This window comes from Lygodium microphyllum, chromosome 9 (assembly GCF_053477565.2).
Source record: "Lygodium microphyllum isolate KBCC chromosome 9, Lygodium_microphyllum_v1.1.10, whole genome shotgun sequence".
NCBI lineage: Eukaryota > Viridiplantae > Streptophyta > Polypodiopsida > Schizaeales > Lygodiaceae > Lygodium > Lygodium microphyllum.
The window spans coordinates 157588983-157661071 of record NC_141143.1 but is presented as its reverse complement, the minus strand read 5'-3'; the positions used below and the strand labels follow the sequence as shown (position 1 = coordinate 157661071).

Sequence of the window (72089 nt, the reverse complement as noted above, 5' to 3'; positions counted from 1 at the left end):
TATTGATATGTCAAAAAAATGTGAAAAATTACAACTTCTCTCCTTATATACCAATGTCTGTGTGACATGGCATATTATCAACATTCTAACTATTCCCAACTTCTTACATTATTAGAGTCAACACAAAATTCAATAATCATTAACTACATTAAAAGACTAAGTTTTACAATAATATGTAGCATACATACCTTAATTTCAGTATATCTTCTTGCTTTGACAATGCCAAGAAAATCTTCAATGCACCATTCAAGATAGAGCAAGTCATATTGTCAAGCATATTATACTCCCAAGAGGAGTTTTGGAGCTTTGAGGAAATGGTTAAGATTACAAAGGCGTATGTAGAGTTCAAGACTCTTATCCACTATCCATTTTCAGGAAAGGGTTAAGAATCAAAGGAGGGTTGTAAAGAAAAGGTTACAAAAACTTATTGAATATTGTAGAGCAACATCAACCTATTCATTCCATAAACAAAAATGTGAGTTTTATTGACAATATTCTAGGTTGTGTGCTTCATTGACCACTAGGAAGAACCATCAAACCCAACCAAATTTCACCAATTGGAAATCAATTGTAAGAGAATTGAAGATGTTGAATGTGTAAGCATGGATATTGAGGAGGTATTGTCCATTGAGGAGAAGGACGCTATGTCAAGGGAACTTGATACATCAAACTTTAAAGACAAAAATTTGATGGAAGAGGAGAAGAAAGGCATGCCAAAGGCTATTGAGTCACTCACACTAGCAAGTTTTCCATCCTTCCCTATACTTGAAAAGGAATTCATGCTATGAAATGATGTTTCAAAATGCATTAGGGAGGACTACTCCATGGAGAGTATTGTAGATTCATGTGAGGAGGAGGACTTTGTTTGTGGATAAATCCATTGGAGTACTCTTTTTTCAATATACCAATCCTACATAATTTTTTGATATCGATGGTGCAGTTGGGTTTGCTTGCAAAAATCTCAAGAGTACTGAAGGAGACTTTCTGCTAAACAAGAGTTTATGGATATCCAAAGAAGAATTGGAATTCATAATGGGAATGAAGTGTTACCATAGAGAAACTAGAGGTGAGTTTCACTAGTCATTGGGAGAAAGAGAGAGTGAAGGAAGGTAAGAATCCTCAAAACATGAGCTCCATTGTTACATTTTGGGTGTGCCTAATATTTCAATGCTTAAGTAATCATATGTGAAATACTTACTTGACTTTCCATGTATTAGTTGATAATAATGATAATTTTTAATGCTATTCAGGTGGCGCAAGGGTTAAGGTTGGGGTGGACTCTACACTTGCTTGCTACTTTCCAAGGCTTAACCTGTATATTTTGATATGTGCTAAAAATCTTTTCTCAAATTTTGGGTTTTTTAGATATGCCTCTAAATAGAAATAAAGTTATTAATATGTATGTCATAATCGCGATTTTTGTCTATGCTCCAAGTTTCAAAGGTTGAAGAAGTGGATACTTCTTGTGCTATAGTGGTTATACTTTGGTTGGACCCTTCAAAGAATGATGCCAGGAGGCATATTCCACGGTGGATTCCGTGAGGTTTTACGGTGGATTCCGTAAACTTAGATGACCGGGGCTCATACGCAAAGAGGATTCTTTGTGCGAGAAGTTGATGGGGACGCCTGTCCTTTCTGGTGCACAGATCGGACGCAGGTAGCTCCCGTAGTGATTTCCCAAAGGTCCTCAAGAACAAAGCACTCTACTTTTTAGCACAAAGACCAATGTAAAAACAAGCACGACATGAGACAAGAGACAAATTGGGTTGAATCTCCCCCATGCCTTGTGTGAGCGCTTCACAAAGCATGTATTTAATGTATATTTCCAATCTTCATGCTCAAAAATAGCCCAATTACAAAAATATGACAAGCTTTTAGCTTTTGAGTTTGCTTTCTACCAAAAATAAGAAAATAAAGCTAATGGACGGTGCCCATAGTGTCTGGCACGCCCAATCTCAATGTCCAAATAAAAATAACATATCCAGGCGCATAAGCGCATACAAAATAATAATAAATAGTCGATGTCTCTATAGACATAATCAAAATATAGACGTGGCGCCTATCAAAATATATCCAAAGGTCGGAAACCCGCTAGACTCCAATGCTTTCCTCCGCCACTCCTGCTATCTCTACACATCAACTGAAGCATTCACAATCGTTAGTAAAATAACACAATTAAACCGACAAAAGTGAATACCTAGCAGTCTTCAGCTACATAAATAAATCAACTGGTTAGAAATAAATCCTAACCTTAATTTATTACGAGTGCGCACTCTAAACTCATAAACGTTTATTAATTTAATATGCATTTTGCGGAATCACCCGCTATGGAATCACCCATGTACACACTAAATTAATGAAACGCCCGAAAAGGACAGGCGTCCCCATCAACTTCTCGCACAAAGAATCCTCTTTGCGTATGAGCCCCGGTCATCTAAGTTTACGGAATCCACCGTAAAACCTCACGGAATCCACCGTGGAATATGCCTCCTGGCATCAAAGAATCACCCATTACAAGGTCACAAGAGACAAATATATCTCATGCAGAGCAAAACAGATGTTCTCTTGTTAGAATGAGAAAGGAAAGATGAAGAAGTTGTAAAAGGAGAAGGCCCTTTTATTGAATTCCCTACAAAAAAGCAATGTGATTAAAATCACATGTATTGTGAAAAATACTCATCACATTAATGAGAAAAATTATATTTCAACAAATATTTGGATCTTCATCAATGTCTTCTTCAATTTGTTACAAAGTGTTTGATGAGCATATACACTAAACTTGTATATTGTAGAAAGTATTGAACATCTTGTAGAGCAATTTTGCTTTTGTTAGCATGCCACCGTGTCGTGTGGTTCTAAAGTAAAGTCTTCTTGCTTGATATGGCGAATTTTCCATGCCTTGGATGTTCCATAGTAATAATGTTCTATAATTGTCAACAAAGTATGTTTCATGCCCTAATAAAATGTGCTACATAGGACAAATACTTGTTAGCACTATAACAAAATGTAAAACATATGAGCTCAATTTGAATATAAGATACTTATTAATAAAATGTGATGTTTTTTCTTACTCACATATTTACCGTTCTATCTATTAGGCTTTTTACAAGCCTTACATTTCTCGATACAAGTGTACAAAACCTATGTATACTTTATAGAGTAAGCATAATCTAGATGGAAACTTATGAGTTTATCAAGAATCTACATGCAATGTACAATATGCACACCTTCCAATGGAATTATCAAAGCTACCTCCCAATTTGGATCATATAATCCTTGGATTACACTTCTTTCGATAACTTTTGTGTCAAACCAACACAAAAAAGTCATTCTATCTATAAATTACAAGCATAATAGATTGGGTAGCTTAAATCTTCCCCTACGATCACTCTCACCATAGCATAATAGATTGGGTAGCTTAAATCTCCCCCCGTGCATTGAGAGCACTCTCTACAATGCACATATTTTGTTGAATTAGAACAATTTGTGCCCAACATATCCCTTTTCAAAAATATTACCATGCATTTTTAAATTTCCTTGTTAATTTGAGCTAAGGCTTACAAACATTCATATATCGAATGAATAATTGAATACTAAGACTAAGTGCATTTTAATAATTATAATAATAATCCATTACTTGGTGCCTCATGAAAATAAATAATTGATGATGTTGTAAACCAAAATAGGTTGAGTACTTACCCTAGCATCATGACATATGCATTGCCTATCTCCACACATTAACCAAATCTAACGATAAATAAATTTAGAGTGAGAATGAATAATACAAATTCACTTTGTCAACACTAAAGTAGTAATCAACAAACAATGGTAGTCACAAAATAAATAATCAAGAGATACCCCCAAGGCACCCAATTATGAAAAAGAGTGCTAGTAAGAACTCTTTAAACACATAAATGATAGTACTACTTGATGTGTATATCATGGAACCACTAATAATGGAATCACCCATGTAAACAAGAGCGAGTGTCACACCTAGAAAGATGTCTCCATCAATCCTTTACCATGCACAAGACAATCCAAAAACATAGTGAATAACCTTTCATCAACCACATTTAAATTAGAAGTTTGGCATTTTTTGCTACTTATGATTTGTGCCTATCATGAGGTTTGTGCACAATACCTTTAGTATGAGGTAGTGTAGTGTTGGTTATATTTAATATGATATGACAGGTTGTTTATCCAAAGAACACAAGAATTATGAGACCAAGATTTCAAGTTCTATTCTATTGATTTGAAAAGAATACACTTTTGATGCCTTTCAAGACAAAATGGAAAAGGACATTAGATCTTGGTTCTTACAAAGATAAGCATGATCATTTTTAAAAAAAGAGTGATGTTGAGACTTTCTTCTATAATGCTCATACCTAATATGCATATTAAGGAGAGGAATATTTTCAACCCTTTGAATGGTTCTCCTAACTATTACTAAATTTCTCAAATTTTGACCACCATTATTCAAATATGCATATTAGTTTTGCAAAACATTACGCAGATAAGACATTTATATTATTATGTCTATCGGCATCAATTTTGGAAGGTGTCTCCATGAACTATACGTTAGTGAGAGTTTTTGATGATTTCATAATAAGAGACTTGATCATGTGTATATATCATTGGGGGAAGTTTCATCATGCTAATGATAATGAAATAGTACCATGATTGTATTTATATATTAGATGTTTTCATTTTTGATATTTAAGTAAATGTTAGAGTTTTGGGCTTTTTTTTCCACTCAATTTATCCTAGGTCACTAGTTGAAAGCCTAATTCTAGGTTTATCTCCCTTATATGAAGACCTAGTGTTCTAGAGTTGTTTTTCTTAAATGCAAAAAGGTTATATATTATATCAACTAGTGAAGACAAATAGTGTTTTAAGAGTTGTTGGGTGGAAAGAAAAGAATAGTTGACGTATGTGCTTGAGATGGAAGGCATGAAATAGATCCCAACCCTTAAGTATTTTGAAATAGACGTACAAAAAGGTTGATCTCAAATATGATGTCAAATCCAAAAAGAACTCTAATAGAACATACTTGAAGCTTACCCTAAAGAATCCTTTATGGCAATGATGATTGCAACCATATCATGTGATATCTTGTCAAACTCAAGTAAGGAATTGTATTTTGTACTCATTAATTTGGACGATTGGCTAGCCCACTTGCCCTCCAATAGACATATTAAAGTACAAACTCTACATCAAAGAGCTTCCCCATGGCCAGGTTGGAAACCCCAAAGCGCAAAATGTTTGTAATTGTCCGCTTCTATTACTGAGTTTGGGAAGGAATCCTACACAAATACAAAACTTTATTCATTTTGCGAAATTATTGGCTAAATAGCAAAAGTTAAGCAATGAGCATGATAATTTTTATCCTCACCACCTAAAGAAGAGGTCATGGACTTTTTAAAGCTCCCTCCTTCCATGGTCGCCACACACATACATCATATATAGTATTGGTCCTTTGTAATTGTCAATGAAGTGGGAAGTTGCTTCCAAACTTCATGCTTTGTATTTGAAACTTTTATGGCCTTTTCATGTACCTTTTCAAACTAATTGTGGAAAACTCCTCTTATGCACTTTTTGATTTAATTTCTATAATGCTAGTTTGGTATAGGCATTATGTCTTATGGACTTGAACTCTTCAATACTTAACAATATTTCTAATGAGTATTTCACATATAGACTAACACGCATGCATGCATGCACACACACTTACTCTCTCACTTAGACTACTTTTAAGTGATTCAAGAAGACAAAAAAAATTATTGTGACTTAGTAGTCCACATGTAATGCCTTGATGTTGTTAATCCTTATGTGTGCATATGTGTAGGCTAGCATAACCACATAGGTGTGATTAAAACACAATATTAGTGAGTTTGGGAATCTCCCAATTCCCATTTTTGAATACTTAAAAGGTGCACTCGGATAACATGCCCATAAGTTTCTCAAAATCATATGATGTGACCTATCATTGGAAAGCGCTTGAAAAATGGAATCTATTGAGCTATAGAGTGCTCGATTTGGAGTTATAGTGTTCAAGTTATGACAAATCTAAAGATTTGACCACATGTCCCAAAGTTATGGAAAATTCCCATATTCCCCAATATGGTGTTTTAAGGTATTTGTGCTACTTTCTACCTCATTGCTTTTGCAAATATACAATTAGTTTTAGGTAAATGTTATGTGATAGATAACTAGTTGTGAAGTCTAGTAATGTGATTATCATGCTCATATTGGTGACTAGCTATGGAGTAGTAGAGCTTTCACTAGATGGTGAGTTCTAAACTTGCCATCCAAATGGTTCTTTATGGCTCCTTCAATATTTAGTATTAAATCCTCATTTTTGTATAATAGGTTTCTTTTACCACCAAAATCTACTAAGAAAGCATTGTGATGAATTTTTGATTTCTATGAGATGAGAGGCCACATCAATGCCACCACTAAGCTTTTTAATTTGTGTGTAAAATGGCATGGATCTTAGAAAAATGGCACACCTTTCTTTAGAAAAATGCATGTAGTACAACAATGTATAAACTTACAAATATGGATTTGTGAGAAGGAGAGAAAATTTGCAATGATCTAAGAACATTCTTATATATTTGGTAGGAAGAGTTGAGGGTCAGAGCTTGACCAAAGGGAAAATGTGTTGCTAAGCTAATTCGGCACCATCATGTAGGCATAATTGGTTAGGGAAATAGAGAAATCAAGCCTTCTATGCAATAGGCGCAAGAAAATCAAAGAGAGTTTAATGGTCTTGCAACAAAAGATGGTAGTTGGATGACTAATCATGAGAGCATTGCAGCCTCTTGTAGAATCCATGATCAATCTCTTCATGATCATGTATAATTGATTGATAGATGCATCAAATCGGCTATTATTGTCTATAGTTCAAGTGAGTAATGAAGAAGATAATAAAATGCAAACTAGAGGGTTTACTAGTGAAGATATTTGTAGTGCATCAAGGAATCTTGGAAAGGGAAGTTTCCACCAAGTTTTGATGGCATCATTGTAGAGTTGTTGATACACTTCTTATTGAAGCTTCAAGATCATGCCTTAAAGATTATGAATGAATATTGGATGAAAGAAAAGATACCAAAATCATAGACTAGAAGTGTCCTTAGCCTAATCACATAGCAAAGTCAATGTATGAGAGGCCTATCTCCCTCATGGCCACATTGCACAAGATACTAGCAAAAGCATTGGCTAGTTGGATGATAGAAGTCATTCATAATGGTATAAATGAGCATCAATATGGTTTTGTCAAAGGCAAGCTACTCTTGGATAATATCTTGAATGTTAGGATGGTAACTCAATGGGCTAAAGCCTTTGGTCAAAAAAGTGGTCATTTTGCAACTAGATGTTGAAAAGACCATTGACAAAGTCAAATGGAATTACTTTCGAGTGTAATTGAAATAGTGCACTTTGATAGAAAAATAGCAAATCCTCCTTTTCTTCTACATGAGGTCACAAAAGCATATGTTTCTATAAATGGCACACTACTAGATCCCTTTTAGGTGCATAGGGGGGTTGAACAAGGGCATCCCTTGAGTCCCTTGATGTTTGTAGTAGCCACACACCCATTGTTCTGTACGATGGACAAAATGATTGAGGATAGTGAACTAGAGGGAATCAAATGTAGAGGTAAACAATTAGCTAGCCAAGGATTTGTAGGTGACTTATTTATGTTGCTGAAATCATACAAGTTGAAGATGGCAAAAGCTTTGAATCTTTGGGAGCTATACAAAAAGGTAGTTGGATTCAAAATAAACCTTGGGAAGTCGTCTTAATGAGAGCGATTGAACACTATGACTAGATTTAGTAATGAAAGAGTTAATGCAAGGCCTTGACAAAAAGACACTTAGAAGGTAGTTAGTAAAGGGGAATCATAAGTGTTGAGAGTGAGGAAAGCACGAAAGACCGAGCTAATAGACGAATCTCAATTTTTTGAGATTTTGAAAAGGAATTTGGTCTTTGAAGTTGCTTCTTAAAGAAAGGGTCCTTAAAGAGATGGTGTCTCTTAAAGCATGGGAAATCATATCTAGAATAGGGCTTGAAGGGTGGAACAACAATGGAATGATATTATGTAAATTTGGCATGTTAAGGGCTTGGAATAGGCACAGGGAGTTGACTTTTTAAACACTTAGTGTTCAATCTATCTTACTACTATATTATTTTGATTGTAGGTTCGAAAAGCCCCGAACCTCTAGAGGGCTTCTCGAACCTACCCCCTTTTCCAACCCTCCCTTTTTCAACTAAAACCCCCTCTCTCTCACATGTAATCTCTCCTTTTTCTTCCCCCTCCCCTTTTTAATTAAAAGTGCCCCCCCTCCCCCTCTCTCTCTCATTGTAGGGCCTTGTAGGGCCTAGGTTCTCTCTCTCTCTCTCTCTCTCTAATTAAAATCCCCTCCCCTCTCTCTCACGTATAATCTCTCTCTTTCTTTTCCCCCTCCCCTTTTTAATTAAATTCCTCCCCCCCTCTCTCTGTCATGTGTAGGGCCTAGGCTCTCTCTCTCTCTCTCTCTCTCTCTCTCTCTCTCTCTCTCTCTCTCTCTCTGTGAGTTATATCAAACTTTTTAATGTAAATTTTTTAATTAAATATTTTAAAATTTTATTTTAATTAAATATTTTTAAATTTAATTTTTTGATTTATTTTTTCACACACTTTGAGAGGGAGATGAAGAAGAAGAAGGAGGAGGAGAAGGATAAGAAGAAGAAGAAGAAGAAGAAGAAAGAGAAAAGACGGAGAGAGAGAGAGGGGGGAAAGAGAAAAGAGAAGTGTCTTTTTAAATTAAACATTTTTTGATATAGTTTTTAACTTAGAGAGAAAGACAAAGAAAATATATAATTTGAAAGAGAGAGAAAATAGGGGGAGAGAAAGAGAGAGAGAAAATAGGAAAATAGAGAGAAAAAAATTTAAAAGAGAAAGAAAGAGGAAAAGAAAAATGTGAGATATATATGTGTGTGTGTGCGTGTGTGTGTGTGTCTCCAAGAAAAAAAAGAAAGAAGAGGAGAGAGAAGGGGAATAGAGAGAAATAGAATTATAGAGAGAGAATATAGAATTTAAGAGAGAGGAAAATTTAAAAAAGAGAAGAGAGGGGTGGAGAGAGACAGAGAGAAGAAAAGTAGGGAGAGAAGAAAAGGGGAGAGAGAAAGAAGAAGAAGAATAGAGAGAATTTAAACACAGAGAGAGAGAATTATAGAGAGAGAAAAGATCACATTTAAAAGAAAAAGAAAAGAAAATATTTAAAGAGAGAATGAAGAAAGAGAAGAAGAAAAAAAGGAAAAAGAGAAGTGGGAGAGAAAAGGAAAAGAGGAGGGGAGAGAGAAGAAAAGCAGAGAGAGAAAGAGGAGAAGAAGAAAGAGGAAGAGAGATGGGGAAAAAGAGGAAATAGAAAAGTCTTTTATAAATTTAAATATTTTTTGAGAGAGGGGAAGGGAGAGAGAAGAAGAGGGGGAAGAGAGTGAGAAAATATAAAATTTAAAAGAGAGAAAGGAAGAAGAAAAAAAGGAAAAATAGAAGAAAGGGGAGTAGAAGAAAAGGGGGCGGAGAGAGATAGAGAGAGAATAAAAGAAAAGAGAGAGAGAGGAGAAGAGAGAGAATTATATATAGAAAAAATATAAAATTTTCATACTTTAAGACACTACAAGGATATAGGGGAATAGCAATGGGTAGTTCCGAAGTAAATTAGCGACGTCACTATTTACTCAGACAAAAAAAGGGGCCAAAACTGGAGCGCGGCATTTTGCCGCAAAGAGCGAAAGAGAGAGCGAAATAGATTGTGTGCTTGGGAGGGAGAGGGAGAGAAAGAGAGAGAAGGAGAGCTTCTCATTGCCGCTTACACCATTTGTGAAGAAGAGGAGGAAGTGCATGAAGGGCGAAGAGGAGCCGCTATCGCGAAGAGGAGACGAAAAAGAGTGCATTACTCCCTCTTGGTTTGTTCTTGTCCTTTCTCCTTTTCTTTCGTTTTTTTTTGTTGTTGATGAGAATGAGGTGCATTGAGGGAGAAAGAGAGAAAATGAGAGAGGAAGAAGAAGAAAGAAAAAGGAAGAAAGAACGAGATAGAGATAGAATAAACATGAAACATAATAAAGAAAGAGAGAAATATAGAGAGAGAGGGAGGGAGAGAGGAGAATGAATGAGAAGACACGAGGAGACAGAGAAAAACAAAGAGAGGGTTTGTTCTTGTTCTTAAAAAAAAAAAACAATGATGTGCATTGAGGGAGAAAGAGAGGAAATAAGATAAGAAATGAGAGAGGGCAGAGAATGTGGTGCATTGAGGGAGAATGATAGGAAACAAGAAAGGGAAAAAAAGAAAGGAAAAGGAAGAGAGAATGAAAGAGAGAGAGAGAGAGAATAAACATGAAAGATAACAAAGAAATGGGGAAAGAGAGAGAGAGAGAGAGAGGGGGGAAGAGAGGAGAATGAGTGAGAAAACATAAGGGGATGGGGAGAAACAAAGAGAGGGGCAACAAAGAAAGAGAGGGAGAGAAAGAAAGATAGGAAATAAGAAGAGGGAGAAGAAGAAAGGAAGAGGAAGAGAGAAATAGCCGTCACGTATGCTGTATTCTTGTGTTCTGAAACTGTTGATGGCTCATATGAGAGAGTTGTGCCAACAAGTTTTTCGGCACAATCTCTTGGATAATTGGAAGAACATACCGAAGGGCAACAATGACTACATAGTAGCATCCTTACATGAGGAGTTTTCGGTACCCACCGCAACATATAGGTTTTCCATAGCTAGATGATGTAGTGCATGTGTGTATACATGTCACACAAACGATCGGACGTACGCAAGGCACTTAAGAGTGGGGCCTCAAAGCTCGAGTAGCTAGACGCAAATGACTGGCATTGACTCAGGGAGGAGGCTACAGATTCTCCAGGACATGGGAGACAATAATGTGAGGCAGTGAGGGCACGACTGGAGGCAGGAGTGGTCCATCATCTTAGGAGTGGGGGCTACGCAGACTTATATGGAGAACTTTATAAGTTTTTCTTTTGTTCTTCTCGCTTATTTTTTTTGCAATATCGCTTGTACTGACAATCATGTTTCTAATAGTTGTATTTTGTTTTCTTTGCAGCACTCCATTACAAACCACGATTCCATCGGCCTAGAGACTTGATATGCAAAGAGACACGGTCTCACTGCATTGATTGATAGATTGTATATACGCGGCGGCCCAGTAAGTAACTCATCTTTCTTGTCCATAGTTACTAAATTTAATTAAAATACATTATTGTATGGTGGAGTGTTGTATAGTTATTTCTTTTTACAGAGTCTGTTCAACGCTCCTTCGCAGTGGGACGAGTTTTCGGATGGCGAGGATTTATAGCTCGCACTTGGATCCGTGGAGTGCACATTCTTTTCTTTTTGGTCCTGTGATTTATGTAGGTATTTTCTATGCACTATGTTATTATCATCCTTTGTATCTTGCCATGATTCCATGAGCGCTTTCATTAAGCGATCTTGTATTCATTTTATGTATTAGTCTTGTGGATTCAAGTACACTTTGCCTCCATTTTGACGACCATTGTACACTTTACTGTAACCCTTTTGTTTGGCCCAAATATAGCACATAGTCTTACAATCACAAATTTTTTCCTCTGTAACCGTCACTATTAGCGTTGCAAATTTACCTGCATGCTTAGCTATTATTATCATAGTTTGTGTCACAAACCATCGCTATTTGTGACGCAAATAGTGACGGTTCTATAGTGTTGCTAATACCAATGTGTTTAGTGACGATGGGAGCAATTTTTTTGGTGAAAATTTTCGTCGCTTTGAATGTCAGTATGAGGCTTGTATCTTGTAGTGAGAGAGACTGGGGTGGAGAGAGAGAGAGAGAGAGAGAGAGAGAGAGAGAGAGAGAGAGAGAGAGAGAGAGAGAGAGAGAGAGAAAGAGAGGAGAATAATAATAATAATAATAATAATAAGAGAGAATATAAACACAGAGAGAGAATAATAGAGAGAGAAAAGATAAAATTTAAAAGAGAGAGAGAAAAGAAATAATTTAAAAAGAGAATGAAGAGAGAGAGAAGAAGAATGAAAAAAAGGGAAAAAGAGGAGAGGGAGAGAGAAGGAAAAGAGATGAGAGAGGGGGGAGAATAAAAAGGAGAGAGAAAGAGTGAGAGAGGGAAGAAAAGCAGGGAGAGAGAGAGAGAGAGAGAGAGAGAGAGAGAGAGAGAGAGAGAGAGAGAGAGAGAGAGAGAACTAGGAGAGGAGAAAAAATAAACTAAAATAGAAGGTAGAGAGAGAGAGAGAGAAATTTAGACAAGAAATTGGGATGGGGAGAGAGAGAGAGACAGACAGAAAGAGAGGGTGAAGATTAAAAATTAGAAATAGAGAGGGAAAAAAGGAGAGAAAGATGAGAATTGGATTGCTGAGCGAACTTGCCATGCACAGTAACTTTGCTTGCCACTTCTTGTCTTTTAAGGTATTAGGGAGGATGTAGTGTATAAGGTAAATTGGTTTCTAGAGAATATTGAGTATTGGACAAAGAGGATATGACAAAGATGCTTGATCTTGATCTTTTAGCTTAATCTTTGTCTACACTTTTGTAATACAAAGATATTGATTGACATTAATCCTATTATCTTTGGATTGACAGTAAATAAGCACTCTAATTGCAAACATTGGGGGTAATAAAATACACGTCCCTACTAAGGTCTTCCTAGACCTAGGACCAAGAGGAGTCAATTATTGGTACACAAAAACAGCAATCTCCTGTTGTGTATGATCCAAAGTGTGCCCCGTTACACAGAATTAAAAAGTTGGCAAAAGCGTTGCACGATAAGGAAATTAGAATTTGGGACAATTTGTGGGACAATGCTGTATGTTCTTGGATGCAAACTGATTCAATGCGGATTAGATATGAGTTGAACAATAAGGAGTTTGACTTATTATGCTCTATTTTCACTCATCTAAAGCTAGCATGGCCGACCTTTCCGGTCAAAAAAGATGACTCAGTATTGAAGGACCTTGCTAGCCACGTGGGCAAATCGCTGGTTCACTGCAAATCTCTATGGGATGTATTTGTGCCCTCCACTGCCATATTCCTCTCTGTGCAATGTAAGTGGAAGCTAGCTTTAGAACTTGGAAGAAGAGAATTAAAAGACTATGGGGGGCTACGCCGTCTCTTAGTTTGAATGTAATTCGGTGGCGTCTGCTACTTAAGAAATTACCTCTTCAGGTGCCATTTGGCTAACAAAATACAAACATCCCCTCTACGTCCTTTGTGTAAGAGAGTAGTGGAGACTGATAAACATCCCTTGTGGGATTGTGTACAAGTGAAGCCTCTTTGGAGGAAAGTGAGATAGTGGATTAGACATGCAAATTTGTTTTTGAATGACATGCTATGCTTTTCAGTGGTCCTATTTGGTGATCAAGGTTCGTTGGACGATGGCACTTGGAGACTGATCAATCTCCTATCTACCATCACCTTGAAGTTCATCTAGTCATGGAGGAATACATGTGTGTTTAGATCTTGCACTATCAAGAGCATTGAGGAAGCTATAGGTTCACTAAAGGATGAGATTTTACTAGTTTTGAAGCAACTCAAGGATTCACGCTGGCTCCTTAAGTTGTTTTGTAAGAAGCTTTGTGTTTTGGCTTAGGCCAAGGGGCATAACTTTTATGTTGTAACTATATTTACCTTTTCTCATTAATATCAATTTTTGCATGCATTATTTAAAAAAAAAAGGTCTTCCTAGACCTAAAGCAAGCCATAAAGTAAGTGAATCACTTTTGGCCATGAGAGTTTGAGATTCAGACAAATCGAATGTCATTGGGAGGAGGAAGACCTCTCTGATTGCGGGAAGCCTTGAGAACCCTTGCGGATGCGTGGCAACAATAAATATCGATGGATGGGAAATTTGTTGATCCAAAAAAGCAGCCACGAAAATAAAGAAAGATTCTAGACTAGATTCTCTGGGGACCACGTCGATCATCCTCTCGACTCGAGTCTCTCCACCACCCAAAAGGCCCGCGCCGACTCATCAAGCCCCCCCCCCCCCCCTCTCTCATCAAGCCGTCTCTCTCTCTCTCTCTCTCTCTCTCTCTCAGCGCCGCCGCGAACACAGCGCGACTCGTGACGAACGACTAAAAGAGAACGGAAGAGAGAAGTTTTGGCAGAGAAGACTCCTGTTATCTTCTTTATATTACTGCTGCTCTCATTACTCCGCAGACCAGAAGAGTCGTTAACATACACAACCGAGACATCGCACAAATCCAATACCTCCCCTACGGCCACCTTCCACAACATGTGCTCTTCTATCCTCATGGATGCGAGCTCCCTGATCGCCATACCTCATCACCACCGTGACCCCCACCCCCCTTTCGCCATGAGAGTGCCTTCTTCTACCTGTCTTCTCCCTCTCGAGGCCTGCAGTACTGGTTTATCGCTCCCCAGGTGATCATCTCCTTGCTTTTTAATGCCACCACATCACACTTCTCTGTGTGTTTTTCCAGCGTTGCCTTTTACAGTTCTAATACTTCATCTTGTACCAGGTCCGGCGGGTTCGGGATCGGCAAACACGACCAACACATCTGCGGCAGCAAGAGAGCAGTTTTCAGGCCAAAGGCTGCTTTGAATCCGGCCATGCCTGCTGGTGAAGATGGACAAAGAGGCATTATTGAAAGTGAGCCAGGGACTTATTGGTTTGATTTTGCAGTAATTGGTAGTGGAATAGCAGGGCTAAGGTACGCACTGGATGTTGCTTCTTATGGCACCGTTGCCATAATCACAAAGGCGGAACCTCACGAGACAAACACCAATTATGCCCAAGGTGGAGTAAGTGCCGTCTTGGATCCCTCAGACTCTGTGGAGAATCACATCAGAGATACCATGGTCGCTGGTGACTATCTCTGCGACCAAGAAGCAGTAGAGGTGCAAATTTTCTCACACTCTACTGTTGGATCTTGATATGTACGGCAGTCTTTGGATCACAGAAAATTCTTAATTATATTGCCACATTGACAGGTCGTATGTCGAGAGGGACCAGAACGGGTTAAAGAACTGATTGCTATGGGTGCTTCCTTTGACCAAAGCAAAGATGGACGGCTGCATCTTGCTCGTGAGGGTGGTCATTCTCATCATCGTATAGTGCATGCTGCAGACATGACAGGCAGGGAAATTGAGAGAGCTCTGCTTATGACTGTTCGGAAAAAACCCAACATTATCTTCTTTGAACATCACTTTGCACTAGATTTACTCACACGGAAGGTACACATTCAAAAACTGTGTGGATACAAATCATGAAAACGGTATGAGGTTCTCACCATGGATTCTTTTGGATGGAAGGAAGGAGAAACCATTACATGTCATGGGGTGGACACTTTGGACATACGAACTTGCAAGGTTAGAACTTTACCATTCAATCGATAATACACAGATATTAAGCAAAAAGAAAGGAGAGGGACTGCCCGAGGGTTTAATTTTTGTGGTTTTGGCTTGGAGCGGGGAGGGTGGGGGGGCAGGGGGGAAACCAGGCTTTCTTACCTTCTGTCAGTCCAGAGCACAGTACTGTGTAACCTTGCAGGAAGTGTTTATCATGCTTAAGCAGCTCTTCACATTCTTGATGGTTCAGGCATGAAATTTTGTGGACTTTTGTTTTCTTTCTTTTTTTGGGCGTGGAGTGGGGGGTTGTGCAGGGATGGAGGGATTGTATAGGAAACACAATCTTAATCTTGCAGAGACAAGGCTTTTACCTTCTGTTAGTTGAGAGAAACCATATTACATAATCCTGGCAGATAGTCTTTTTTATAGTTAAGCGATTCCTGATTTTCTTGGAGTTAATCGGGACTTGGCATATCGGTTCATATATGAAGGATTGCACAATCAGGCTTGTGCCTATACACTTACTGATTGCTTTTGGATCATGAAGTTGAATGCAGGTTGCATAGCATGTGTGTAATCACGGATCACAAAAGCATGATTCCCATCCTCCACCTAGAATGAAAATAACATAGGAGAGCTGGTTTTGTCTTCTGTTTTGCCTTTATTAACAATATGAGGATAGAGGACATGTGAGCAAGGAACCTTCCTAGTGATAGTTTCTGGAATCCTCCCTCCATTCGTGAATAACCCTTTTAGAGTGGTCATTCTTTCCTATGATCCTTAGCTGGAGTTAGGGTCAATCATGAGCTTAGCTATTGAAGGAATTTCATTTTGGTTGATTGCGATATAGTTTCATAGAGACCATTCCTCTTTTGTCAACATTATTTTTAAGTTGACATTCAACTGTCAGAGTGCTGTATTGTGGAGCATGATTGGATTGAATGCAAATGCAGAATATAAATATATATATATATATATATATATAATATATATATATATTCTGGAGAAAACTGAACATTGCTGAATACAAGGGGCAGAATATGGACAAAGCTGTGCACGCATCTACAGCTAGAAGACCTTTCAACCTATACAAAACACAATGTGTTGGAGACTAGGCAATCAACTAATAACTCCCTTATTTCGCAACTTGATAGTGTCCCTAATTATGCTAGATAGTGGAAGTAACTCGAGGCACATTGCATTAAGTTGCGAAATAAGGGGGGGAGGAGATGTTAGATATGCTCAATGCCCCACCCCTCATATGGTGCCACCAATTATCCATGGTGCTCAAAGTTGTAAGGCCCCCATTATGAGGAGTAGCCATGTACGAGCCCAGATATTGGTTGGGTCTTGACTTGTAAGTCAAATGAGATCTATGTGATTGGATGGCAAAAAGGTGACTCTTGTGGATCTAGTCTTAACTACCTTATTTCGCAACTTGATGCAACGTGCCTCGAGATAGTGTTCCTAATAACTCCCTTATTTTGCAACTTGATACAATGTGCCTCGAGTTGCTTCCAACTTAACTACCTTATCTAACTCAAAGACTAGATCCACAAGAGTCACCTTTTTGCCATCCAATCACATAGACCTCATTTGACTTATAAGTCAAGACCCAACCAATACTATCTGAAGCACCTACATGACCCAACACCAAATCCTTGTGCCAACAGTCCCTGGGGATGCCGATACATATCCATATGGCTCGCTTTGTGCCCCAAGCATCATACTTACGGTACCATACATGGGATTAGACATTCCACTTGTATTACTCGGATACATTGGGTGTTGTGAGCCATGCATTGGTTGCTGCATACCATAGGGATTTGTGCCATACATTCTAGTATGCGGTGCCTGTCCAACCATAGCATGAAAAATGGTACCACCACCAAAGTATCCTTGTTGTCCCATGCTTGCGTGTGCATAATTGCCTTGCTGCTCATGTTTCCATGTATTGGCACTACAAAGTTGGCCATGCATTTGTACTTGCTGCCCCACGGATACCAGCTGTTTGTGCTCATCAGGTATTTTGGGCTCTTCTAAAGAAGGCTTAGGCATTTCCTTCTGTTCTTGTCACTGTCTTGAAGCTGTAGAAGGTGTCTTCTTCTCTTTGCCTTTGCTATCTTTCTTTGGGGCATTCAAGAATTGAGTAAACTGGGGATCCTTTGCCAATTCAGCAAAAAGATTTGTTGCTGTACCCATTCGATCCTTGAAGCTATCATCAAATTCTTCAGCCCCTTGCTGGTCATCAGCCTCTTAATGCATTGAAGTGCCAACATTTGGGTCATTTCTCACATTTTCAGTATGCTATCCATGCTGAGAATCATACTCAACATTAGTCATTGCATTTCTCCCTTCACCATGTGATTGACCAAGGAGTGATGCATCCTCTCCACTTGATCCTATATCACCATGTGAAGACATGCTTGCTGTAATTCATTGCTGAGAACAATTTCAGCAATAATGCAAGTAGTCCCAAGTTACAATCAAGTATCACGGGCTCACCAATTCAAAGGATCTGATGGTATCTCGGCTATGGAACCATGAAACTAGCCTTTCTTCCGTGGATGGGTGGTAAATCCTCGATTACAACTTAATTACAATAGCAAACAATTAATGCAAATCTGAAAATACAAATTTACCTACTGATCTTGGACAATGCACACCCGATTGGTCCCAAAATTGGCGCCCCTTTGGGTATTTCTTTAGCTTTATTGAAGAAAAAGTTGATTTGCAATGGGATTCTCCCGATTTCCTTCGCAATCCAAACTCCCCTTGCTCTTCAAAGTGACCAGCGAGTTTTCAATCTGATTTGCTCCTTGATTCGGGCACTTAATTGGTCTTCACCCACTTCATGGACGATGGAAATGCCCCAAATTCAATGGCTGCTAGTCCTCCGCCTGAAGTTAGCTGAAATTCACCTTCAGTCCTGTTAAATCCAAGCCTTGGAGCTTCCAATTTCTGGCATGCTTCCCTAGGTTGTTGCTAAACCCTAATTTCTACTGTAAATTAGAGATTACAACAGAGAAATTTACAATTTCTCAGTCTCCAAGGGTCCAAATGTTGAGATCTTCGGAGCAAGGCTGCGAAATGATTGGGAGATGAGAGAGAAAGCTGTAGAGAGAGAAAATTCAGAGTTTTGTCGTGAAGAATGATTGAAAATCAGTCAAATACAGCTGCTGCCCTGCCACAACAGCTTGTAGATGGAAAAAACTGGAGAAAATCAGTTATTTACTGCTGCTGCCCCATCTCAACAGCTTGTAGATGTTGTCACCTGCTGTTGATTGGTCTTCTCTTGCCCTTGGCTGTCTCAGAAGGTTCTCCAATGGCTACAAATCAGACTAGCAGCCTCTCCTCCCTCTCTCTTGCAGACTGAATTTATAAAAATGCCTCTCTCCAGCCTCTAAAGACGTTTTTCAGTCTTGCATGGGCATTTTTGACAAGTGGTAGCCTTCCCAAATGATTTTTCTAGCATTTTTCATAATTAAATATTAGTTTTCAATAACTTATAGCAACTTTTGCCTTTGACATTCTGTGATTTCCTCGAGTCCCGGGCTTGTAAATTTACTCTAATCTCAATTACATCTCATGTGTGCAACATTTACTTAACCATGTGATTAAAAATTAATCCACATGTTAAGTGAGGTTTCAAAAAATGCATGTCCTCATGACAATAGCCATGCGTGCTCTAGAGAAAAAGGTGTCATTGAAGTCCACACTGAACCATTGTGCAAAACCTTTGGCAACCAATCATGCCTTGTGTTAATCTAGGGTAGCCATCATTGAGGTGCTTGGTCTTGAAGACCTATTTAACATTAATCACCTTCCTATGAGCAAGCCGTGGGATAAAGTGCTAAGCGTTGTTTTGCTCAATAGCCTCTTAACTCCTACTTCATGGTCTTCTGTCTCACGAGGATGTGAAATTTTGATGTTTTGCTTAGCATTTGATTAAAAGTTAATCAAATGTATAAATGTGACTTGCACATGTGAGGTACAAGTTAGTTATTTCACAATGTGGGACCTAGGACCCTAAGATATTAATTGGTACTAAAGGTAAAAGTTGTGTGTGGCACAGACAAATTTATTAGCTATTAATGTAAGTGGTGACATTAAAGACTAGATATTAATTAAGTAAGTAAAGCCAATCTAGGGGCTAATAACTACTCAGGGATACTTGGGAGACAAATTGGCCTAGCCAATTTAATTATTGGCTAGTGAAATTATTTTCATGGGGCACTAAAATAATAATTAAAAATTAATTTAATAAGCTAGATAATGCTAGAAAATGGGATTAGAAGGTTGCCACTTGTCAAAACTTACCCATGCAAGTGGAGAGAAGGCTGTTGTAGGCTAGTGGAAGAATATCTGAGCTATTCTAAGAGAGAGAGAGAGAGAGAGAGAGAGAGAGAGAGAGAGAGAGAGAGAGAGAGAGAGAGAGAGAGAGAGAGAGAGAGAGAGAGAGAGAGATTGTTCAAGTGATCTACAACCATCAAATACCTATTCAAGAGCTGGCGACAATAATTTGGAGGCCTACAACAGGTACAGGTGACTATTGGGAAGGAGGCCAGATAGCAAGCGATTGCTCCAGAAAGGTTGGTGAACATATTTTGACTCCTAGGTTGTAGGTGACAGTATATAGGGCTTCTTGGGACATGGCAACAATTGTTTTCTTCAGATTTTCACGAAGAAACTTTGAAATTTCTCTTTCTATAGCATTCTCTCTCATCTTCCAGCCATTTCTCAAGTTCTCACGTTATCTCAGCAAAATCTAGCCATTTGAGCCATCAGAGGTGGATATTTTGGTTAGTCTTTACTATAAACCCTAATTTACAGCGGAAATTAGGGTTTGATAACTGCCTCGAGATGTGTGCTCAAATTTGGGGACTTGGGACTTGAATTCTAGCTTCTGAAATTGAAGAATTTAAGAGAGATCTAAGTGGCTGGTTAGCGAATATTGAATTTGGGGCTAAATTTGTCTCTCAAAGAGCAAGGTGAAGAGTAATCCCCAAGCAAACCAAGGGGCAAATTGGTTGGAAGGCTTATTGGTCATTTATGACAGCAAGAGGCACTTGCATTAGCAGAGGAGATTCAAGGATCTCAATTGTACTTCATCCATTTGCAATGAAAGATAAAGAAATACTATGAGGGGCGCCAGTTTTGGGGCCAACAAGCTATCTTATGTCCAAGGTTAATGTCTTGACTTCCTCATACAGCAACAAGGCAAGTAACTCATCCTAGCCAAGGGGGCTTGTTCATACAAAGATTGATGTGTCAAAGGTTTTGATTCCTTTCCCAAACCATTCAAGGTAATTGCAATCATGTCATCATTTTCAACTTTGGAACCAATTAATGCAAGTTGATTTGCAATGGTTTTAATCTCTGTAGTATAAGCTTGAATGCTCCTACCATTCCTTGTCATATTATTGGACTGTTGTTTTAGTTGAACCTTCCATGCACGAGTAACATTACCATAATTTTTCATAAGAATGTCCCAAGCATCCTTTGGAGTTTGACAACTAGTAATTTGCATAGCCATTGCGTCTGAGATGCAATACAAGAAGCAACGCAGAACTTTAGTACTAAACTCTTTCTGACCACCATCTATGAGCTCTTAGTTGTTCTGCAGTCGGATTCATTTCTTCTGGGAGTCTCGGTCCAGCTTCATCTCCTGTGCAAAGATCCTAGTGGCCTCTTCCAATTATGAAGTTTTGCATTCTGAACTTCCATAGAGCAATGTTCTTGTTGTCAAGCTTCCCCCCCATAATTTGAGTAATATTATCAATTCTTGTTGCATTAGCCATAATGCAATACTCAGCAGTTTAAGACGATGCAGTATCTTTTCAGTTAGGCAACCACAATGTCGTCAGACAATCTTCAAAAACTTGTCACAATTTGCAGGTTGCAACTACAAATATCATCAACTGCTCAAGGCATAAGTCAAGTGTATTTACCACGGTCTATGGTAATATAGCCAAGATCCAAAAGAAATGATAGTCGCAGTTCAGATCTGCAATTCAAAGCATCCCACACACATCCTCATGCAAGTAGAGTCAATACATCCAGTTGAAGTACTCAGTAGCAAACCGCTTTATGGGAACCTTGTCATCTGTTGGCTGTAAACTGTATTACAACAGTGAAAACACAGTAAAACTAAGCATAAACTAGGCTCAAATCTGCTCATAAGTATCACATAACATCATCACACCATTCTAGCATCAAATATGTTCATGTAGGCATCAGTAGATGCATCAACTTCATTCTAACATACACTAAAACTCTTTCACAGTTTATGACATGCAAGCAGCCTATTATAAACAGCAGTAAAGAACTCTGTAGTAGCTGGAGGATTCTCAGCCCAACAGCACCTCAATGCATCTCAGATACTTGCCACAACATCTGAGAACTAGTACATATCGCGGCATCATTGATTGCATATACACCAAGTATGAAGAAAAGTCCTTGCACAGACTGTAACCAGCCAATAACCCTGTTATACCAGTGATATATCAGTTATGAGCTGAGCACTCAATGCTCAAGGCACCTCAGATGAGACATTAGAACACCCAAGTATTAGCTGGGCCTCACTGGACATTATCATGAGATACATGCTGTCCCTGCATGTATAGCAGCACCCTGCCTGTGTACTCAGTCAGTAACTGATCTTCAGCCCTTCTAATAGTATTCAAGTGTATGAGTATGTTGCCAAACTGAATACCAAGCATCCTTGCAATGTTCAGGTGTAGTAGGTGAGCACCAAGGCTGAGCATTTTATGCAGATAAACAGGCGCAATTTCAGTCTGTCCATGCTGGTCTGAGAGGGGCTATTGAACTGCTGCTCACTGATGAATCTTGAGCACTCAATAGTGCTAAGAAGATCCACACAATGGCCAAGGTTGTCACTCAATATGGAGTGCAACAACCATGCAAAACTTGGTGCCCATTTGCAGGAGAAGAAAACAGGCGCAACCAGTCCTGATCCACGCTGACAGGCTGATGCTGATACCAGCTACAATGAGCCCAACCACAAGCTTCCATAGATGCCCATAAACTCACTATAGAGGCCTCAATAGGGTCTGACAAAGATAGAGACAAGCAACCATTGATACATACCACAAGATCTTCAGGTTATGGCTGCCAATGAACCTCTGCAGGGTTCTTCACAAGCTGCAGGTCACAGTCACCCTCCAACTTCCAGCTCTTTCAAGATTGAGCTCTGATACCATGACAAAGGAGAGGGGAAGAGGTAGACAAAGACACGGAGCTGCCAATAGAGAGCAGTGTACTCTCATTGTCATGATTTTTTATTCATTCTATGTAACATACTGTAAAGCCTAAGTTACACCATACAAAAGATAAGATAGGTCACATTGGCCAAACACACACCAACTTATTATTATGGCACACATGTTGATGACAACTAGCTACAGTTGCACAACTAGGCCGGTCACAAGTATTGAGCTTGAATCTCAACATTTAACCGCATATGGGAATGTATGGCACAACTCCTTATGGTATGCAACAACCAATGTATGGTGTGCAAGGCCCAATGTATTCGAGTATGCTTGGTAATATGCATAACCCTAAGGGCTGCATATAAATGCTTTCTTTGCAAACACAAGGGTCACATGGCTAAGGACTGTTCCAATAGGCAGCAAGCTGGAAAATCAGAAAATTTGGGAGATCTCAAGGGAAAGAAGCCTAAAACATCCATTGGTTTGGTGCCACATATTATTAGTGATCAAGGTTGGTTCATGTTCAATGGATTACACGTTTAGTTTTGATGGCATCCAAGAGGCCCCCATTAAGCACAATAGTCTTCATCTTGCCAATGCCATCAACATAATGAAACAACATCCATGTTGGTCAAGGAAAGAGTTGCACTTGGCAGTTTTTATCTGATCCCTTTGGACAGGGGGCACAAGATTTGATTATTTTTCCTAGTTTTGACGGGCTTGCTTTTTTTTTCCCCCCTTCAACGGGTTGTACCTAGGGTACACATTTCAATTTTCATGTTGTCTGGGTTCACATTTTACATCTTATGCACTTAAATGTTATGTGCAAGCTAAGCTTTTGACAGAGGAACAGATATTGCTGGAGTCTGATACAGGACAAAGGGGCAATCAGACTGCCTGTTTTTAATATGAATCAGCTGATGTACCCCAGTTGAGAGTGAAAAAGCTCTTTCTTTCAGATATGCCATCATATGCACATTTATCACAGGTTTGTAGTGTTGGGGGTAAAGGCGCCTCCGCCGTGCCGCCCCGTGTATTACTACACTGACAGTACCCGCCACTGCACACTGCAGGTGGCGGGCGCCCGTCACGTCACTTTATTCTTTATTCTTTTAGTGACAGTTTGAATAAAGGAAGGCCCGGTCACACATTGTGACTGTTGGAGTTCCCATTTCTTGTCTCTCTCTTTCTTGCTCTTGCTCTCCCGCCATAGCTCGCGTGCAAGCTTCGATCCTTCTCACCTTTCAACTGGTATCAGAGCTTGGCATTCTCTTGCTCGAGCTCGACTCGGTGCTTCCCGACCTTCGCATCGACTCGCTTCACGCATTGGGTCTCCATCCCGGCAGCCATAGCCGACCTCTTGAGCTCCCGACTCTCCTCGGCTTCCCGAGCTCCATCCTGGCCTTCTTGAGCTTCATCAGGGCCTTGCCCTTGAGGTATTGCTTCAGCATTTGCAGGCATTTGAGTGTATTCTCAGATTGAAACAGGGCAGGAACAAAGGGCAGCCACTCTTCTTGAGCTCCATAGCTCATATCTTCCCTCCCCTTTGCATTGGGCCTTCATGGCTTGGTATGTGCCTACCTTGGGCCATCATTGAGCCCCCCATTACCCCCTTTTCAGCCCACATGGAGCAACAGCAAGTTCAGCACTAACAGGGCAGATTGCATCATTTTTTTTTCCAGGCTGTGAGCACTCATCTACTTCAGCTCCACACTTGGCCATTGCTTCTTGCTCTCTACCTTGATCAAGAGGGCTATAGACTTCATGTTTGATGTCATTCAAGCTTTGGGTATTGGTCTTGATCTTTCGGGGCTGATTTCTTCAGATTTGGGACTGTCATAAACTGTCATAACAGGCTGAAAACAGGGCAGCACCATTGGCATTAGCATTTGTTGCTTATACTCCATTCCGGTTGTGCTATTTGATGCCCGTATGCGGTCTACATGATGCCTAGTGCCTTGGGAATGTATGCACATGATTATGCCATGATTTTGGCTTGAAATATTGGCTGATTTGGGACTGTTATTTACTGTTATACAGTGCTGGAAACAGGGCAGCCACACTTGGCATTGGCATTTAATGCTTATACTCTACTCCGGTTACCTTGTTTGATGCCCGTATGCGGTCTACTTCCTACCCGGATGTATTGGGGATGTATGCATTTGGTTTGACCATGATTTTGGCTTGAATTTGGGGCTGAAATCTACTGTTTAGAACAGTAAATACATGCTGGAATAACAGTGGGCTGAAGGTACTTTACATGCTTTGGCACTTACCTACCGATACCGGATGTATGCTTTGAGCTTTGGCATGATATCTCTGACATTTGGGGACGACTTGGAGCATATGTATGAGATTATGGGATGCTTTTGAGCTTCGCATTAGCTCCGTCTTCACTGGCATTTGGACCGACTCGGCATGCTCGTGGACCACCTATGCCTCATGTCTCTGCTTGACAGTTAGGCTTTTGCATTACATGCTTTGGTTCGTGACATATGCTATTTGGTTCGTGTATGCCATACCGACATTTGGAGCTTGGATTTGGATGTATTTGAGCATTCCCGGCTTACTTGATCACTGATCTTGGTTGCTATTTGGATGTCATTGAGTTGACCGAGAGCTTATTTGGGCTTATGTATTGCTTCATGGTTAATACGACCGGTGCTTCATGTATGTCATGCTCTCTCGGATGCGCTTGATGCATTGACAGGGTCACTTATCACTGGTGCTTTCTCTTGGGTTGTTTGAGCTTCTGAGCTCGCTTTGTATGCCTTTTGTGCCAGTGGGAGCATTTTACATGCTTTCTTGACCTTTGACAGTTGCATGCTATTGGAGCACTTACATGTATTTGAAGCAGTTTATGTCTTGAGCCGCTACATACACATTGAGACTTTGGGATCATACTCCGATCTTTATGGATATGCATTGATGTACTCTTGGTTCACAGGATGCTTATGAGCTGAGTCTTATATTTGGATCTTTCTCTTTGAGCAGATACCTATTTGTGTCAGGTTTTGGCAGTTACAGGAACACTTTGCCTAGAGTGTCTGGGGGTGTGCCTTTCACTGGCAGATGTTATTTTGACATGCTTGGTGTTGAGCTCATGTTCTTTTCACTGTCATTGGCCTTGCTTATGTCCGTTTCATGCCGGATTTGGACCTAGCATTGTTTGCTTGACATTGGATCCTATTTTGGGACAGTTTGCTCTCTAGACTGCATACCTGCAATTTATTACAGCAAGCAGTTATTGGTGGACTGAGGTGTACTTTTCATGCTGAAATATCCTGATTTGGTGTACCGCACCTAGTACTAAGTGGGCAGCAACTTTTGGCACACTTTGCTCACCCTTTGGACCCCGTTTTGGTCATTTTTGGGCAGTTTCTGCAGTAAAACAGCAAGCAGTTTTGGACTGTTTGGGCATTTCCAGCCTGCATAATGGCGTCATCTTCGCATGATAGTGCCATCTTTAACATTACAAAGTTGGATGGTACCAACTACTCTTACTGGAAGAGTCAAATATGGCAGGTTTTGGTGCAGAAATCTCAGATTAAGCCACTTCGGTTGAGTGGGGAGCAGCCTGAAACTATGGACATTGACGACTGGCTTGAACTTGATGAGCTATGCAAGTCCACGATTGTATTGTCTCTCACTGAACAGGTACATTATAATGTATTTGAGGAAGCACAGAGTGCATGGGATCTATGGAATAAGATCAAGAATCTTTATGATAAGAAAAGTCCGGCGAGTCAGATGTACTGGTTGAAGCAGCTTATGGATCTGCGCATGAAGGATAATGCGACTATGTCTGCTCACTTGAGCCAGTTCCATGCTATACTGAAGAACCTGACTTCGCAGGATATCACCTTTGGAGAGGAAGTAACTCCTCTTTTCTTGCTTGGAACTCTGAATGAGTCATGGGATGTATTCCGCACTGCTCTTTGTGCCTCTAGTGCTACTCTAAAATTGGCAGATGTTGAGAGTGCTCTTCTTCAGGAAGAGGTGAATCGCAAAAACTTGGATGCCTCTCGTGGTAGTCATGCTTTGACAGTTAGAGGCAGGAATGACAGGTATGACCGTGGTAATGGCCGAGGCCGTGACTCGCAGAAGGGTCGGTCTAAATCTCGTGGTGGCAAGTCGCGTAGTAAGTCGCGTGGACGCAATGCAAATGTCACTTGTCATCATTGTGGGAAAAAGGGCCATATTAGACCACAGTGTCATGAGTTGCGCAATGAGAAGCGCAAGGATAAGGGGAAAGATAAAGTGCAGGAGAAGTCCTCTGATCGCAGCATAGTACCTGCGAAGTCCAACGTCAAGATTGAGGAAATTAATGTCACGCAGACTGAAGAGTCCGATGGTGGTGATGAGTTTATACTTGCAACTAGTTCTTCTGATGCTTCACACTTGACTGAGACACCTAGTATGTATGCACAGTGCTGGTTATTGGATTCAGGTGCGTCCTTCCATGTGACGCCTTACCGTGAGTGGTTTCACTCTTACCGTACTGTATCTGGATCAGTCAAACTTGGAGATGACAGGTCTCTTGATATTGTGGGCTGTGGAGATATTCAGTTGCAGTTTTCCACTGGCAGTTCCTTTTTGCTCAGGGATGTACGTCATGTACCTGCGCTTATGCGTAGTCTTATGTCTGCAGGACAGTTGGATGATGCAGGATTTCATGTCTGTTTTGGGGATTCTACCTGGAAGATTACCAAAGGCAGACTTGTGCTTGCTAGAGGCGCCAAGGCTGGCAGCCTCTATCCTCTTGTTGTATCTGGGTCTTCTGTAGACCATGTTTTGGCAGTGGGCTCTATCCCACATGTATCACTTTGGCATGCCCGTTTGGGGCATATGTCTTTGAAAGGAATGAAAATGTTATCTGGTTTGCAGTATCTTCCGCCTTTGGATTATGCATGTTTTGACTCGTGTGATCATTGTCTTTATGGTAAGCAGAATAGGTCTACGCATAAGAAATCGGGTAGGCCACGCATGAGTGAGCCCTTGGCATTGGTGCATTCCGATGTTTGTGGGCCTATGCCTTGCATGTCTATGGGTGGCGCGAAGTACTTCGTTACCTTCATTGATGATTTTTCTAGGAAAGTGTGGGCTTATCCCATAAAGCAGAAGTCCGATGTCTTGGCAGTTTTTCAGAGATGGCTTGCTCTTGTTGAGAACCAGACTGGGTATAGGCTGAAATGCCTTAGGACAGATAATGGGGGAGAATATGTCTCGCATGCTTTTGAGCAGTTTTGTGATGACAGGGGTATTAAGCGTCAGTTGACCGCCCCTTACACCCCACCCCAGAATGGTTTGGCTGAGCGCATGAACAGGACTATTCAGGAGCGTGTGCGCTCTATGCTTAGCCATGCAGGCCTACCCCCGAGTTTTTGGGCTGAGGCAGTTAGTACGTCAGTGCATGTCATAAACCGATCGCCTTCCAGTGGATTGGATTTCCAAGTTGCAGAGGAAGTTTGGGCTGGTAAGCCACCCTCTTATGCACATCTCCGTGTCTTTGGATGTGAGGCATTCTGCCATGTGCCCAAGGACAAGAGGAGTAAATTGGATCCAAAGAGCATTAAATGCATATTCCTTGGCTATGGTGAGTCAGGAGAGATGGGCTATCGCCTATGGGATCCGCAGGTGCGGAAAATAGTACGCAGCCATGATGTCGTCTTCCATGAAGACAAGATGCACAGGCAGCCTGAGAAGGTGGTTGAGATCCGCAGAGTGATCTTTCAGGAGGAGCCTAAAGCTCCAGCACAGCCAGTAGTACAGCCTGCAGCAGTTCCTCCATAGGGCCAGGATGTTGGACAAGTAGTTAGACAGGCAGCAGAGCCTGCGGTGAGACGGTCTGCTAGAGATAGACGTCCACCTGACAGATTTCAGCCCTCTATGCATTATGTTTTGGTTACAGATGCAGGAGAGCCTTTCACTTATGATGAGGCTATGCGCAGGGGTGACAGTCACTCCTGGGAGAGGGCTATGCAGTCTGAGATAGACTCCCTGCATAAGAATGAGACTTGGGATTTGGTTGCCTTGCCTAAGGGCAAGAAGGCTTTGCCATGCAAGTGGGTGTACAAGCTGAAAAGTACCCCTGGACACCCCAAGCCGGCATACAAGGCTAGATTGGTAGCAAAGGGTTTTAAGCAGGAACATGGTGTGGACTTTGATGAGGTCTTCTCTCCTGTGGTTAAGATGACCACCCTGCGCTTAGTCTTGGCTTTGGTTGCACAGCTTGACTTAGATCTATATCAGATGGATGTCAAGACGGCTTTTCTACATGGGGACTTGCATGATGAGATCTATATGGATCAGCCTAAGGGCTTTGCAGAACCTGGCAGGGAGCACCTAGTGTGCAAGTTGAAGAAGAGCTTGTATGGCTTGAAGCAGGCACCTAGGGAATGGTATCATAAGTTTGATGCCTTTATGCAGTCACAGGGCTACAGCAGGAGTGCTATGGATCCGTGTCTTTACACGAAGAAAGCCCGTGATGGCAGTTTGCTTATCTTGGTACTCTATGTTGATGATATGCTGATAGTAGGGAAAGCTCATGATGAGCTAGATGCTCTTAAATCTCAGCTAAAGAAGAGCTTTGAGATGAAGGATTTGGGACAGGCCTCACATATACTTGGGATGCGTATTAAGCGCGATAGGCATCAGGGACTTTTGTATCTCTCACAGCGGGAGTACATTCATAAAGTCCTTGAGCGCTTCCGCATGCAGGACGTAAAGCCTATTGGCTGTCCATTACCTTCTTATGTGAAGGTATCACAGGCCGATTGTCCGCAGACAGATGAGCAGAGGGCCGAGATGGCCAAGATCCCTTATGCATCAGCCGTGGGCAGTTTGATGTATGCCATGATAGCCACTCGTCCAGATATTGCACATGCAGTTGGTGTTGTGGCACGCTATATGGCTACACCTGGCAGCAGACATTGGGATGCCGTGAAGGGTATCATGAGGTACCTGAAGGGCACAGCAAATATGTGTATTTGCTATGGCAGCCAGGATACAGGGGTCGTGGGGTACACTGACTCCGATTATGCAGGACATGCAGATAGTAGGAAGTCCACTTCTGGCTATGTATTCACCTATGCTGGAGGGGCTATCTCTTGGATGTCCAGGGTTCAGAAGTGTATGGCTTTGTCTACCACTGAGGCCGAGTATGTTGCAGCCACTGAGGCTTGCAAGGAGGCCATATGGTTAGGCCGTCTAGTTGCTGACCTTGGGATTGATGCTACACCTACACTGCATTCGGATTCTATGAGTGCCATTCAGTTGGCTAAGAATCCGGTCTTCCATGCGAAGACGAAACACATTGAGGTGAGGTATCACTTCATACGTGGTGTCGTGGAGGACAGGTCTGTTGACCTTGTCAAGATCTCCACTGACGAGAATCCTGCAGATTTGCTCACGAAGAGCCTCACTACTGAGCGCTTTGCCTTCCTCAGGAGGTTGATGGGCGTTGGATGAGATGTCACCTTTCCTCACCTATGTACATTTGTACTGTCTTTTCTTTTTCTTTTCTCTCTCACTAGGGCAGATTCGCCTTTAAGTGGGAGGTTGTTGGGGGTAAAGGCGCCTCCGCCGTGCCGCCCCGTGTATTACTACACTGACAGTACCCGCCACTGCACACTGCAGGTGGCGGGCGCCCGTCACGTCACTTTATTCTTTATTCTTTTAGTGACAGTTTGAATAAAGGAAGGCCCGGTCACACATTGTGACTGTTGGAGTTCCCATTTCTTGTCTCTCTCTTTCTTGCTCTTGCTCTCCCGCCATAGCTCGCGTGCAAGCTTCGATCCTTCTCACCTTTCATGTAGGCTCTTGAGTCAAGAATGGAAGTGCATTCTGACTGGATAGTGGCATCTTAAGAACTTCCACCCATGCTGGGCATTCATGTTGAATCATCCCTTGACAATCCTTGGTGACAACTTGAGGTCATCCAACCAATGATAAACAGATATAAGGTGGTCCCCATAGAACAGAGGAGGTTGGTCAAGTGAGAGTTGTGTTTATATCACATTGGTCAAATTGGTCTTCTAGAAACTCTGGCCCATTATGTAGCAGTCCCTTAGCTTGTTTTCAACTATGTGGATACATGAGGTACAATTAACATTTCCTGATGGGGAGACAAAATTACTTCTTTTCGGACATGTCCATGAAACTGGTATTCATCAATTAAATGGGTCAAAATGTCTCAACCATAATCAAGCAGTCCAGAAATCTGAAAACACAAAGAAGAGGGGGCTAAAATATGCTTGTTCAAAGATACTAACACCATATTTCTCCCAACCCTAGCTGACCCTTGCAGTATTTCTTCACTCATTGAAGAAACTTAGGTACAACTAATTGGTAGGAAGCTGTTTTACATTGAAGAGATTGCTGCACCAGACGGCAGACTGAACCTCCTAATCTCTAGACTGGGATTGGCTGCCCTGTGGCCCTTACTATCCAACTCCCCTTGTTTTCCAATATGTAGCCTATTTCAGTTTCTGTGTTGGACTTACCTGTGGCATATCTGGAGGACCTTCCCTAAATGAAACAGCTGGTCCATGGATCGAGATGGTCCGTTCAACTCCAATTCTACTTCATGAACTGTCTTCTTTTTTGTAGTAGCCTTGAGGCTTCTTAGGTTGTTCCCTAGCTGGCTTGACTTGGGAGGCTAGAAGGCTTTTTGTACATTTTAATTTTCTCAAATCATCACAGAGAGAGAGAGAGGGAGAGAGAGAGAGAGAGAGAGAGAGAGAGGGGCTAATACCAAAATGTCAGGTAAAACGGTTTACAGCTGGAGTGGTTATGCTGGCATCAGGAGGTGCTGGTCATATTTACCCCGTTACAACAAATCCTTTGGTGAGTATTTTTCCTTACTTCAAACCATCCATATTGGACGAGTCTGTTTCTGAGCTGTGAGTGGCTGGTGAAGCATTTAGTTAATAAGGATTGTGCCATGCATGCAGGTAGCAACAGGTGATGGTGTTGCTATGGCACATCGAGCCGGTGCAGTCATCTCTGATATGGAGTAAGTCAGCAGTGAATCAGGCCCTCTTATCACAGTTAATTTTCACCATTCATTTTTGTGATAATTATTGTTGCTGTTTTTTGTTGGGATTGGTGTTTGGGGGAATGCTGCAGATTTGTTCAGTTCCATCCTACAGCTTTAGCTGATGATGGGCTTCCGAAGAAGCCCAAAAACAGGGACAATGCATTTCTTATTACAGAAGCAGTAAGGGGAGCTGGTGGGATTCTTTACAACCAGGCCATGGAAAGATTCATGCCCTCATATGATGATCGAGCAGAGCTTGCACCCAGAGATGTAGTAGCACGCAGCATTGATGATCAACTCAAGAAACGTAAAGAGACCTTTGTTTATTTGGACATAAGCCATAAACCTAGGGAGGAAACTTTATCACACTTCCCAAATATTGCAGCAGAGTGCCTAAAGTATGGTCTTGATATTACCAAGCATCCGATACCTGTGGTGCCAGCAGCACATTACATGTGTGGTGGAGTTCAAACTGGACTTCAAGGTGAAACTTCAGTTGCTGGTTTGTATGCAGCTGGTGAAGTTGCCTGCACAGGATTGCATGGTGCAAATAGGCTTGGCAGCAACTCAATGCTTGAGGCACTGGTTTTTGCTCAAAGAGCAGTGAAACCTGCTATTGAATATTCTCACAAAGCTCAGAAATGTGCTCATTTAAAGTTGGAGTGGCCTCGTCCTTATGCACCAGTGGAACTCAAGGATGTACAGCTTGATGATATTATAGAATTCACATTGTCAAAAAGAAAAGCACTGCAAGAAATTATGTGGCAATTTGTGGGGCTTATACGCTCAACAGAAAGTCTCAGAGAAGCACAAAGAAGGATAAAGGAGCTGGAGTTGGCATATGATGAAGAACTTTGGAGAAAAGGCTGGGAGTCTAACATGGTTCATGTGACAGTTTGTGAGCTGAAGAACCTAATAGCAGTTGCTAGTGTTGTTGTTAGGTGTGCTCTTTCCAGGCAGGAAAGTCGAGGTTCTCACTATGTAATTGACTTTTCAAAGCTTGTAGATAGCAAGAGGGTTGCCACAGTTCTCTCTCCTGGCTTGTCTGTAAAATCTTGATGAGGCACAGTCAGAGATCTGATTTTGCTGACAAAGAAAATTTGCAACTATTATATGATTGTCACCAATTGAAACCCTAGGATGATGGAGTAGATTTTACAAGCAACTTAGAACATGTCTGAAACTTAAACATCTTCATCATTTCTGGCACTTCAACAAATTTTCTGCATGGAGTGGATGGATGTCCTTGGCCTCAGCCCACAAGTCATGAAGGCTAAACAATGCTGTCATTTCTGAGCAGACACACTGAACTGGCGTGTGACAGGTTTGGTTAGTAGAAATTTCGGTCGTGGATGAGAAGGCGTGTCACAAGTAGCCCTCTCAGATACAGGAATAAAAATGGACCTTTCGCCTTCAACTGAAGCATGTTGTGCCAGCTGCAGACAACAGGCATTTCACTTGTTTGTCTTCAATTGGAACATATATACTATCTGTGTATTTCATTAAGGTGGTGATACTCTCATTCAGATCAATGATTTGTCAGAAAGTAAAGTAATATAATGAGGATGACTATGTACAACACCCTGACATTCCGATGTTCTTTCGATATTCTTTATGCCCTTAATGGATGAGAAATCAAGAAAAATAGCTACTATGGAACACTTCGTATTTAAAGCTACAGTGGTGGCAGACACTGTGGGTGGACTTTGCTTGCTTAGCAGAGTGCAACAATGTGTTACATGCTTGTACTTCTGATGGACAATTTGTACAGCTTGTAATCAGCCAATGTGAATTACCTTGCCCCTTGCTGCTTGTGGAGGAAAGATAATGATGGATTTAAAAACAAGTGGAAGGTCTGACACTCTCGGGGAACGTTTTTGAACCAGTTTATTACATGAATTTGTTCCCTTAAGTTATAAGCATAGCCCCACCTAAGGGAGTGCTGATCTACATTCAAATTTGATGGCCCCAATCTGTGGGGTCTGAGGTTTTTTATATACCCCCTTTGTTTACCATTATATATCCTTCCTAACGATTGCTAATTTGCTAATGATAGTACGAAACTACAATAGTTTGTTGGAATGTGACAATGAATTTCCCCGAGGACTTGCTCAAGTCTGTTAAAAAGTCTATGGTTACTTTCTCAAGTGGTGAATCGGTTCATAACTTCATTGCCGAAGGCAACTTCCTGGAACATTAAAAAACCATGGTGATGAAGTAAAGAGCTTGTTTTCTATGGTCTTTTTTTGGGTGACCATAAGCACCACACACCCTTTTGCTTAGGCTGATAGTTCATCAGTTGAGGCATCTAGCAACTTTTTTTAGATTCTTGGTAATCCTTTTGTAGCTCTTTCAAGTTGTTTCTTCAATTTTGCTAGACATTGAATAGAATGCTACAGCTTGTTACTTTGGTGGGGATTGAGGAATCACACAAAGCTGAGAAGCCTGTATGGTAAGGCAAAGACAATTGGCTTCTATTGCAAGGTTAAAGCTATACAGCATTTTAAGTGGTGGGTCTGCGGAAGGTCTAGAATTGGGTAGATTGTCTTTGTAAAAATGATTGAGACTATGATAGGTTGTGTTGGTTGTTTTATTGGCTTGCTATGCACTATAAATGATGTATACACTACATGCTTATTCTTAATGTGTGGATACTTAAATGAGAACAATAGTTATGAGTGATGTGTACTACATGTTATTCTCATTCTGGACAGTTTGGAAGGCTGAGATAAGTACAGCAGTCGATCCATATTTCATGAATTTCTTTTTTCCAGGCAAAGAGAATCCTATTAATAACACCTTGGAAAAAGCCAAAATTTGAAGAGTTGGCTGTCTTGTTGAATTTATAAACATAGGCAAAGGAACATTCCCTTCCCTATTGTCCAATTATAGTTGTTTGGAATGGCATATTGCACATGTAGATGATGAAGTCTTAAAGCATGGCATTAATCAATCTCTCTCTCTCTCTCTCTCTCTCTCTCTCTCTCTCTCACACACACACACACACACACACACACACACATCAATAGGTTAAGCTGTTTGATTTGGATTTCTTAAGTTCTAAAGACCCTGAGAGTGCTGAGCATGTACAGAGTGGATTTACAATTTTGATAAGCTTACACATGGAGGGCACAATTGTGAATGTTTGGGGGACTCTGATTGTCTTCCATTGCACATGCTCTCAAGTTATCTGCTAGTTTACAAGTCACAAGAATGCAATCGATGTTCAATGTGAATCTGCAAAAGTCGAGGTGGCCGATGTGCACTCACTCCAATGTGGATCTTTGTCCATTGCCCACTGTTAACCCACATGGATTGTGGTGCCCATGGGATTAATCTTAACTTGGCATTTACTGTATTATTACAGTGAAGTGTTAGGGCGACATTTTTGACACACATAAATTTGTTTGGATTATTGTGCTGAGCTATGTGTATAAGACCGCTAAACACCTTCTCCATTCTCTTGCTCACGCCATTGCTATCCTCTTTTTCTCCTCCTTTGGCTAATGGTTAGGTTAGTTCCTCACCACAAACAGAGTTCTGAACCCCTACATGATGGAGTCTACGCAAACGGTTGAGAGAGATCCTCCTTACCTCAGGAGATGTGTAATGTAAGCTTAATGATATGTCTGCATGTGAGCTTACTAACGTGCACATTAGACTACGATTCCTGTCCTTTACATTAAAATAAGATTTTTGGAATGCCCTAGTGTATGGTAGAATCGAGAATAGTAGATCCCTAAATGAGGAACTTATCAAATTTCGACCAAGTGTATTTATTAAGTCCTTCATGTCAGTTTTCTCACCCCCTAATGACCAACACCCCAAGCCCAAGTGTTGGGAAGTCTCAGCTAGTATGTTAAATACATTGTGTGGAGTAAAGAGTGCCGGAGATTAGAAAGCACATTTGATTCTTTAAAAATAATGGTTTCTTTTCCAACTAGAAAGCAACCATATTTTGATATAACTACCCTTGAAGTTAGTCTTGACTCTTTAGCTGTTGGGAATATTTTAACCCCTATTGTCCTTGCAAAAATGGTAATGCTAAATTTAATATTGTACATTTCATTGCTGGAATACTTTTGGACAACGAGCTACTTGTCTAGGAAGTTATTCCTACTATCATTTGGTGATATACAGGTATATCACTTGGATGTCTTGATGCTTAGCATTGATGCTATGTCTATGGAATGCTTTGGGCTTTGATTTTAAGCCACATTTAATGTCTTGGCTCTTTGGCTACATGCTTCAATTGCTATAGTGGATTAGTTACATACAAGCTTGAAGATTTATTGAGGTTTTATACTCCCGACTATATGCTTTATGTATCTTGGATTCTAGATGGTCACGAACTTGATGTCTTGAGCTTGCATTGCTCATTTGGTATTCAGATTTGCTTTAGTGAGAGCTACTTGCTATTGGCATTAGAGCTTTAGATTCTTTATGCAGTTAAGCTTGATCTCTTGAGACAGTGGGACTTTGGATTTATATGCATGCTCTTTTGATGCTCACTGGATGTAGTTACCCTACTAGTGGGGTGATTTGATTAGATGCTTAGGACCCGACACTTATTTTTGCCAACATGATGTTAGTGATATACACATGTGTCTTGGTTATGCATTGAACTTCATTACTCTTTGCTCAGTTTGTTGTGCATTTGGAAGCTCTCTTTTGTTACCCTTGAGATCAATCTTGAGCTTTGCCAAGAGGCCCTATGGTTAGACCATTTGGTGGTATACCTTGGTATCACTATTATACTACATTCAAATTCTATAAGTGCCATTCAATTGGCCAAGAATCCAGTCTTCCATACAAAGACAAAGCACATTGAGGTATGCTATCACTTCATTAGGGAGGTGATAGAGGACAAGTTCATTGAGCTTCTCAACTAACAAGAATCCTACAAATCTGCTCACTAAAAGTCTCTCAATGGATTGTTTTGCCTTTCTTAGAAAGATGATGGATGTAGGATGAGATGACACCTATTCCTCATCGTGTTGTACTCTATGTACATGTAGTTTGTCACTTTTTTTTTTCCTTCTTTCCTCCTCATTGAGGCACATTTACCTTTAAATGGGAGGTTGTTGGGGGTAAAGACGCCTATATTTGCACCACCCACTTTTACTATGTATAGAGTGGCCGCACACCTATACATTGCAAGTGGCAGCCCACCCATCACTGTCACTTTATTCTTTATTCTTTCAATGATTATTGAATAAAGGAGGTCGATCACACATTGTGACTGTTGGAGTTCCCACATCTCTCTCTCTCTCTCTCTCTCTCTCTCTCTCTCTCTCTCTCTCTCTCTCTCTCTCTCTCTCCATCCACCATAGTTCACATCTCTCTTACTTCGGCTTGCTCGTGTTTCCACTCAGGCTCCACCTTTCAGGGACAACCGTCAAGGGTTGGCTATACTTGCCTGCTAGTAGGGATGAAAGCCCATGTACTATTCAATGAAGCTAAGATGTCTATGGATATACAATTTCTAGTTCTAAAGCTTGGTTTGGGATACTATTGGATTCTTACTACTCCAATAATCATTCTTCTATATATGTCTGATTGTTTTAATTAGTTTTGTTTCTGAGGGGATTTACATGAAGTGAGGGTTTCAATTTGTCTCATTTGCTTTAAACTCATATGACTATGCTTGGGTGTTTGGCAAAAGTATCTACATGGAAATCCTTTGTAGCTATAGTATGTGAATACTCACTTGCGGACCTTGGTTATGTAAGCAAGTATGATGTTATATTGAAACCAAAGGGCTAAGTCTAGTGAGCCATTGCTGGCATTCACCACCCATATGGATGGAGTAATATACTGCTTATACATACAATCCTCTCTCTCTCTCTCTCTCTCTCTCTCTCTCTCTCTCTCTCTCTCTCTCTCTCCCTACATATAAGCATATCAAGAATTAGTATCCTAATAAACATGTTTCAAATAGTTGACAAGACATTGTTGGGCCACAAAAGTAATTGCCCTCTCAAAGAGGCATGGGTTTTGTTATAATTAGTTGCAATAATACATATACTACTAAAAGAACATGTACACATTTATATGCTTTTCTGATTAGTAGCTTCTTTCATTCAATGGACGACTGATTCTTATGTGATAGCTTATGAATTGAGATATGTAGAGTGAAATTAAGAATGTGTCACTTGTTTTCTTAGGATCTAGAGACTCTCCAATCACATATATTTTGTCAAATTCAATTTTGAGACATGTGCTACACAATGGTGATGATGATAATTGAATTTCTTTTTCCACAACAAATGGAAAAGAGAAAAAGCTAGGATTTTGATACGTCATCTTTCATTTCTTATTGGATTTATAGCTATAATATAAACCAAAGCTTCATGTTAGGACCTACACAAGCATCAGACATCAAGGTGCCTATAAAGTAATGGTATTTACCCCTCCTCTCCTCCCCCTCTATCCTGCTACCTCTCCTCTCTCTCTATAGGTGAGAGAATTTTACATCACTACATAAAAACATTGCCCTATAAGTGGTAATTGGGCCAATTCAATTTGAAGGTCTTGTGGAGCATTTTATCAAATGAATACCTTTTGAAATACAACATACCATACCAAATAAATGCCTACTACTAACAAGAATATAGGATAGCATAATGAATACTAAAGAGGCTGAAGGGAGAGTGAGAAAAATCTTCATGGCAAAGATAGAGTCTAGGTTACAAAAACATCCATACCTAGATAATCACGAATTCGAGAGAACTCTAAAAAGGTCTTGAGACATGCAAAACTCATTTCTTCATCATCATTCTAGTGATGTGTTGAAAACACAACTGGAAATAAGTGATTTTGCAATCGTATTGAAGATTTCTTTTGATCAAGAGCAAATATTAGAATAGTTGAAAGATGTATGCGTTGCAAGCTCTATGGAAGATTACCTAGTTGAGATTCTATAGAAATTCATTCCTCTCTTATCTTGGAATTCAAATGTACAAGAAGTACCCAAATATTGACATCATACGATTACGCGGCCTATAAAAAGGTCCTTAGCATTATGCAATGTATCCTAGCTCCTTGCAAAGGATCTTTCTTTAACTCATATAATTGCTATCCACTACGAGGATAAAATATGCCTATATATTTAAAAACATAAAAACTCTCTTTCACACAAGCACCTCTTACCTTTGGGAGTGGATAACAATTGCATAAGTCAAGGAATAATCCTTGGCATGGGACTAAGGTATACTATCTAATACCAAAACTCATTTCTTCATCATCATTCTAGTGATGTGTTGAAAACACAACTGGAAATAAGTGATTTTGCAATCGTATTGAAGATTTGTTTTGATCAAGAGCAAATATTAGAATAGTTGAAAGATGTATGCGTTGCAAGCTCTATGGAAGATTACCTAGTTGAGATTCTATAGAAATTCATTCCTCTCTTATCTTGGAGTTCAAATGTACAAGAAGTACCCAAATATTGACATCATACGATTACGCGGCCTATAAAAAGGTCCTTAGCATTATGCAATGTATCCTAGCTCCTTGCAAAGGATCTTTCTTTAACTCATATAATTGCTATCCACTATGAGGATAAAATATGCCTATATATTTAAAAACATAAAAACTCTCTTTCACACAAGCACCTCTTACCTTTGGGAGTGGATAACAATTGCATAAGTCAAGGAATAATCCTTGGCATGGGACTAAGGTATACTATCTAATACCAGTGCCCTTTTTCTGAGCTTGTGAAATTGTACAAAGTTAATAATGTGATATTTCTTAGTAAATTTAAAATCTTAAATAAGAGAGCAAAGAATCCCTACAAAAATCTTAATAAACTCTTTTTTCATAGAGATTGCATCACATATTTTCTTCAATGTGCCTAGAAGTTACTATTGATTGAAAATAGAAACCTTTAACACAATTGTAAATTATTTATTCTCAGGAGCATTGCCAATATATAAGCAAAATTATGATGAGTAATTGAGTTTTCCCTGCCCCTATTTCCTGTCAAGCTACTATTGAATATGTGCTCATGTAAATATGAGAGTTTTTGCAAGTCGAATCCTATCATTTTTATGAAGCTTTTCCAACTCTTGCTTTAGCTTTTGTAGCTGTCTACTTGCTCTCCCTCTACCACATTAACTTCTAGTGAATATGTGATACTCATCACCTATAATGGGAGCTCTTAGAGCTCCCTTGGATATCTTATGGGTCCTTAGCATCCAATGAGAAGAGTTTGAAAATAGATAGGATAGCGTAATGACTATTAAATAAGCTAAAGTGAGAGTAAGAAAAACCTTCATGGTGGCAAAGATAGAGTCTAGGTTACAAAAACATTCATACTTAGATAATAATGAATTCAAGAGAACTCTAAAAAGACTTTGGGACATGTAAAACTCATTTCTTCATCATCATTCTAGTGGTGTTGAAAACGATACTTGGAATAAATGATTTTGCAATTGTATTGAATGTTTCTTTTGATCAAGAGAATATATTAGAATAGTTGAAAAATCAAATGATGACCTAATTGAGATTTCTATAGAAATTTATCCCTTTCTTATCTTAGGGTTCAAATTTACCAAGATATACCCAAATATTGACTTCTTGTAATTGCATGAGCTAAATAAAGATCCATAGCAATAAGACTCATGCAATTGCTATCTACTATAAGGATAAAATATGTCTATATGAAAGAGAAGTTTTTGCATATATATTTAAAGATTGGAAATTTCTCTTTCACACAAGAACCTCTTATCTTGAAAGTGAATAGTAATTTGAACAAGTCAAGGAACGATCTTTGCCATGGGACTAAGGTATATTATATATTGCCAATGATGTGTTCTTAGCTTATGCAATCGTGCAAAGTCAATATTGGGATACTTTTCCTAGCAAATTTAGACTCTAAGATTAGAAAGCAAAGAATCCCTACAAAAATCCTAATAAATTCTTTCTTCATAGAGCTTGCATCACATACATTCTTCAATGTGCCCAAAATTTACTGTTGATCAAAACTACAAGCCTTTAACACAATTATAAAAATGATTTATTCTTGAGAGCATTTCCAATATATTAACAAAACTATAATGAGTAACTAAGTCCGTCATGTCCCTAAATATTTTCAAGCTTGAATGCATGCTATTAATCGCTTAAAGGAGAATGACATGAATACTTGAAGGAAATGATGACCTTGAAGACCCACTTTAATTTTTATTGAGCTACCTTGTTTCTACCATATTTTGTGTAAAATCCTAGTTGTACTCATGATCGAGAGATGCCAAAGGATAGGCAAGGAAAACTTAATTATAATTACCTAGTTTAATAGGCATGTAAAAGAAAAGACTGGCCACTTGTCCCAAAAAGAGGATTGGATGCCCAAGGGGGATTGGGATACCCTAACCCTGAGTTTTTATATATGAAAAGGATGAAAGAAGAAAAAGCCTATTCATGTGTGTGTTAATCTCTATTCTTGTCATCTTGCTTTTTTCATTGAGAGAGAGAGAGAGAGAGAGAGAGAGAGAGAGAGAGAGAGAGAGAGAGAGAGAGAGAGAGAGAGAGAGAGTGTGTGTGTGTGTGTGTGTGTGTGAGTGGGTGAGTGAGAAGTTGAGGTTGAGACCTAAGAGAGTGAGAGTGTAAGTGTGGGACAAGTGTGTGAAGCCTCTTTATTCTTCTCAAGAACTCTCAAGTGCCTTATCCATGCTATCCTCATGCATGATGAAGGCAATAGAGGGTTGAGAACTATAGGAGTGTGTTGTGGATCATGGAGTTAGTAATATGCATCCTTAATGTTTAGAGGAAACCCATGCTTGCTCACACAAATGAATCATAGCATTTGTGATGTGTGAGAGACTAGGTGAGAGCTAACCACCAACTTTAGTGGTCGACGCTCGTGAAATAATAGGAGTGTGTCCTAAGTCCCAAATTTTGAACATGTGATGCCAACAAATTGGTTCCATTTTTGGAATCAAAGATACCTCGATCAAGAAGTCACTCACATGGGTTTTGTCACAAAATAAGAGTGTTGGGGTAAAAGGCCCTTGGGCCTGCCCCTGTACAGTGACCACCGGTATTCTTTATTCATATATATATGAAAGTGCAATAAGGCTGTCATAACCTTGTTGACAACACCTACATTGTGTGTGCTCTTCTCTCACGCGTCTCCTGCATCCCTTTCAACTGGTATTAGAGCCACTCCTTCGCGAGCTCTTCTCGACATCTACATGAGGTATGAGATCTTGTTCTCTCTCATTCATTTCAGTCCACATAGGTACAACAAGGTTTACAGGTTGGGCTAGCCATTGATGAGCTTCCCTTTTGAAGCTTGAAGCTTCCCCCCTTGAACTTGGCTTGTTGATGCTTGGTTTGGAGGCTTCTATTGGCTTCCTTGAGCCCCCTTGTGGTTCCCTTGAGCCCTCCCTTCATCAAAAACGTGATTAGCCCCCTCCCTACAGTTTGCGCCAATTTTTGGCACTTGAAAGCAGCTCGTGATCCTATTCCTTCAGCTCCCCTCCTTGTTGGCACTCTTTGGCACTTCAAAATGGCTTCATGAGAGCCCTCGGCACTTGGCATTTGATCTTGGCACTTGGCATTTGACTTGGCATTGATTTGTAGACTGAATTACTTCAGTCCAGGACTGCTCACAGACAATTTATAGCAGTGCTACATTAGCATTTTATGTTTGGGCCACATTGGCATTGACATTGGTCGCCCGATTAGTCCCGAATGCTCCCCGAATGATGTGGGAATGTATGCCTATCATGTGAGATGGCTTTGGAGCTGATCTTGCTCAGCCATTGACTATTTTACATAGTCCACAGGCAGCCCAAAATAGGGCAGCCCCTTGTCATTACATTTTATGCTCATGCTACATAGTCATTTGATGCTCGATTATGCCCGGTTGGTGCCTACATGTATGGAATGTATGCCTATGAGTTGGCGCTTGATTTGAGCTTGGTTTGACCATTATTTTACTCAAATTTGGATTGTTATTTGCTGCTAGAAACTTCAGGGCTGAAGCTATTTATGCTATAGTTGGGTTATGCCTATTGGTCACGGGGTGCTCCCAGCTACTCAGTATGATGTCATGATGTATTTGGACTATGCCACATGTCTTGTTTATGCTCTGAAATGCTTTTGAGCTGAGATTAGAGCTCGATTTGGGTTTTACTATCACTTCTTTGCAGCTGGCATTTCATCTATGACATGGTTTATGCCTAGGCTACCCAGTACGAGTTATGATGACTTGGTGAATGCTTTATGCTTTGGCTATGGATGGCAGTTGTTCGAGCTCGTCTCGACATTCATTTGAGTATTCCCTTGAGCAGTTGGACATTGACTTGGATTTTTCCATTACGACTTGGCTTTTTCCATTACAACCTTGGATGCTATATGGGATTTGATGCTCTGATTATGGATCTTGGCTATTACTTGGATGCACTTACAAGTATTGAGCAGTGAATTGCTCCCTTGTTTTGGAAGTTGCCTATTGAGCTGTGATTGCTCATTTGCATTTGATATACGGGATACTTACTGATCAGTGGACTTGGATAGTGCTTGGGATTTATAGTTATGGCCGTCCTGCTTCTCTATTGTATGGCATCTATGCTATTTGGGCTGCTATTGCCTGTGTATGTCAAGGAGCAGTTGATCTTTATGGCCACCCATGTATGCACATGGTCTGATGCTATGTATTTTACAAAGCCTCTTACTTGGATGCTTTTACACAGATATTTGGGCTTTTATTGGAGCTTGATTCTTGCAGGTTTATTTGCCACTTGCCGTTCTTGGCTGGACATGTATGTCAATACATGGTATGAGACACTGCAAAGTTATGTATACTCCTATGTTTCGGGGATGCTTATGCATTTATGGCTCCGAGGCATGCTTATGCTTTTATGGCTGCGAGCTACAATGGTTGGATATGTCATGATTTTGTCTGCTAGGCTTGTCCATGTGGGAGCTTTTGCATCCGTGGTTGATGCATTTGTGTTCTCCCCTTCTGGTTTGGATGAGTCCCCTTTGCAGTATGCTATGACGACTTCCATCTCTTCTAGTCATGCAGACAGTCCTCTTGATGAGCCTGTTCTCTTTGATGAGAGTTCCCTTGATTCTTTGAGCTCCTTAAATGTATTGGACAGCCCTACTCATGCTATTGCAGAGAAGTTGTCCTCTTCTACAGGTTTTACAGGTTCTGTTTGCTTTCATTGTGGAAAGACAGGGCATGTGAAGCGTAAATGCTTCAAGTGGATTAGAGAGTAGAAAAGATTGCGCCGCACTAGACATGAGAGCAGAGTCAGTGATACAGTAGGTGAGACCGCTGTTGATAGTGGTATGGTGCATGTAGTTACCCATGATGATGCAGCTGAGCCTAGACTCATGGCATCGTGTTACCCTGAAGATTACTTGCTCAGTGATACGGCCTATACCTTTGATTGGCTTTTAGACAGCATGGCATTTTGTCATGTTACTCCGCATAGAGCTTGGTTCTCTTCTTACAGGCAGGTTGACGGATGTATTTCTTTGGGCCTTGAGCAGGATTGTCATGTTATTGGTACAGGGGATATACACTTGGCTTTGCCAAATGGGTCTTCTCTTATGCTCCGTGATGTCTTGCATATACCTATGCTCAGTAAGAGTCTGATCTTTGTCAGTCAGTTGCATGGTGCAAGATATTATGTCTCTCTTGGGGATACTTCATGGAAAATCTGTTGTGGTTGCTTGGTATTGGCCAGAGGTGCTAGATATGGCAGTGATTATGTAGTGCATGTCTCTCATGTGGGAGATTCTATGGTTGCAGTTACACAGATACCACATGCATTGTTATGGCATTGTCGCCTAGGCCATGTACGACACACTGAGATGGATGCTTTATGTGATATGGGCTTATTGCATGCTCTTCCCCATGCTACTTTCCCTCATTGTACTCATGGTCCGTGCAGAGCCTCTTTGGCTTATGGAGATCGTGTGAGGCATGCTCCTCTAGATCTAGTCCATGTTGTAGTATATGGACCTATGCCTTCCCAGTCACTTGGTGGAGCATCGTATTTTGTGACCTTCATGGATCATGCTATCCACCGTGTTTAGGCTTATCCTTTGGTACGGATTGAGGATGTTGTTACTATGCTTGACAGGTTTATGGATTTTGCTGGTAGTAGGCCTAGATGCTTGTAGATGGATTATGAGAGTCATGCTATCTCTCCCAGCTTACGGATCTCTTGTCAGCAATATGGCATTGATTTCTTATGCCCACGGTATTATGGGATTGCTCATGGCATGTGCCTGACTTTACAGGCAAAGGTTGCTTCTATGCTTACCACAGCTAGGTTGTCTTATGGCTTTTGGGTTGAGGCCCTTATGATGGTAGTCTACTTGGTTAATCGGACATCGTGTTTCTCTTTGGATGTTATTACTCCGCATGAGGCATGGAGTGGCATGAGACCCTCCTATGATCACTTGAGGATGTTTGGCTGCCAAGCATCTATCAGTATGCCATATGAGACTATGTCACGCATATGCATACTCGGTTATGGAGATGGTGACTTTACGGCTCACAGGTTTTGGGATTTAGATGCCTAGGAGTTTCTACGTAGCCGTCATGCTGTCTTTTATGAGATGCAGACACCACTCATACCTCTTGATGCATGTTCAATGCGCTTTATGGGTGATTCTACAACTATATGTCAGTCTTTTGCTTTGCTGAGGCTGCATACTGTCTTGAGACCCCGTTTGACTTGTGTCCGGGATGTTGGCCCTCTTTCGATGATTGACTTTGGAGAGTCTGTATGCTCTCCATTGGCTTTTATGTGCTGTGCTGATGCTATGTGCCACTCAGATGCTTTACAGCCATGCACTTATGAGTTGTGTTGCTTGCTTCATGGGAAGCAGTAATGGATTGCTCTATTGTCTAGAGCTATGGGATTGCTTATCTCCTGGATGTCATGGACTCAGGAATGCTTGACTCTTCTTGTGAGGAGGTTCCCGCCACTTATTGCACAACTCGCTTTCCGATTGGGCATTGGGTGAGATGTCATGATTCCTCACCATGTCTCTTTTCTTTTGTTTTGTTTTTTCACTCCCTGGCCCATCGGCCTTTTAGTGGGAGGTTGTTGGGGTAAAAGGCCCTTGGGCGTGCCCATGTACAGTGACCGCCCATATTCTTTATTCATATATATATATATGAAAGTGCAATAAGGTTGTCATAACATTGTTGACAACACCTACATTGTGTATGCTCTTCTCTCCCGCATCTCATGCATCCCTTTCAAGGAGTAGTGCTCATGCATCAACTCTGAAATGTACACAAGGAGATAGGTTCTTATTTTTTTTTCCTTTGGTTGTTTCACAAAGTATGCTTAAATATTCCTTAGTAGATACTTAGGACATTTAATGTATTTTCTTTTTTTTCTCTCTCTTTCACTTCCGTCATAGAGACAACAAAATGATGCACCATTGGAAAGGAGTGTATGATTTGGGAGCAAAACACAATTTTGATGAATGTATGATGGTACAAAGTGCTAGAAGTCACACTCATGTGCATAAGTGGGTCATCATAGCCACATGCTTGAGAGAACAAGGGGAGAGTAAGAGGATTCTATCACCAGGGAAAGGGGGGACTTAACCTTTTTATTTTCTTTGTCTTTTTTTAAAAGGAGATAAAAGAAGGAGGAAAAAGTAACATTATATCTTTTAGAAAGCATGGCTTTCTTCCACCTCTCTCTCTTTAGCATCCCCATCATCATCATCATCATCATCCTCTGCTCCACGAACACTTGCACTTGCTACTCTTGTGATGATCAGTATCATCTTCGTCACCATCATTCCTTGCTCCACAAAAACATGCTGATTGTTGCCTTGCTCATCTAGATTGTCGTTGCCTATCATCTGCACCTTCCTCATCATGATCATCATGACACCAAGGGCATCAACATCTTCATCATAACTTGTAGTATGGATAGACACTTCGTAGCAAGACATCACCATCATCATGGTCATCATGGGCTACAACATAAATAGCATCACTGTCATCATCATCACTATCATCAACAACATGACCTAGAGCAATGGTGCCATCATCATGACATGCACAATGGGCTGCACACAATCTGTGACACGATTAATATCACAACTTGCAACATAATCTACAATAGCACCATCTTCGTCACCAATCATGCTAGCCTACTACATGAGCCTCACCATCCTTGCCATCATAATCACTACTCTCTAGCCATTAGGAGAGATTTGAACTCACATTTGGACCTTTTAGTTTTAGAGAGAGAAAGCCTCTCAACCAATAAGAAGAGAGTTATTGTTATGGTAAAAATGGGATTTTCAATTTTTTGAATGTCTTATCTCATTCTTAAAGATTTCCAATATGAAATACTTTTAGGTATTTATGGGGAAAAAATCATTGAGGCACAGAAAGAAAGGCTCTGAAACAATTTACGAGACTAGATAGTGATTTTTTAATTAGTCTCATACACACTTTCATTCTTTCTATCATTTTCTTGAAATTATTGAATATTACATCAAGATACTCTCCCTCCATTTTAGTATTTCTATATTTTTCTTGAAACACTAGAGTATTAAATGAAGTGTCTCTCATCCCCATATTTTGTATGTGATTTACTCTTCTCATCCTATTATTCAATGTTTTCTTTTGCTTCGTTTTCTATTTCAATGGAATCTATATGTTTTAGATATAGATGACCAAAGCTGGATTCTATGAGGGAGTGACCTGGACCAACACAATGCCTAGAGCCAATAAAATTCAAGGAGGAAGTCCATCGTATTTGAAAATATCTTATCACATTGTGTCGATCTCATCACCACCCCAGTTCTTCATAAATTCACAGTGAAATGTTCAATTTGAGCATTTTTTGGCATCCCATGGAGCTTTTGAGCCATTCTAGATACACAAATCAATTGATAGTATCAATATCAACATTTTGGGTGTAGAATATGTAAAATCAATTGTGTTATTGCATCCATAATGTCCCAAACCTACATTTGGATTAAAAAATGCTTACAATAGACATCAAAAGACTAAGATATTAGGAAATGAAAAAGTTACATGGGAGGACTGATCAAACATGAGGGGGACCCCCACCAAAATTAGTGAGGGCCTCCCTCATGTTGTCCCAGTTGTCTCAGATTGACATTTTAGGTGGAAAATTTGTTAAAATCAATTGTACCATTGCATTTATAATGGCCCAAAAACTCTCATCTAGGATCCAAAAATGCTCAAAATGGACATGGGGAGGCCAAGATATGAAGAAATGGAAAAGTCACCCAAGAGGACCCACACAACACGAGGGGACCCTCCCACCAAAATTGGTAGGTTGACATCTTGGTGGAAAATTGGGGTGCAATCGATGGTGCCATTGCATCAATAATAACTCAAAACCCTCGTTTAGGCTCAAAAAATGCTCAAAATGAACATTGGGAGGCCAAGATGTGAAAATTAAAAAAAAACACTCGAGAGAATCCACACAACATAAGGGGTCCCTCTCTTAAGGCATGTTTAAACACTCAAAGAAGACATCGAGAAGCCAATATATGAAGAAATGAAAAAGGCACATAGGAGGACCCACATAACGTAAGGAGTCCTCTCCTTAAGGCACCTCAATTTTTCCCAAATCTCCACCAACCCCCTCATGTTGTGTTGGGTCCTGTCGCGTGACTTTTTTATTTCTTTATAATTTGGCCTCCCTATGTCCATTTTAAGTTTTCATCCTAGGCGAGGGTTTTGGGCCATTCCAAATGCAATGGCACCATTGATTTTGCCAAAATTTCCACCCGAAATATCAACCCATAAGGACCAGCACAATGCAAGGGATGGGGGGGGGGCCCTCGTGTTGTGCCAATCCTCCTAAGTATCTTTTCCATTTCCTTATATCATAGTCTTTAGCTATCCATTTTAAGAATTTTTAAACCCCAAGTGCAAGTATATATTGAATGGCCCAAAATCCATAGGGTGTTGAAAATTACTCAAAATGAACACTAGGAGACCAATCTATAAACAAGCTAGGTGGTAATGACTTGCACAACATGATAAGGCCTTTCCAAATACAATTGTGAATGCCCCCTTGCATTGTATTATCCATAGATTTGCATGATGTGAGGAGGGCACTTAAAAATCTTGAGTATCCCTCTCACATTGTATGGGTCCATGATTGCATCGAACTTGCACAATGCGAGGAAGGGTGACTTGAAAATCTTGAGCTTGCCCCCCTTCCCCTATGCATTGTGCGGTCCTAGGGGCCCCTCTCACATTGTATTTACACAATGTGAGGAGAAGTGACTTGAAAATCTCAAGACTCTCCTCCCCTCCCACCCCCCCCCCCCCCCCCACCCCACCCATGTTGTATGGTCCTAGCCTCCCCACCCTTCGATAGCCTCGAGGACCCCTTCTAACATTATGCTAGCCCAAGGCCCCCCTCTCATTGTATTGTTCCTCTTTAGTACCTTCCTTATTTCTTTGTATCCTAGGTATGTTCGTTATTTCTTTTATCGTGTCAAAAACAAGTAAAATGGACATTAGTAGATCAAATTACAAAGGAGTTAAGAAAGTATAGATGGTAACCAACACAACACAGTAAAGCCTTTCCAAGCACTATCCTTGATGCCTCTCTTGTGTTGTGTTGGCCTTGAGTCAACACAACACACAGGGTTCCTAAAACTATTGAGGACCTCGTCCCCTCAGATTATGTTGGCCCTATGCTAAGGACAATGCAAGGGGGGCCTTAGGCCAACACAATGCAAGGAGGGATGATTGATATATGATTGTCCATATGTATTTGTAGATGGAACTTATTAAGATGGAGGAAATTATCTCAATAATTTGAGAGGCCATTCCATTTCTTCTATCAAGTATAGTATCATGGCCATCCATAAGTGCTTGGCATAGAATGATGCTAGATTCCAATATCAAGGATATCAATTTTTATTCTAATATAAACACGAGTAATTGTATTAAGAGATTTTGGAACTTATGGTATATGATGATACATTTATTGGATATGGAATTGATAAATAGAAGGGAGATTTAAGTAAGATATTGCATTCCCAAACAATATGTTAAGGATGTTTAATTACTACATTAGATTTGTGATGGTTCTCTCATTGCTTGTCGCTTTAAGTGTTGCATTACTTTATTTTGGATTGACTCTGTGGAGCAAGCTTTCTTTATGTTCACTAATATAATTCCTCTAGATTATTAGCATTCTCCACTCCATTGCATCTCATATGGCTAGATAACATGAATGAGCTTTATAACATGGTTTCTCCATCACTCGAAGTGATTGAATCGATATACTATTATATTCATTTGGAAGCCAAGGGATATGATTGTATATGTTGTGTTATCAAAGAATTCAATTCATTTTAAGTTCGTAAATCACTTTGAAACCCAAGGTTAAACTAGTTAAGTATATGACACTCTTTGTTTGATACGACTAAACCTTTTGTATAAGAAAAACTCCCATAAATAAGATTTATGTCTCAAATGACTTTTTTACTTTGACAAACTCAATAACAATCTTATATATATGCGTGAATGTTTTTTAATTGAATGGAAATATCTATTCTAAAAAATCCATGGTCAATTTTAATAAATCAAAGGGAAATTGTTTAATGAGATATAGAAATAATGAGCATCAAAAGATTTTTAGAAGCTTCGTTGCATGTATCCTCTTCTTTATACTGCTCTATTGCAACTTCATATCCTACATATCTTAAAGATTTCTATTAAAGTATAAAATCCTAATATTTCTTTAGAATCATAATAGACAAGATAAGGTTTATTTTTCTTCATTAAGGATTCATACTCATGATCAATAGTGTTGCGAAGATAATGTACATCTCACCTATGCCTCTCTAACACACACACACACACACACACACACACACACACACACACACACACACACACACACACACACACACACACACACACACACACACACACACACACACACACACACACACACACACACACACACACACACACACACACACACACACACACACACACACACACACACACACACACACACACACACACACACACACACACACACACACACACACACACACACACACACACACAAGCTTGATGTGGAGGTGATACACATCTCTCTTGTACTCTTTGATGAGGATTAGGCCCCCTCCATCTCCCTCTGTGATATTGATTGAGTCAAAGCCATCCCCATAAGCTTCTCAGTATTATTGAAGTTGCTTCTAAGAAATGAGAATACCTCAATGAGAATGTGTCACAAACATAACATGTCAAAACATAGCTTGAGCCTTAGCATGGTATTTTGGCTCAACTATTGATGAAAAGGAAGTGCACTATTATTACAAATTGATCTAGACATGAGCCATCAAATTTCAAGCACATTGACTAGTCTATTTTACATGTATAGACCTTTCGACTCTTAATTAATGATAATCGACAACTTAAAACTTCATGCTAATTTATGTATTTTAAAGAAAAGAGAAATTTTTAATTAAACTAAAATTTTTGTTATTTTTAATGGATTTTAAATTACCTTTCTCTTACTAAGGCGGAATTTCTTACAAGGCCCAAACTTGAGTCCAAATCTCCCTAATGAGAATGATATTTTTCCTTCCCCTTTGTTGCATCTGTGTGTGTTTGGATTCCATCCACACCATAACTCTTGTGAATCCTCTTTGCTTCATTTTTATCTTCTTCCTCTTGTTATGTTGCACTCTTTCTCACATTAGCACCATCACCATCATCCTATAGCAAATCATGTCAAGCTTGCTTATGTTCACCAGCACTGTTGTGACCATCATCATTGTCACATCTTCCCCATAAGCATTAGCGAAGTCCTCTCCCTCATCATCCCTCCACCTTCATTTTCCTTACCCTCTCTTTTATGCTCGAGTGTACTATAGTCACATGCCATTGTCAAATAGGAGCAACCATTGGGAAGGGAGGATATGGGATTTGTTGATCGAGAAGGCTAGAGCCACCACTAAGAAGGAGGAGTTGCCATCATCATAAGAGAGCCATCAAGAGGAAGCAAGCCACCACCACCAAAGTGCAACATGGCTACTCAATAGATATGTTTTTAAATCCACAACTCATGCATTGAATGTCTTGGAATAGGTGAAGACTACATGATGTGACTGGAGCACTCCCACACCCCCATATGTGAAGAATACATGCTATGAATAGGGCCCTCCCACACCCCCACACGTGACTCTCTCTCCTCCTAATGGGGTGAGAATGCAATAATGGAAGAGGGATAGGTGACAAGTCAGTCTGCAACATGGCATGTACACTATGTTAAAGATCCACTCATGAGTAATAAATTGGAAATAGTGATAAACAAATTTCATTTGATTTAATTAAGAATATTAAGCACTAGATTAAATGTTTGATGCATGTGCTTCCACCCCCCTTGTGTGGTGCATTAATCACTCTATATGCATCTTTGTGTTTTGAATAAAAGGATTTTTCATTTAATTTCTCTTCTTTTATCTAGGAAAAATTCTCTTCCATCTTTTGTGTGCAATATTTCAGACATACTTGTGTGTGACACATACATCTACATCTGGCCATGTGAGCATAGGATTCACCTTCTCACATACTTGACCATCCAATCTATTGGGAGGAAGGTGCAGTCAACGTGTACCACACTGGAAGATGATCACCTCATCTCAGGTAATCCTAACTCCACCCTATTGGGAAGAGGGGATCAAGGGAAGTACAAGACAAGGGTTCCACACACTACACCATGTAGATGCACATAGGCACATACACATAGTACCTTACTGCACCACGTTTACACACATAGACATGTGCATGCACCTAGTTAAACACCCTAAGCACCCACACATACACTAACATCATACGCACTAATAATGAAACTGCAAGCATAGGGAACAATCACCATCAATCGGTTGGTTGGCATTAACAATGACATCAAGCAATGGTCTACAACCATGCAAGATGAAATGGATAGCATCCAAAGGATTTTTGCAAAATGCTAGAGCTAGAGGCTTATCACAAGACTCCCTATCAGATCTTACACAAAGGTGCATGTTTGAACACATTGATATGCTGCAAGTAGGAACCCTTATTGCACAGTCTATTCTAATAGCACAATGGGAAATAGAGACCAAGAAAAAACTTCCTTAGTGGCAAATCACTTGGACAAATATTGAGCCGATGATGACACCTATAGTTTCATAGAACAATTAGAGCAAGTCTACGAGGCAAACAATCTTCTCAATGATGGCAAGGAAGTGCAAGCATTCAGACTTTTCTTTTAGGAGAAAAGGGGCTAACCTAGTTTATGGGGTTGGATGCCACAAAGAAAGCCTATTTCCTACCACTCAAGGATTTTTTCATCAAGTGATTTATCAAAGATGGCTATGGGGATAACCTCATAGTGTAGCTGATGAACATCGAACAATTAGAAGGGGAGAGCATGCAAGACTATGTTTAAATGAATTCTCTTATAGAGAGACCCACAACCAAGGCAATCACAAAAGATTTCATCAAGGGCATCTGGATATATCAAAATTTAGTGGTGAACTCTAAGTTAAACCACTCCATCATTAATGATATCCTTGACGATGCTATTCATGTGGATGATCTCCACCGAGAACACAATAGATACAAATGAACAATGGGATCCCACCAAGAAACCCATATAGGAAAAATCCATATAGAGAACAAAGAGACACGATATTTGATTAATGATGTTAGGAAGCAACATCAAGAATTGCTCAGTTGTTAAAATCCCTTAAGATCTTAAGGCCATATCGCCAAAACATGCAATGTGTGCACTTTGGTGGCCACCTTCCCTCAGAGTGTTCTTGCCCACCATGGATGTGCACAAACTCCAGATGTTTTGGCCATGAAGCCATGTACTATAGAACCCCATGTAGGCTCCCTAGACCTAATTTTTCCTATCCATAGTATAATCGACGCATTAATTATTTGAGACAACTACCACTTGGCATTGCCAACTCCTCTAGAGCATCGAGCAACTATGCAATGAACTCTAGAGCATCGAGTAATTGTGGAACGAACTAAAATAAATCCCTTAGGTATCCCTAGACCCCCCATGCCAATTGTCACACACCCACCTGGCGATGCCCCCATTCACTTAATTGAGGAACCAATTGAGAATGATGAGCACACGAACCCTTTTTCCTATTATAACAATGATGGATCCTATCCTCATGGATTATCGCCAAGTGCCAATCATGATGTTGGGATGAGGCTGTGGCATGCCCCTGATTTGAGACTCTATTGCCTATTGGAATTATGAGAAACCAGGACATATTTCCTCAAGATATCCATAGAAATAATAGCAAGAAAAGGCAAGTGAAGTTGACTAACATTGCCCTAAATGCTGAATCACATATATTTACCTAGTTTGTCCATAATGCAAGGCTAGCAATAGTGCATAATGCAAGGAAAGTGTGTCATCAATACCTTTAAGCATGTTTGCAATGGAAATAATCAATGATGAAGAGAGCATTCCCATTTTTATGCACGCTATCACTTGTGTGTAGAGTTAATTTGGGTTGTAAGCATCAAAGGTCCCATAATAATGATACTGGATCAGTCTCATTGGCAAAAAGAATGCCAACCAGAGAAGAAAAAGAGTTGAACTCAAACTTCAAAGTTAAGGCCTCTCAACATCACCATGAACATTTGAAGTTTCTAGTGCCGAAAGTGCTATAATAGCACCTCAGACCACTAAGGAAACACTTGCAAAGGATAAGTCATATCCCAACCCTATTTAGTAGCTAACTACAATTGACAAAGTCAAAGATTGGGTAAAGATGTCATAAGGAGAGTTCTAGAGAAGGTGGGCGGATGAGATCCTCAACATTTCAAACTTATCTCACATATCCCCCACATCTCTTCATACAAAACTATGCTAAGTAGATGAGATCACAATTGAACCCCTAATTGACCAATAGCCCATGAAACATGAAACTTATTTGGTTCTCAAAGTAAGTTTCTCACAAGATATCTATGAGAACATCAAACCCACCCTCATTACAACACGCATCAACAAAGCTAACAATTCCACTTAAAACCCTACTCAAAGGTAGTCCATTGATTTGGAAGGAATTTAAATGTTGGATAGAATGAACGAATCCTACAAAATCCCAATACATCCCACAACCTAACTTCAATACATCTCCAATCCTGAGTGCCTTAGGGGTTAACATGTCCTAGGAAGGAGCCAAGCAATATGTTGTCCTTCTAGTGAAATCCCTCGCTATGCAATGAGGAATCATGGACATAGGAGTTGGTGTCAACATAGTTAATTAGAGTATAATACAAACCTAGGGAAGTCTTCCCAATGAACCAATGCACTTTAATCTAACCATTGTTGATGGATGTAAAGTTAGATTAGTAGGAGTACTATGGGATTGGCTGATTAAGATTGTTGGAGTACCATTCAAGGTTAACTTTTCTATAATGAAAGGAGTGGATTTTGATCTATTTCTTGGTCAACCATGGATGCCCAATGCATGACTCATTGAAGACTAGGCCAATGGATTAGTCTTCCTTGAAATAGGCAAGAGGCAATCTGCATCAAGATGAAATCTTGGAAAACATCGTCCATTGGCCTAGACCTTATCTCCACAATATTATGAGGGAACTCTAATGATCCTCCAACCTCATGACCCTTGGCTAGATATATTATTTCCCTTAAGGGTGTGGAGTGGGTGCTCAAGCTCGACCTCGAAGACCCATAGAGCGCTTATTGTTTCAAGCATTTTAAGTGAGCTCTAATGGCTATCTCTCACCTAGCCGACGTGCTTCCAATCCTACGAGTGTAGTGAGCTTACCTTGATGCCCAAATGAGTAGCCTCCTCCCTCAAGCACTTCGATAGCTCCACGATTTGTGATGCAAGCTCAAGCAAGCTCAACCCTCTACCTTCAAGTTCCATCCACCATGGTCGCGCAAACGAGACAAGAGAAGAGAAGAGAATAAAAGAAGAGAGGAGAAGATGGACAACTTCTCCACCACGGTCCCTCACCCTCATACACTCACTCCCTCACACTCTCATACTCCCTCTCTCAAGTACATGCAAGAGGAAGAGAAGAAAAGAAGAAGAGAGCTACTTTTTCTACACACCAAGAATGAGCTTCTCATTCACTTTTTGAGATTATATACAAGCCCTAAATCCTTTGGGCACCCATCCCCTTTTTAACATGACCGGCATCTTGCCGCCAAGGTCCTCTTTTCCTATTCCCTTATATTTACCTTATCCCTTCACCTATGCACATCTAGATTTTAAATTTTGCATAGGAGGGAGCCTAGCGCTCTTTTACAAAATTTTAGGGAAGTCTTTCATTTAAAAATGTGCCTTTTTCTTTTGCATTTTTCTGAGGTTGCCTTAGCGCCTTTTTCCTTTTGTCCTTCCTATTGACTTCATTGTGTAGGCATTTCAAAATTTTCTTAGATTTATTTTTGCTTTTCTTTTTTCTTGTCCTGCACTGGGGTTAACAGAACCATTCATTGAGGAGGCAAAATATTGCTTTGCCTATGAATGCACGAGTCAAAAGGAGGCACAAGATACTTCAGCCCCGTTATCATTGAATACTCCATAGAATCTATCTCCATGCCTCTCATTATGATGACCCTTGACTTAGCAACCAAAACTTTCCTATCCAACCCCAACAAACATGCTTGCACTACATAAAATCCTTAGCTAGTTGAGGCCATGCTTCTGTAATCATTCAAATACTAATTTGACTTTTTTTTAAAGAATTAAAGGACAACCCCACATGGCAACGGATGAACTCACACTAAGTCTTGTTCAATTTCCATAATAGCCTCTTCATCTCATTGATACAAGAACAAAACATACATACTAAGGAAATGAGTGACTCAAAGGACAATCTTTCCATTCAAAATGATAACATTTTTGATTCAGGTACAATGAACTATGACAGTGACAACCACACCATTGAGCAAGTCCTTATGGACCCCAATCCCTCTCAAATTGTGAGTCTACTCATTGATGCAAGCATTATACGATTGAATTAGAAACTAGAATGGCTCGAATATCTCAAGGTACTTGACCACAAACAAATGGGGCATTAGCTCATTGACCTATGTCAAGACCCTAAAGTATTAATGGTGAAGGACGGTGAAGGATAAGTCTAGGAGAACACCACCAATTCTAACTTCAACATAGAAGAAAACAACAACTTTAACCTAGAGTTTCCCCAACCAACCCAATTTGTAGAATTGAAAACCAAACCCCCAATCTCAATATGAGGAGAAAGCACTGAAAGCATGCTAACCACAATGAAGGGTCTAGAGCTTGCAGTAACCAAGTGACCTTCTACCCAATTCACAATGTTCAAGAAGAGTAATCGAGAAGTCATAGTGCTTGGGTTGAAGCATGAAGGCATATCCAATGAACCCATTGAGGAACCAACAAAAGTCAAAGAGGTGAATATTGTAGAACTTGGGGAACCGCTAAGCATGTATACATTGTTGAGGACCTAAGTGAAGAGAATGAAGCATGACTTGTAGATTTGCTAAAGGAATATCAAGATGTGTTTGCTTGGAACTACTCTGATCTTACAAGAAATTGAATGCTACAATCAAGAGAGACCACTATTCTCTACCATACACAAATCATCTTTGTGAGCTAAAATGTTTGACATGCTAATCTGGATGCTCTCATTGAATTAGAGTACAACCCCAGACTTACTATTATTGGTAGGTTCTACACCCTTCTCTTGTTGTATAGAAGTAAACACTCCATCCCTTTGTAAATAACACACTGACGGAGACACACCAATCAAAAGATAGCAACGAGACAACAATCAAGATCTCTAACCATTTGAATTCCCAAAAGAGATCAAGCTACCAAGACCAACCAACCAAGTAACCATTTAGATATTCTACTATTCATTGAGAGGTTCATTCACCCAATTATAGATGCAAATTTGTATACATGTGTATTGACTTCATGTTAGTACTATTGATCTTTTGAACACCTTGGTAGTATTTTATTATTACAATATCACCACTTAGATCTATGATACAGATGCGAGCTTCCATGCATTGGTGATGTTTTATCATCATGGTTCGATCACCTACATTTGTAGGGAGCAGTAGGGTATCAATAGCCACCCAAAATGAAGTGGGGGCAACATAAGTAGGATTATACTATGACATCTTGATGGCCTGCCATTGCTATTTCCCATTATGCTTGTAAAGTAAACCAATGCTACAAGAATGAGGAATCAGCATGTGCAATAGGATCGAGGTTGGCAAGTTCATTGTGTGTGGTCTGCACACAACTACGTTTGAAGGAGGAAAACATCAGACTTGTTACTAGTAGCGCATGGCTTATTAACAAGATGCAATAGAGCTTGGTGGTCCACAAAGAAAGTGAACGACATCACTAGTAAATAATGTCAAAACTTCTTTACGGCAAACACCATTGCCAACCCTTCTCTTTCAATGGTAGAATAGTTCATATAAATATCCATGAGCTAGCAATTAGCAAAGCTCATTGTGCAGTCTAGTTTATGTTCTCCAAGTTGGCACAACACTACTCCCATAGAAAACTTCGACGCATCAATATACAAATGGAAGGTTATGTTTCAATCTAGGGCTCGTAAAACTGGTACTATGGTTAAAGCCTTTTCTAGTGTTTCATAGGTGCATTGGCATTCTTCAATCCATTCTAAGATAATTAATAACTTGTTTAGAGGTCAAACAATCAATGGGTAGTTTAGCACAAAATGTTGGTAATGTCATGTGTGGCCAAGGAAGCATTGAACTCCCTTGTAATTCATCATGGTGCCATTTCGATAATAATGATGCTGAATTTCGAGAAATCTATTGTAATGCCATTCTTTGATACTACATACCCTAGAATGCATCCTTGTTTCACCTAGAATTGGCACTTCAAGGGGTTCAAAGAAAGGCCATATTACCTACATCATTCAAAGACTACTCGCCCAATTGGTGTGCATGCACACCCCATTCAGTGGCAAAAGATATTTTGTGTATGTCATTCAAATGAACCTGCAATTGATTTTTCTGTGACTCTTTCGAAGATGTGCTTGATATAAGGAAATAGACAATTATCTCTTTTTGTGGTTGCATGACTTTCTTGCAATGTATGTGCACTCTAATTTTTTCATTTTTCTTGTGATGTAAGGCAATAGATAGTTATCTCTTTTTGTGGCTAAATGACTTCTTGTAATGTATGTGTGCTCTAATTTTCCCAGTTTTCTTCAATGCAATGACAATGGGAAAAACTAAATCTGTATGCTTGGTTTTATAGATAAATCTAACATTTAGGAGCTTGTCCATTTCCTCCTTAATTGTGTTGGATTGTTTTGGATTCATTGCATAACAATGTTGCTTAACTGGCATTGCATTAGGCACTATGGAAATATTATGGGTTACAATGTTGGGGTCTATCCCCTTAAATTCCTTAAGTGACCAAGCAAACACATCCTTAAACTCTTGCAAGAGATGCACAAGAGTAGTCTCCTCATCCTTAGTAAGGTCATTGGCAATGAAGACAATCACCCTTAGTAGCTAAGTTGATTTCTTTGACTTTGGTTGTGGACCCTCAATAGGCTCATTGGTTTGTCCCTCTCATTTAGCCCCAAGCAGCACTACTATTTTGATAGTCTTTTTTAAATTTGGTAAAGCGTTTTGGGAGATCTTGAGATATCTTACATTTCTAAGTGTCAGTACTTTTTGCATTCTCTCTCCATTCCTCCTTCAACCTTTTGCATCACAAGTGGATTGATAAATCCCCCTTACTACCTTAGTTCTTCAATAGTGAAGGGATTTTAGGTCACAGTTTGAGAGGACTTTCAACCTAGAGTTAAAGTCATAATCTTCACTGGATGAGGGTGTTTAACCTAGTGGTCATAGCTTAGAAACAGTCCCAATTTTATATACGGTCATTGGATTTGCATGATTGAATCATGCTTACTGATAATTTAGCACTTCCAAGTACTCTAGCCAAGTTCTATCACAATCCATTTTGACTACTTTGTCAACAAGTAGCATATATGTTTCTTTAGGTTTTGAGTTGAAAAGGATTTGTTCGATTGCATGACTGTTAGTGTCATAGTTGAACATGTCAAGTCCCATGGTTGAGGCTTGGTCCCCTGATCCACATTCTGTATAGGTACTTTTCATATATTCTTTGTTAGAAAACTCATCATCTGTCCTTGCCTCTTTTACCAATTTGGCATTCTCCCTGAGAAGAGCCCGATTTTAGAGGAGGTTTAGATCATGCACCTTGGTCCACTTCCATTGTTGAGTATCTAAAAGCTCTTTGAGTGTTCTTAGGTTAGCAATAGGATTTTTGCATAGTTGGTTTTTCAAAAAGTCTAGGATTTTAATCAACTCTAGCTTGTTTGCATGTACTTGCTAGTAAGTCATGCATAGAGCTATTTTGGCACCTTGCCATCATGCATATCGAGACTAATGGTATGTCTTGGTTTATGTCTTTTGTTGTTTTTCCTTGCTTCTTCATTGTAATGGTTGCTCACTTATAATCAACCATGTCATTTGAGAAAGGCAAGTCAATGGTTGCAAGGATATGTATCCAATCTCGCTCACCATCATGACAAGGGATGTATTCATGAGATGACCATAGTCTAGTGTGGATTTGGTGTTACTCTTCAACAAGGCAAAGATGGTATGTAGGTCGATGGTGGGAGAGGTCTTCCAAGTGTCCATCTCAATCCTAACAACTTTGTGTGATTCTTGAAAAACATCAAGCTGTTACCCCAATCCTTAATTGCTCATGCGCTTCTCATCCAAGATCAACCAAGCAAGATATTGTAGTCAGCTCCCTTCATGACAATAAAATAGTCCTCCCTTCAAGACAATAAAGTTCATTGAAATTCTAACATGTACAATTTTGATAGGCTAGTCCTACACACCAAATGGTCTGATGACCTTTGTTCCATTGGCCAATTTGACATTAAATCGTGTAGTTTTCATTAGTGGGTTGCCCCAAGCTTGCAATACTGCATGACTAGGGATAGTAATCTTTGCTCCTATGTCTACCCAAAGTGAAGGGTTTTATGTCAATAAACAACCCTAATGGCAAGGACACTAGTGTTTGTTGAGATATTTGCAATCACACCTACTTTAGGCCCTTTGTGAGAAGCAGTGAGGGCTCAGGACCAGAATCCCATATGCACAGTAGGAGAAAGTACCACCACTCAATTCCTATAAAGCATTGTACTTGCACTCTTTTTCTAATGCAATGATAGTACTCTTTTCTTTCCAGTAAAGTGTCATGTCACTGTCAATACACAAGATTGTGTTTATGAGTGCAAGTCTCAATCTTGGAACCTAATTCACTTGTGTAACAATTTGTCCTGGTCAGGGTCAATGTCTTCATGTCTTTTTCCTCTTTCAATCTCCATAGCTTCTGCATTTGCCATGCTCTAGATCCCACGTATTTCACATGGTATCAGAGCTCAGTTGAGCATGGCCCAACTCTCCTTTCACTCCTCTCAGCTCCTTTCCATCTCTTCTCAGCTCAGTTTGAGTACTGGACCCTATCTCCAACTTCATTTGCATTCCTACCTTCAATGAAGCTTCCATGGCAGCCAGAGACAGCAGCACCTTGTCAGTTTGAAGCTTTCATATCTCTCTCCACAGGCCAAATCTCTCTAAAATTTTTCTGGAGAAGTGTTTCTCTACTTTCAAAGCTCCTTATTGGCACCTCAATCATTGAGATTGGGCAACTATAGCTTCAGCATTGCCTCTTTTCAGAGTTGCTGCCATAACTGTGTCTGTGGACAGCACCTACCTACCTCTGTTGGAGCAGCCATATCTCATCAACCAAGCCATATCTCTTCGAGCTTTCTTCTCAAGAGTTGTTCTTCAGGTCAAGGCACAACTTTTTGGAATAAAAATCAAGGAGATTGATGCATGCCATACCTGGCATTTGCATTTTCCCAAATCTGGGTGCAGTTTTGATAGTGACCACTTTGAAGGCTTAGATCTCTCAACTGGAGCATAATGAGTACAAACCCTCTTAGGGGGAGTTAGAACCATTAGTGAGGGTCCTCCATCTCAAAGGGTTTGAGAAGATTCAACCTGTGGAGTACGTGGGAGCTCATTTACCAGTTGTTGATCCCTGTTTTGACATGACAACCATAGCCACTTACCTTTAAGCTCATTTTTCCTTCATTTTCTCTCTCCTGCCACTTAAACCAAGCCAAGGCCACTCTAATTTGAATTTTTCAGCAATTATTCAACCATCAAATCAGCAAGGAGGAAAATCTATGAAGAGTTTTTGAAGATCATCAAGTCAAACTCAAGCAACAAACACCAAATTTCAAACTAGTATCTTTTGATACTTCACTACCATTGCTTGTGTCTTTTGACACATACAAAGATCAACTCATTCCTGGTTATTCTTAGTCATTTGAAGCTAATTTTCTGCTAGTCTCTCAAGTCAAACATGGGCAAAGATTCTCCAACTACCCGTTTCAAAGGAGTCGGGTTTCATACATGGCAGACCCGCATCAAATTGATCCTGATGAAGAAGGACCTCTGGGCCATTACCACTGGAAAAGAAAAGAAGCATCGTGATGCAGATCTTGCTGTCACTTGGCAAAAGAATAATAATAAGGCTCAGGACATTATCAAACTGGAGCTAGACGACAGCTATATCCACCATGTGGATAACTGTGAGACCTCACAGGATACATGGAAGAGACTTGACACCTTGCTCGGTGCACAGTCTAAATCATCAAAGTATGGTCTCCTAATTGGGTTTTTCAGGCTTGAGATGGAGTCCCGCATATCACTTGCCACAAATCTAAATTACATGGAAGGACTTCTAACCCAACTTGCAGGAATCAACATTAAAATGGAAGAAGATATTTGCATCGGTGTTCTACTTAAGAGTTTGCCTCATGAATATAATTATGTATCAACAACTTTAATCAACATGCCAAATCCTGAACTTGTTGATATCCAGGCATCACTGTTAGAGGAGGAAAAGAAGCTAAAAACTAAGGAAGAACCAAGTACCTCTAGAGATGAGCATGCATTATATGTTGGCAATAGGTACAAAGGCAAGAAGGATCAGCTCTTCTGTGACTTCTGCAAAAGGACCATACACACCGAGAAGTTCTGCCACGCCAGAAAGAGGTCCCAAAAGGCCTATCTAGTTGCAGTCAAAGAAGAAGAAAATGGAGCAAAGGAACAAGAAGAAGTTGTATTTCTCAATTTGTTTTGTAACTATCAAGATTTTGTAGGGGTAAGGAGCATGTTTCTAGCCGCTCGTGTATTACTACATTGACAATACTTGTACACCTATATACTACAAGTGATAGGCGCACATCACTGTCACTTTATTATTTATTCTTTCAATGACATTTGAATAAAGGAAAGGCCATTCACACATTGTGATTGTTAGAGTTCCCACATCTTCTCTCTCTCTCTCTCTCTCTCTCTCTCTCTCTCTCTCTCTCCTCTTCCACCATAGCTCTTGCTTTTGCTTGTGTGCTTCCACTCCAAGCTCACTCCCTTTAACTGGTATCAGAGCCAACCATTCGAGGAGCTTCTTCATCCTTTACCTCAACCTAGATTCAAAGCTTCAACTCAAAGTCTCATGGCAACCATTGTTTCTTTCTCTCAAGATATGCATTGAGTCTTTCCTTCTTTTAACTTGTTCCAACTTGCTTCACGCTTGTTGATGAGATTTCCAAGGCTTAGATAAGCCTTGTTGAGTGTTTATTGAGCAAAGAAGAAACCATTTTATCAGTTTTGAGTGGATACAGAGCATGTTGTAGAAGTCTTAACAACACTATCGTATTTTGATTATAGCTTTTGCATACAATATTAAATTTAGGCATTCTATAGTTAGAAACAAAGTGCAATTTGGGAACTCAAAAAGTTGATTCTATGTTGTTTTCTATTCTTTATTTCACATAGAATAGAATTGTTTTGGTTTGGACAATAAACAGTAAATTCCATAATGCATGTTTGATGCTTCGAGGATGCTATTTTGGTGCTTGGATGGTATGGTTATGCTTTTGGAATTGATTTGAGCTTGAAATAGCTCAGATTTCACTATCATTTCAATGCTATAATAATATGGTGACAAGTATTTATTAGTGAAAATCTTATGCCTAATGCTCATTGATCGTTTACAGGATACTCAATGGATGTACCATTACTTCTATTGTTATGTATACTTCCCAATATGTTGTGGCATGCTTTTGAGCTGAGATTTGAGCTTCATTACATTGATATTGGGTGTGGTTACATGCCTTGCTTTCTTCAATGGCTTATGCAGTTACGAGCTTGAAGAATCTATTAAGTTTTATGCTCCCGGCTTATGCTTCATGTATCTTGGATATTCGAATGTCATTCACATGATGTTTTAGAGCTTTGCTTGCTCATTTGACATTCAATTTTTGATTCAACATGGGAGCAACTTGGCTTTATGTACTGAGCCACATTGGCCCTTGGATGTACTACTACAGAGAATTTGGTTTATGCAATTGAGCTTGAGCTTATTACAATGAGATAGTGGGACTCATTGTGACATGTACATGCTCTCTTGATATTTCTTGGATGCAATTACCCCATTGTGGATTGATTTGATCTCTTGGCTTGGATCTAGTACTTATGTCTATCAACGTAATATCAGTGGTACTTATATGCTTACAGGTTACGTATTGAGCTTTTACTCAATGGGTTATGCATTTGGTAGTTCTATTTTCCCTTAAGACCTATCTTGTGCATGACATCTATGCTTATTGTATGTATAGTTTCTAACACATTGCAGTTGTGATAATCTTCAGTGCTAGTTGCTCCTAGCTTCTTCCTTCTTGGTTTCTCAAAATTGGTTGTTGGCATATTACTGTAGTTTATCCAAAAAAATCCTATCATTTCAGTTTTATGCATTCTATTTGAGGGCAGTCACCTAGACTTAATAGTCTTTTGCTTATAGTTTGTGGACAACTTATTACTTTGGCAGTATCTCCTATATCCCACTTGATTTAACAGTGTTTTTGGGGCTAGCAGCCTATCTTACCCTTATGTGTACTTACTTAGTTTCATTATGGCTAGTAGTTCTCGCGACAATGCTATCTTCAAAATTGAGAAATTGGATGGGACCAATTGCAACTATTAGAAGACCCAGATATGGTAGGTTTTAATGCAAACATTGTAAGTTAGACCAAAGGGAGGTGAGCTTTGAAGTGGAAGCACGAGCAGGAGCAAGAGCTATGGTGGAAGGAGCAAGAGCAAGAGAGAGACACATACACAATGTGCGAACTCCAACAATCACAATGTGTGATGGCCTTCCCTTTATTCAAATGTCACTAAAAGAATAAAGAATGAAGTGACAGTGATGGGCACCCGTCGTTTGCAGTGTGTGAGTGCAAGCACTATCATTGTAGTAATACACGAGTAGCTAGGCAGAGAGGCGCCTTTACCCCCAACAACCTCCCACTTAAAGGCGAATATGCCTCAGTGAGGAGTAAAAAGAAAAAATAAAAGATAGTACAACATATACATAGATACAACAGGATGAGAAAAGATATCATCCCATCCAATGACCATCAACTCCTAAGGAAGGCAAAGTGCTCTATAGAGAGGCTTTTCGTAAGCAAGTCTGCAGGATTTTGGTCAGTTGAGATCTTGACAAGGTCAATAGACATGTCCTCAATGACCTCACGAATGAAGTGATACCTCACCTCAATGTGTTTCGTCTTTACATGGAAGACCGGATTCTTAGCTAACTGGATAGCACTCATAGAAATTGAATGCAGTGTAGGGGTAGCATCTACAATATCAAGGTCGGTAACCAAACGACCCAACCAAATGGCCTCCTTGCAAGCCTCAGTGGTTGCAACACACTCAAGCTCTGTAGTAGAAAGGGATGTGCATTTCTGTACCCTGGACATCCATGAAATAGCACCTCTAGCAAAAGTGAACACATAGCCAGAAGTGGACTTCCTACTATCTGCATGCCATGCATAGCCAGAGTCAGTGTATCCCACGACTCCTGTATCATCCTGGCTACCATAGCATGTGCACATAACAGCAGTGCCCTTCAAGTACCTCATGATACCCTTCACAACATCCCAATGCCTCTTGCCAGGTGTATCCATATAGCGTGCCACAACACCAATTGAAAATGCAATATCTGGACGAGTGGCTATCATGGCATACATAAGATTACCCACTGCAGATGCATAGGGAATCTTGGCCATCTCAGCTCTCTTCTCATTTATCTTTGGAAAATTGGCCTATGATACCTTCACATTGAGAAAGCAATGGACAACCAATAGGCTTCATATCCTACATGCAGAAGTGCTCAAGGACTTTATGGATATACTCCTTCTGTCAGATAGAGTAGTCCCTGAGACTTGTCACGCGTAATGCACATACCAAGTATATGAGAGGCTTGTCCTAGATCTTTCATCTCAAAGCTCTTCTTGAGTTGAGCCTTAAGAGTATCTAGCTCATCATGAGCTTTCCCTACTAAAAGCATATCATCCACATAGAGTACCAAAATCAGTAATGAACCATCACATGCTTATTTCTATACAAGCATGGATCCATAGCACTACGACTGTAGCCTTGTGACTACATGAATGCATCAAATTTGTGGTACCATTCCCTAGGTGCTTGCTTTAAACCATAAAGACTCTTCCTCAATTTGCACACTAGGTGTTCCTTGTCATGCTTTGCAAAGCCTGTGATACAAGTCCAAGTCAAATTGTGCAGCCAAAGCCAAGACTAAGTGTAGGGTGTTGATCTTAACCACAGGAGAAAAGACATTGTCAAAGTCAACACCACACTCCTGCTTAAAATCCTTTGCTACCAAACTAGCCTTGTATGTCAGGCCTAGGGTGTCCAAGGGTAATTTTCAACTTGTACACCCACTTGTAAGGCAAAGCTCGCTTGCCACTAGCAAGGAAACGAAATCCCACAGAAGATTTGTTAGGGCTTGAATTCCATCATCTACTTAGTACTATTTCATACCTTAGTACTTGTATGCATGTAGTCTTTTAGATCAGCATGCGTAAAGCAGTCTTTATACTTCATATGATGTGTCGCCTGAAAGTCAGGGCGCAGGTCAAAAACATTAAGCAGTTGTATTCGAGCAGTGGGTTCTTGATTGTGAATGGATATGATTGTGTGCAGCGCTCAGAAATGACTGATGACAAAAAATTGTGTGATAATTTTCAGGACAATGGTTCTGCATTGGTGAATATAATATGTAGTTCGTGTTTGCATATTGTTCCTGAAGATTAAATGTACGAAATGGCTGTAAATCATGTCAGGAAGTTTCCTCCATTTTCTGTTATGGTCTTGATAGGACAAAACACTTTGGCAATCCTTGCCACGTTCAGGAAAATGATTTCTTGATTTAGGTGCAGATATGGAATCAGGTCCTAAGAGATTCATGCGACAGGAATGCTGAAGCAAGAATTTGTTAGGATCAGTCTGTGAATGAAGACAGTGATGGCAGTTATGTAATGACCGATAAGAGAAAGACGATCTTTTCCAGAAAGACGCAGGAGATATGGTTTCGTTTTTGAGGAAAAATGCTTCAAGATCTTTCACAAATTCAAGGCGTTTTTGTATTTTCAGGCATTTTTTTGCACTTTTACAAGTTGCAGGTGTCAGGTCATCTCTGCATAAGAAAAACCTTGCAGTCAAGTTATTTGAAGCACGACATCTTGAAGTTCTTATTTCTTAAGAATTCAATCACTTCAAAAGTTCTCATGTTGTGGATTCAAGGCAGATTATTCAGGATGGCATGTTCATAAAGAAAGGCGGTCATGAAGTTCAAAGACAGGAAATATCAGATCTGCAATTTTCTGGATAGCATATTGCTGTGAACAATCATGCTGTGTGCTATATGTTTGTATGTCATTCTTGAAAATCAAGTGCTATTTGTGACCGATATCAATTCAGGCAATAAAGGGGCTGTAATATTCAGGGCAGTGTGTTTATGCAATCAATTATGATGTCTACAACAAGTCTATATGGCATTCTTGAAGATTATATGTTGCCCATGGTTGTTCTTGAATTCTGGAACCAATGTGCTATTTATGGATGTTTCAAGTGGTCCTCAAACTCAGATTTGTTGGTGCAAGAATGGAGATGATTAAGAAGGATAGGATTTATGTTGACTTGGATAAGGAAGAAAGGCAAGATGCCAAAAGAAAGGAATTTTCATGAGTAGCTTGAAGGATTGACCTGAAGTGGGAATTTCAGGCAGTTTCCTGAAGTGCAGGAATTTTCAGGCAATTCCCTGAAGTGCAGGAAGTTTTAGGCTGTTACCTGAATTGCAGGAATCTGCAAGTCTGTTACTTGAATTGCAGGAATTTTAGGTTGGTTATCTGAATTGCAGGATGAAAATGATAGGCATAACCTGAATCGCATGAAAGATGGAAGGAAGCTTGATAAAACTGAGAAGTCTTGTCAACAAAGGAGTCATCAGATTTCTGCTTTATGAGATGAGCCCAAACCTTACGTGAATAATCAACAATAAATGTGACAAAGTACTTCGCACCCCCTAATGACTAACAGGGCATGGGTCCACATGCATGTGAATGCACAAAAGCCAAAGGCTCACCCATGCGTGGAATACCAGACTTTTTATGTGAATTCCTAGTTTACCTGCCATATAAACAATGATTACACAGCTCAAAATGCGAGTAGTCAAAAGGTAGAAGATACTGCAAAGCACTAAGAATTTTCATTCCCTAAACTGACATGTGCCCAAGATGAGCATACTAGAGGGATACATGTAGCCCACTAACAAAACATGGTCAATAGTACTGGATACAACCAAGGGGTAGAGATTGCCAAACTTGGCACCTCTTGCAAGACCAAGCCTACCACGAGTCATCTTCCATGCAGAATCACCAAAGCATATATGATAGCTTGCATAATCAAGCTACCTAGTAGACATAAGGCTTTTAGTCAGTGCAGGTACATGATGTACATTATGAAGAACAAAAGTGCTACTAGAGGGAAATTGTAGAGTGACATCACCAATGCCAACAATAGCAAGAGACCGATCATCGCCTAAGTGCACAGTACTAGATACACTGCGATAGGTATGAAAATACTCAGGATAGGGGGTTGCATGAAAAGACGCACCCGAATCCAAGAGCCAACATTGTGCATGCATAGACTAAGCCTCGGTCACAGCGAGAGGCATCACATGAAGAGGCTGCTAAGATGTAGTGACCATCAGACTCCTCAAGATGCATGACATTTATCTCCTCAATATTTACGTTGGACTTTGTAGGTATAATGTTGTAATCATTGAATTTCTCCTACACTTTTTCTTTTCCCTTTTCTTTGCACTTATCATCACACATCTTATGGCATTGCAGCCGTATGTGTCCTGCTTTCCCATAATAATGGTATGTAAGATCAGACTTACATCCAGGGGACTTGCTGCGTCCATGTGACTTAGATCGGGACTTTTGAGAGTCATTCCTCTGATGATCATTATCTTTCTTACCACTTCTGCCACCTCTAATGGATACAGCATGTGAACTGTGAGAAGCATCATTCTTTTTCCTGTTAACTTCTTCAATCAAAAGAGCACTCCTTACATCTTTCAATTTCAGCCCATCAAGTTTGTTGGTATAGATCACAGTGCAAAATGCATCCCAAGACTCATGTAAAGTGCCAAGCAGAAACAAAGGATGTAGATTATCCTGAAACTCAATACCCTATTGATAGAATGAAACTGGCTAAAGTGAGTAGACAATGGGGTCCCCTCCTTCATGCGGAGATCCATCAAATGTTTAAGCTAATACATCTATGAAGCAGGGCTCTAGTTTGCATAAAGTTCATGAATCTTTTCCCATAGATTCCATATGCTCTAATCTTCATATTCAACAACATTATTGTGGACCTCTCAGAGAGTGATAAAGTGATAGTGGACTTGCATAGTGCATCTAAATCAGCCCACTCATCATCATCCATATTCTCGGGTTTAGTATCTTTGTTTCTTAATGCCTTAATCTGCAATTTCTGCCCCAAAACCTACCATATTTGAGACTTCCAATAGCCATAGTTGGTGCCATCCAACTTGGCAATGCTAAACGATGCCGTATCTTTGAGATGACCATCCATAATGAGTCAAATAGAGATAGACTATGCAAAAAATATCTTACTATAATTAGCAATAAATAGGCCAAAACCACTACGAAAACAAGCTAAAAATTAAAAGAAACTACTCAAATGACCAGTTGTCCACCAAATAGGATGAAAAGTACATCAAAATGACATGGTTAAGCTCAGTAAATACATCATAGTCCGCATAAAACAACTTGTTATAATAAATCACAGCAATGATAAAAAGAGAGCAAACAATGAGCTAATAGATACCCCTAAACTATAAGCTTTTTGAGTCTTGTGATCATTGTTTATATGGTAGGCAAACATGTAGTATGCATAAGAAGTCTAGCATGAAGCATATGGGTGAGCCTTTAGCTCTTGTTCGTTTAGATGTATGTGGTCCCATGCCTTGTCAGTCGCAGGTGGTGCAAAGTACTTTGTCACGTTCATTGATGATGATCACTCACATAAGGTCTATGTTTACCCTATTAAGCAAAGATTAGATATCTTGTCTACCTTTTAGCATTGGCTTGCTCTTGTTGGAAAACCAATCTAGATATAGGCTGAAATGCATAAGGTCAGATAATGGGGGTGAGTATGTCTCAAAATCTTTTGAGTAGTTTTGTGATGAGTGAGGTATTAAGTTTTAGTTGAATTCCCCCTACACCCCTTTCCTAGAATGGTATTGCCAAACATATGAACAAGATGATTCTAGAGAGAGTTTGCAATATGCTTAGCTAGGCAAACTTACCACAACACTTTTGGACTGAGGCAGTCACTATTGATGTATACTTGACTAACTAGTCCCCTTGCAGTATTATTGATTATGAGGTTGCAAAGGAGGTCTAGACTGGGAAACCTCCATCATATGCTCATTTGCGTGTATTTGGTTGTGAGGAATTATGCCATGTTCCCAAAGACAAGTGTAATAAGCTAGATCCTAAGTCCATGAAATGCATCTTTCTTGGTTATGTGGGTATAGGTGAGATGGGCTATCACCTATGGGATCCGCAAGCTCAAAAGGTTTTCCATAGCCACCATGATGTCATTTTCCATTAGGAAAAAATACATAACCTAAGCAATTGGTTGAGGTACGCAAGGTGATCTTTTAAGAGGAGCCTTCTACTCTCGTATACCCAGTTAGACAACTTGAAGCAGCTGATTATCCAATAACTTAAGCCCTACCTATTATGCAAGATCGGCGTGTTTTGAGATGCTCTACTAGAACTATGTGTCAACCTAGGCACTTTATGCCCTCCATGGATTATATTATGGTGAGAGATATAGGTGAGTCTCTCTCTTATGATGAGGCCATGCATAGAGATGATAGTCACTCATGGGACAAGGCTATGTAGTTGGAGTTTAACTCCTTATAGACTAACCATACATGGGATTGAATTCCTTTGCCTAGTGGCAAGAAGGCATTGCTATACAAGTGGGTATACAAGTTGAAAAGTATCCATGGACATCCCAAGCCTTCTTATAAGGCTAGATTGGTAGCTAAGGGTTTCAAGCAGGAATATTGTGTTGACTTCGATGAAGTCTTTTCTCCAGTAGTCAAAATGACAACCCTATGCTTGGTACTAGCATTGGTTGTTCCTAGACATTTATCATATGGATGTAAATATGGCTTTTCTACATGGGGACTTGCATGATGAGATCTATGTGCAACAGCCTTAGGGCTTTGAAGAAAAAGGCAAGGAACACTAAGCGTGCAAGTTGAGAAAGAGCTTTTATGGCCTTAATTAGGCACCTACGGAATGGTACCACGAGTTTGATGGTTTTATGCATTCACAATGATATAGTCCTAGTGCTATGTGTTTGTGTTTATATACATGAAGAAGGCTCATGATGGTAGCCTTGTGATTTTGGTACTCTATGTGGACGATTTACTTATTGCTAGTAGAGCTCGTGATGAGCTGAATGCCTTGAAAACTCAGCTCAAGAAGATCTTTGAGATGAAAAACATAGGACAAGCATTGCATATTATTAGGATACACATCACACGCAATTGCTCTAAGGGGCTCCTTTATTTTTCACCACAGGAGTATATCCAGAAAGTCCTTTAGTGGTTTCATATGCAATATGATAAGCCTACTGGTTGTCATCTACCTTCTCATGTGAAGGTTAGTCAAGTTGATTATCAACAGTCTGATGAGCAGAAGGCTAAGATGGCCAAGATCCCTAATGCATCTGCCATGGGTAATTTTATGTATGCCATGATAGCCACTCCTCGTGACATGGCATTTGCAGTGGGAATTGTGGCATGCTACATGGCTACACCTAGTAAATGGCATTAGGATTCCATCAAGAGTATCATGAGGTACCTGAAGGGTACAACAACTATGTGCATAT

General features: G+C 40.0%; 1 protein-coding gene across 1 annotated transcript; it reads left to right on the top strand.

Moving 5' to 3' along the window:
• Positions 1-14045: 14045 nt before the first annotated feature.
• AO (L-aspartate oxidase) lies at positions 14046-33835 on the top strand. Its single transcript, XM_087685446.1, has 7 exons — positions 14046-14421; positions 14520-14898; positions 14992-15234; positions 15313-15369; positions 31347-31427; positions 31535-31596; positions 31710-33835. The coding sequence occupies exons 1-7, from the start codon at positions 14273-14275 to the stop codon at positions 32677-32679; spliced, it is 1941 nt and encodes a 646-aa protein (XP_087541572.1). The 5' UTR covers positions 14046-14272; the 3' UTR covers positions 32680-33835.
• The last annotated feature ends 38254 nt before the right edge of the window (positions 33836-72089 follow it).

Excerpts from the sequence above, each read along its gene's own strand:
- AO (XM_087685446.1), top strand. The coding sequence starts at position 14,273 with ATGTGCTCTTCTATCCTCATGGATGCGAGCTCCCTGATCGCCATACCT. Across the intron at positions 15,370-31,346 it reads TGGACATACGAACTTGCAAG|GTAAAACGGTTTACAGCTGG; the intron begins GTTAGAACTTTA and ends CCAAAATGTCAG. Across the intron at positions 31,597-31,709 it reads GCAGTCATCTCTGATATGGA|ATTTGTTCAGTTCCATCCTA; the intron begins GTAAGTCAGCAG and ends GGAATGCTGCAG.